At 46.5% G+C, this 60,948-nt stretch overlaps 2 protein-coding genes across 7 annotated transcripts; both read left to right on the forward strand.

The window, feature by feature from the left end:
• Positions 1-9,871: 9,871 nt before the first annotated feature.
• On the forward strand, positions 9,872-44,617 carry ENTPD1 (ectonucleoside triphosphate diphosphohydrolase 1). Of its 5 annotated transcripts, none has more exons than XM_065671988.1 (10): positions 9,872-9,954; positions 34,077-34,210; positions 34,594-34,711; positions 35,958-36,108; positions 36,968-37,127; positions 37,750-37,986; positions 38,514-38,774; positions 39,842-39,961; positions 40,160-40,297; positions 40,436-44,617. In XM_065671988.1, the coding sequence occupies exons 2-10, from the start codon at positions 34,097-34,099 to the stop codon at positions 40,640-40,642; spliced, it is 1,506 nt and encodes a 501-aa protein (XP_065528060.1). In that variant the 5' UTR covers positions 9,872-9,954; positions 34,077-34,096; the 3' UTR covers positions 40,643-44,617. The 5 variants fall into 5 exon arrangements, with proteins under 5 accessions (XP_065528060.1, XP_065528059.1, XP_065528061.1 ...); XM_065671987.1 differs by lacking the exon at positions 9,872-9,954 and adding an exon at positions 9,983-10,174; XM_065671989.1 differs by lacking the exon at positions 9,872-9,954 and adding an exon at positions 10,754-10,834.
• Positions 44,618-48,289: 3,672 nt separating this feature from the next.
• Positions 48,290-60,529, forward strand: CPN1 (carboxypeptidase N subunit 1). Of its 2 annotated transcripts, none has more exons than XM_065671994.1 (9): positions 48,290-48,748; positions 51,740-51,936; positions 52,915-53,070; positions 53,536-53,718; positions 55,209-55,320; positions 55,762-55,901; positions 56,211-56,372; positions 58,277-58,395; positions 60,256-60,369. In XM_065671994.1, exons 1-9 carry the CDS (start codon positions 48,526-48,528, stop codon positions 60,284-60,286), a joined length of 1,323 nt encoding a protein of 440 aa, XP_065528066.1. In that variant the 5' UTR covers positions 48,290-48,525; the 3' UTR covers positions 60,287-60,369. The 2 variants fall into 2 exon arrangements, with proteins under 2 accessions (XP_065528066.1, XP_065528065.1); XM_065671993.1 differs by having other exon boundaries at positions 48,292-48,748; positions 56,211-56,310; positions 60,256-60,529.
• Positions 60,530-60,948: the final 419 nt, after the last annotated feature.

Here is a 60,948-nt window from a genome sequence, read left to right on the forward strand (position 1 = left end):
AGCAAGCTGTTATTAACAGATAAGTACTCACACAGTAATGTCAATTATTTCCTCCTACTGTCACACGTACATGCATGCTTGAACTTGTTGAACAGCGAGGAGATGCAGAGGGCTGGTATGCTACTGTGTTTGCTCCAGCAGATCAGTTTGACATATTCATAAAGAAAGAAACCAAGAGAGAAACATGGGGGACTGTCACTACACAAAGATGATTTAGCAGAACCAAATAATGTGGATTTCTGATGCCATAACACTCTTGCTGAGACTACCTCTGCCTGTGACTATAGCCTTGAGGACTTGAGGAGCATACCAACAAACACAAAACTGCAGACAAATTGCTATGTTTCAGTTCAGGCTGTTCCTTGGAACTTCTGCTCTCAATATTGCAAATCTCATTTAAAGCAGTGGATGGCTGTCTTGAAAGCAAGTGGAAACCTCCATTTTTGTTGAGTCAAGCTCAGTTTGTAAAGATGGTATGCTTAAAATTCCTGTACATCTTTGCATGTCTGTATAATTTCTTTGGCCATATGGATTGTAAATCTGAAAAAGAATAAAAAAAAAATGAGTAATATAGTTTAATAGTACTGCAGTTTAGTCCTTAAGAGGATGAAACATCTGAAATCTTCGAAGTGTACTGACCTGCTATATTTTTACACTGTGTGGTATTGTTGCTTGGAGAAGTTCCTCAATGCTAAAAATAATCATTTCTACTGTTTTCTATCTCCAAGGTTACTAAATCTTTTTAACCTAAGCATAATTAAGATTATACCTACAGGATATATTTTTAGCATGTTAGGTTTTCTGTGTTGTAATGTTGTTCCAGTAGACAGAGCTGAGTTCAGAGGAATTCTGCTCTATGGCAGATTGAACAGTAGAAGTGAAACCAGCAACTTCTATGGGCAGTTGTTCTCTTTTGCAGTTTTTAGTGCTGGTCCAAAAATGTGACCCACAGGTCTTTAAAGACTAGCTATCAGTTTACAGAAAGAAGCTCCATGTACATCTTTAAGAAATTTCAAATCTGATTAAAGAAGTTTTCAATCTGACATTTTTGAATGGGTTTGAAACTAGTATTATTCATTGAATTAACTTTTTACACTACTGCTGCTGCAGAATGAAAGATCCACTGGAAATAACACCAGTAGGATCTGAATGGGTGGCTAATTCCGTGGCGAGCATGCTTGAGAAAGGGTAGCACCATGCAAGTAATAGGGTCTGGTCTGCAAATGAAAACTGATTTCAGAGCCTGGTAATTTGTAACTAAGCTAGTTAAGGTACTTAATTTGTGAGGAAAGAAAAACATGTGCCACAAGGGGAGTTGCATAAGAGCTTTAGGAATGTGATAGTTTCAGTGGAAAAAAAATGCTCGTGCAGGAATTCCTTAAGACAACAGTGGAGAATATTCATCCAGTTCTTCATTAATCTTTTCAGTTGGGAATATTTTTTTCAGACCTAAATCTTTTCTGCATTCACAGAATTTCATCCCCTTTGTAATTTCCTTTTTCCAAAGGATGCTTGGGGGAAATACTGAAATAACTATTTCAACACTGAATATATTTATTATAATAATAGTGATAAATACCATAGAATCATAGAATAGTTTAGGTTGGAAAGGACCTTAAGGCCATCTAGTTCCAACCCCCCTGCCATGGGCAGGGACACCTCACACTAAACCATCTCACTCAAGGCTCTGTCCAACCTGGCCTTGAGCACTGCCAGGAATGGAACACTCACAACTTCCTTGGGCAACCCATTCCAGTGCCTCACCACCCTTACAGTAAATAACTTCCTCCTTTATATCCAATCTAAACTTCCCCTGTTTAAGTTTTAACCCGTTACCCCTTGTCCTGTCACTACAGTCCCTAATGAAGAGTCCCTCCCCAGCATCCTTAAAGGCCCCCTTCTGATACTGGAAGACTGCTAGGAGGTCTCCAAAATACCAAGATAACTATTGTAGAAAACATTTATTAAACAGATAATTGATTTAATAAAATTTACTTTATTGGTGCTCTCAGACAGGTTAAAGATTTAAAAAGTTAATGATTTAATGACAGATACAGAGATATTTAATTTCAGGAAAAATACCTTCGATTTGGAAAGGTTTGGCCATCTGATGATACCGAGAGATGCAGAAAGGCTATTTCTAGAACCAAGGCTGTTGGATAAGAATGTACTTACACATTGAAGTAGGTGAAGATACTGTTGAGATTGTATGGGGGAAAACACTGGCAAAACAAATGACAGTTTAAACTGTCCAAGTTGGAGATGTGTTCATGGAAAAAGTGGATGAAGGATGCTTCCTGCATGCTGAATGATCAAAGCATACATTTTGGTATATAGAACAGCTCAAGGAGAAAAAGGTAAATGTGCTTTGAAATTACCTAGATGTGTTCAGCAAGGAAGCAGATCTGTATATATAACACAGTGATCAAGCTAATTACTTGTAGTTAGTGGTGGAAAAATGGAAGTCCACTGAAAAAAATGGAAGAACTGGAAATCCTTTTATATTGTGCAGGCAATATACATGAATCTATGGGCCCCAAACTGATTGTCCTTTGTTAACATATGCACAAATTCTATCTTTTGTAAGTGTGTCTCTCAACTTAGAATTGAATTTTAAGCATTGACATGGCTGGAAATGATCAGACTTTTGGGGTTTGTGTTTTTCAAAAATTTGTAAATCAATGCAAGTACCAAAAAATAAAAATTTGTTTGCTTTAAACATATAGCCACTTTTTTCAGCTAATTCGAACAGAAGTGAAATGGGGTGAAGGAAACCACATATAAAGCAAAAGTACTAGAACCTGTGGAAGTCATACGTCCATCACCAGTAAACTAAGATATACTATTTTCTAAAATTCAAGACTTCTCTGAAGTCTCCTTTTCTTGCCATCTTTGTCAGTCTATTGAAGTGCAAAACTAAAAAAGAATGAAACCTCCCAGACACTAAATAAAGATGACCACACTGAAATGTTTATATCTAAAGTCATGTAAGGCATACATAAATTCACATGGAGAAAAATCTCAGTGAGAGTCTGAAAGCAAGTGTGAAAATATCCGAGAACTCACATCTCTATAGATAGTTCTCCATAGTTGCTCATGGACATGCATAAACTCAGTGCAGGCATGTACTGAAATGAGGTGGGTTGTGAACAGGGCAGCAGGTTTTTTCAGCTGCAGAGATTTAATAGATTCCCTTTTGATAAGAGATGGTAAATAAGCAAACAATGATGCTTAATTATTTCCCAAAGCAATGTTTACTTTTGTGGCTCTGTTAGAAGGGAGAATATTTTATGCTTCTAGAATATAGTGAAGCAGGTGGGCTGAATTATCATGGGTATATTTATGGCATATGGTTAACAAACATATGCATATTAGATGTTTGGGATTTTCAAGAGCTTTGCCTTTTTGCCGCTGTCTTCAGATAGTCCCTCTGGATGGGCGCAGTCAACTTCTCTTCTGCTGTTGACTGAGTGACACCTGACAGACAATGGGTCTATCTGCTGCCCCTGGTTTTCCCCTGTGGACACTCATTAAAGAACAAATCTCTTAACAGAGGGTGAGTGGGTAGTCAGGCTGAATTCAGACATTTTAAAAAGTATTTATTTTAAAGTTATTCCATTTCATTTTACATGAGTTTTTTCCCATATTCTGTCTACTTTTATCTTTTTGAAGAAATATTAAAATTGTGTGACTTAATCTGTTCTAAATATGTACAGTTCTTTTTTGAAAACAGCTGCTTTTGGGTGATATGTATGGTTTTTTTCTTGGTTACCAATGTGTTGCATGATAAATTAAGATGTAATAGGACAAAAGTTGACTTTGGTCATAAAACTATGCAAATGAGCTGGTAATAAAACAGCCTCTCTTTTCTCTAGTCTTCAGATAGCAATTATTCAAGGCCTGTATGCATGCTGCTTATTTTTCTTATTTTCTTTGCCATTTACTAAGTTTAGGAGGTATTTCAAATTATGTTTGTTAGGTGGGGCAACTGGTACTCACTATCTTCACTTATTAGCTCAAATATTTACTACAGATTTTTCTGATACATTCTTCTCTAGGTTTTTTTTTTTTCTTATTATATCCTCTTAAAGCTTTGAGAATATTTTTTCTGTGTTTTTCTTTACTTTTGCTTTCTTCTACTGGAGTCCCTTTCCATAAGTCTCACCTACTTCATGTTACAGAGCTCCTTTCTTTTCTAGGAATTGGTGGTCCTAGAAAAAATGAGACTTATGGTGGTTATTGGCTGCCCCTGACAGCTCTGTCCCCTGTAGGCAGGGAAGGCTCCTTGCTCATTGGGAGCGCTGGAATGTTGAAAGTTTTTGCTTTGGTAAGCCATTATTAGGGATTGCCTGACACTTCTGTCAGATAAAACAATAGGAAGATACTAAAAGATACAGACCATGAGAATAAAAGATCAAGGGACACGGAAATACCACCAACACTAGTATATTTGCTCAAAACCTATAATGCCTAGCTCTGTTTGCAGATGCTTGGAAGGAAAAAACAAGAGCTCTGTTGCCAGCAGGGGAGTACCGATGTGCTGTATCAATATAATGACTAATAATCTGAGAAGCAGACTTACAAGGCAAGGTGTTGCCTATGTTTGGGACTGAGATGATTTATTAAAATTACCACGTAAATTGAAGATCCTCTGTCATTTGGTTTGGAATAGTCACAGCCGATGGGGGTAAAACATCAGGTGCATGCAATAACCTGAGCAGAAAGAGCAACTGCTGTTTCGTTAACTGGATACTTAGATAATGAGTGATATGATGTTACTTTCCAGAACATATTTTTTTTTTTACTAAGTTGTAGTGCTTATGAAGGCTAATTGTTTTTACTTCTAATGTGTTCATGTATTTTTGTAAAGTTAAAGATAGTGGTAGAATCTTTAATGATGTGAGATAATTGTATTGAAAGTATACCGAAACCGTAGAATAAGGCATTGCAAGCCCATTATGGAGTTACACCTAACAGATAATTTGCTAATGAATATGCAAACTAGTTTGGCATTTTAAGATGTTTGAAAATGGTACCTCTCTTCTCAAATGACATTTCAGTGCCCATCATTCATGTTGCTTTTATTTTGAGGCTGAGAATGGGAACTTGTATCGCGCTTTGCTGAAGTTTTGTGGATTTCTAGCAAGGGTGTAAACTTGTTTCATTTCTTTTGCAAAAATACAATTTTTCTTCAATAGCCAAAACTAGAAGAACAAAACCAAACAAATTAGCTAGAAAATTGATTCACCTCTACAAATACACCTTTTTTTTTTTTCTACAGTGTCGACCTTCATTACTTCAGTTTTGTAGAGATCATACAAAACCAGTTAATTAACAAGTTACTCTGCAGATGTGTCATCTGAGCACTATGATCCCTATACCGCAAAAATAATAGAGACAGGCAAAGGCTGTGAAACTTTAACATGGATTGAGAAGAAAACAGCCAGCAGAGATGATGACAGGGTAGTAGTTGAGTAACAGACAACCTAGATGGTTCTGTTGCACTTCAAAACGAAACAACATCAGGGTCTGTGAGGAAAATACATTAAAGTGGAAGAGGAACCAGCACTAGAGATATAGTCTGATGCCAGACAACAATGAAATGAAAGGGACTTGTACTGGAGCTGAACGATAGAGGAGATAACATTTACTGATGGCTGAAAAGAACTGAAGGAGAAATGCAGTAAAAAAAGTTGTTATCTTAGAGGTGATACACAGGTTTTGGGTGACAAAATCTGTGAATATTAGTATAGGGACAGCATAGTGCTGTTCTCTGAGAAGAGGGTTACGAAACTTTGAACCAAGGCAAGGAACTTAAGTAATTTTTATAGATAATGCATTTCATAAGTTTAAATAAGGAGAAATAACACATTGCATCAAGATGAAGCTGCAGATCGTGTCTTTTTACGTAAATACCAGAAGTACTTTTGCCTTTTTCAGAGAATTACATTCTTTAGAAATAATGCTCAGTGCACACAGACAATACCGTATAGCTTCTTGCTTCTTTGTTTCTCCAAAAGTCAGCCAAGAGGTTTGCTTTTCACGGAGGAAGTGTTTTGTGTATATAAATTAAGCATTTGAACTTCAGCTATTGCAGAGGAACCTGGAGATGTGGGGAGGACTTGGCCTACTGTGTTGTGAAAACTGTCAAGTCTGAGGTGATTGCAATGTGGGATGAGTGGGCCAAGGAGTGAAAAGCTGTAAAAAATTAAAATCTGGCACCATTAGTGTTTTTGGTTATTTGTCTTTCTAATGCCTGGCCCCTCTTCCTTCCTTTCCAGTAGGAAGTTGTCCTTATCACTTGGATCAATCTTCCCTTTGTGGGGGATTCTGCTCCCTCTGGTCCCAGCAATATAATGTGTTCAGTGTCTTTCTGGTGACCTTCACTATTTATCATCTGTTGCAGAGATGCTGGGCATGGAGGGCTGGGAGCCTGTGCCCCTCCCTTCCTCGGGCTGCTGCCTGGAAGGTGGTGACATGAACCAGCACCCTGCGACTAAATGTCTAGGAAAGCCTGAGGAATATTCAGCCTATCTCTGCTAAGGCCAGTGTTTATACACAAAGTTTCTTGAAGCTGCCACTCCACTCTTACTTAAGCATACATTCGTTGTCATCAAAATATATCCCCAGGCCATGTCCCTAAGCAAACATAGACACAGATGACTTTGATACTGCTCTTGAGATGGGTGATGGGACGGCCTGTTTCTGTTTAAAATATCTGAGTTGTTTTCATACCAATTCTTTCTGTGGAAACAAACTATTTATGCTTCTAATGCTTGTAGGCTTGTTCCCAGGCTCCCTTAGTCTCTTTTGCTATGGTTGTTTCCTTCCCCATCTCAAAGCAGAGGGGCTCTGGCCCTAGATTCCAGTGTTATCGCCTCAGTTCCTTCTGTCTCCTGTTTGCTGGAAATGAAACTAACATGTGTGTGTCAGTGCTCTCTCACTCTTTCTCCTTTTCTGAGTCCCAAACACAGCATACCTCATCTGCAAAACAGCAAAAGCTAGACATTTATAAAGTTTCATGTTTTTAGGCACAAGCAAATGCACATAACTTGTGTAAACTTAAGAGGAGCAAGTTGAATGATAGTAAGCTCTTACCATGGCTAGGAAGAAGATGGATGTTTAAGACTTACCTTTGTTTCTCCAGAATTGCACAGGATGCTCTATTCTTTTTGTCCTAGGAGAAGACAAATGGCACTCTGCTGTTGTTTTGCTTTTCTTACCCCTGTTCAAGATGTGTGGAAACTTCATCCTGACATCCTGAGCTTTCTGGTTTCCTTTTTTTTTTTTTTTCTTTTTAATTTATTTCTGTGTTTTCAAGCTTCCTCCTCACACTGTCTGGAGCCTTATCTGAGCACAAACGTCTGCCTTGGGGCTGCTTTTTTTTCCTCATTTTGTTTTCTTATGGAAATGACACAGAATCCATCCACTGCTGCCTTTTGCTGGCTTGTGAATTGCAGTCAGATGCTTGCCCAAAGGCAGAAGGATCAGCAGGCAGAACCAGACTGCTCTAGCGAATCTGGATCTGACCCTCTGTGGAAAAGGAAGTCTGCATGTCATATCACGAGGCTACAAAGTCCATCCTTCCAATCCTCTGTCACAGCCAAAGGGGGAAAGTTTCTTTCATCACAGTCTTACACATAAACTGAACAGCTGCAAAATAGTGTGCAGCATTGTTCTCTGCTCCTGCAGCTGCAGGAATGTTATTCACATCTTTCTCAGTCCATCACTTCAAGTAGATCATCTTCAACACAGAAATCCGTTCCCTGCAGGTCTGTGAAGGACCTGGATGGTTTTAGTACATGGATGTGGTAAACCATAACTATTACAGTTCCCTGCTACCCTTCCTCATGGGGGCCTTTATGTTCTAGGTGACAACTTCCTCTTACATGTAAATGATGTTGAGTGTTTTGTGATCACTGACTAATGATGTCCCATCCTTTCCCATAAACATTTCATCTGTCTCAGTTTGAAGCTGAATTTTCTTAGAGAAGAAAAAAAAAACACCTAAAATGCAACACCCTGTCACTGGCAGACTTGTTATAAAAGGAGCTCATTGTAGTTTGTAGAGACATAAGTAACTTTAAAGGACTTGAAATACGTCTGTCCAAGCAATCATAAGACGTGCTACACATGGCATGGAGTCATTTCTGTCTTTCTGAGAGGGCCGTATAGATTTCTTCCACTTGTTAAATTTGGATTCCTCAGCCCTTAGGTGAGATCTTCAATAAGCCCAGCTGACTGAGTGTCTCAAGTTTGTAGCTGTAAAGGCAGCAAGTGCAAGCACAACCATTTGAAAATCAGTCCCACATTCCAGGCGACATTCAGTACAGTAAAGGCTTTTGAAGTTGCATTTATTAACTAAGCATTGCATCAGCTACACTCTTACACTCTTATTTTTAAAAGACTTGCTGTTCAGGTGACCACTCTAAACCATCTCTGCCACTCTAAACCCTCTACAAACGTTGCCCTGTTATCACTGGAGGTAAAGTCAGCTCTCTCTTGTGCCTCCCAAGCAATTGTTTCTGAATAAGATGGTAAACACAGTCCACCTGCAGCTTTGTCTGCTGAAACATGGCTCCTTGATCTTTTGAATAAAGCTGACAGTAATTCAGAAAGAATTTAACCCAGTCAAGCCTTAATTGTGTAGATGGTTTTATTTTGTAGATCCTTATTTTCCTGTTCCCAGGAGGAGTGTTGTCTTATCAGACTGCAGTAATACAGGCTAGGTCAACATTTGTTTGTAAAAGAAAAGGAACCAGCCTTTGTTTGTGATGGGGCTGCAGCAACAGAAGGGATTTGAAACCCCATGTGCAGATGTGGTTTTCCAGGTCCCAGAACCAGGACCCTGCTCTTCTTGCCTCTCCTTGGGGCAAGATGTCTGGAAGCTGGTGATGAGCTGGATCATGTCTGGCTGCAGGGCAGTGTGCAGAGAGAAGCCCCAGGAGCAGGAGGATGAGTTGATAAAGTGATACCCCTGAGAGGGGAGCAGGCTGTGGCACAGGCAGGGCATGGCAGGTGATGCTGAGAGCAGCCTGTGCTCCTGTGAGTTCACCCTTCTGGTGACCAGCAGGGAAGGTGCTGGGAAGCTGGTGGCCACTGTTCTGAGAGAGAAGTGAAAGAGCAACTTCCTTTCCTTTTGGTTTGCAGCCACTGAAAGGTGGTTGGCAACTTCCTTTGGAGTGGGAGGCTGACAGATCCACAGGCAGGAGCGTGGGGGCATGTATGTTGCCTGGAACAGGGCCTGAATGTCAGAGGCTATCTAGAAAAGTTGCTCAGACTCTTGCAGCACTGTTCTGTATTTCTTATTTACAACCTGGAAGGTGTGCAAGGGCTCAGCAGGGGTAAAGGGAGGGAGAGGGGTCCTTTCAGGCCTTCCAGGCAAGTAGTCAAAATTGGCTCTTTCCTGACGTTCCCCAGGAGATGCACCCAGAGATATCAGCTCATGCTATGGGGCAGGTAGGTGCAGAAGGTGACTTGTGAGCAGTTATTGCAAATTTGGCTGCTTTTGTGTTGGGTTTTTATGTTTGTTTGGTCATTTTGTTTGTGGGGTTTTGTTGGGTTTTTTTTCTTTCTGCGGGCAGGACCTCATGCCTGGAAACAAGGAAGGTCGTATTTTCTCAGGACAGTTCTCTCTGTGTACCTCACTGGCATGGACGAGATCTACTCAGTCTTCTGCAACTTAACAAATAAATTAAGAAATTAAAAAACAAAGGTGGGGGGAGGTAACAACAGCGCCACACCAAAACTAACAACATACTTTCTCTCTGCAGCCAGAATGACCTCTTTTCCCCGGACCTGGCGATGAAATCCTGCTACAGACCGCGGCCCCAGCGCAGCCAGCGCCTGCCGTCCCCTCGGGTTGCCCCCGGGCGCGCACCGCTCTCTCCGGCCCAGCGGAATCCCCCGGCCCGGCGGTGAAGCCCAAGGCGCTGGTAACGCGGCAACGCGGAGGTAATGAGTGCCTTAAGGAAAGCAGGAGGTCAGCCTGCAAGTTAGATGGATTGAGTCATGTAGAGTTAAACTAACCCCTCCCACAGCCATGGACCACTAAAGCGCCCATTTTCATGAGCACCTCTCACTAAGGCGGCTCAGAGCCGGCAGAGCCTGAGAGAGGAAGAAGGAGAGAGGGGAAGGAGGGAGCGAGCGCCGGCACTGATGGACGAGCCAAAGGGTAAGGAGAGGAGCGAGCCGCTGACCTCCGGCAGCAGCCCCGACCCCCGCGGCGGGGGGAGGCAGGGCTCGGCGGGGCACCCCCGGGGCGGCGGCATCCCGCGGCCGGCGCTCGGCGGAGGCTCTGCATATTCATGAGGAGCTCCTTGAGATGTGCCACTCAGGAGGGAGCTGCGGCTGCGGCATCCCCGGGCCCTCCCTCCGCGCCCGCGGACCTCTGCCGGCGGTGGGCGAAGGTTCCGCGGGGGCGCTCGCCCGGGTGGGTGCAGCCTTGCCGCAGTCCTCCCCCGGCCAGCATCATCATCAAGCCTTTGCACTCCCAGCCGCGTCTGAAGCGACAACGTTAACTTGCGATGGACGGGTGGGGGGTGGCCGGCGGGTCCCCGGGCGGTGCAGCGGGGCGGGCGGGAGCGAAGGCTCCGCGCCGGCGTCTTGCAGAAGTTTGGCCGCGTCAGTGCGAGGGATTCCCTCCCCGCCGCGCTGGGGAAGTGCCGGCGGTGGCAGCGCGGAGCTGGGGCCGAGCTCCCGCTGCGCCGAGAACAGCACTCGGCGCATGGTGGGGTCAAAAACTCAGTGGAAGTACCGGCTGTAAGGAAACCGCGGCGGAAAGCCATAGCCCCGAGGCTGGAGGAATTGCTGTGCTTCCTACGGGGGGCTCTCGGTGCGTGGACTCCAGGCCAGAGCCGGCTCGGGAGAGGGGCATTCCTCCGGCGAGCCCCCTCGCTTTAACTGCGGCCCTGGGGATCTGGGAGGGAATCGGCATTACCTGGAGATGTGTGTTGCACAGTAATCTTTCTACGAGGTACACGTCTTGTACTAGGGTTTGCATTTTATAATCAGGTGGCACGGTGCACGTAGCAGCACTAGTCATGCTTAACGTTTGGCAGAAGCATTTCCTAGTTTAGCATCAGCTTTTATCTATCTGTGCCTTACCCTCTGTTTATGGCAACTTCTGCAGCGTGGTCCATCCTTCTATACTGCTGACAGTACTGTGCTCTGTGTAGGGCTTTTAAACACAAAGCAGGAACTCAGACAAATAGGCAAGAAGCAGTAAACTGGGGAAAGATCTGGGCAGAAACTTTGCCTTTAAATTGAGGGAGAAGCTTAGGGGGTAATAGTTTCCACTATTTTGATAGTTTCTTGTTCAGTACCAGGTGGAAGTCTCTCTCATTTATCATTGTTATGACAACAGGGAATCAAAATGTGGTATTTTTTCTTTTCTTGGAATAGATAAAATTGTAAACTAGACTTTTCCAAGTTTTTAATTTTGTAGAATGTAATGAACGGCATTTGAGGGAAAGAAGCATTTTCTCAGTCTGACGTACATCAAATTTAAAGCAAAGACTGGCAGAAGGAGAAGGTTAGCTCATTAGTTTATGCAGTCATGAGTGAAGCTGGAAATATGTAGAAATAATCTGCCTCTGCTGAGAAGGGAGATAAGAATAGCTTTGAAACCAGTCTTTAAAAAGTTTCATTCCAAAAATGAAGTATAATGCATGAACGAAGATGCCTTTTCTAGTGAGGTAAGGAATCACAGAGAAGAAACTTAGACGATGAGAACTGATTTAGCAGAGGACCAAATGAGCCTTCTTTTAGAAAGTGGGATTTTAAAGAGACAGAATGAAAATGAAGAAAGTCGACAGTTAGTGCTTGTGCTAATTGCAGAAGAGGCGGTGATGGTGTCAGAATGGGCTGACCTGCAAAACATGCAAGTCATCTTGCAAGAGCCTAATGAAAATTAGCGCAATAAATAGCAAGAAACCACATTTTGTGTGTGGGAGAAGAAAACACGAGGCAGTGTTTTTGAAAACACCTCTTGCAGTATGTCTTCAGAGGCAGCGGTCAATAGGCTCAGCTCGGGGGAGTCCAGGACAGGCAGTTATCCATCAGCCAACAGGAAAGTTTCCACCTTGAAATGAGGCATGAATGCACACTGACGGCATGTCCTTTCATCAGAAAGGAATTACCAGGGAGTGTTTCAGTGAGAGACCTGTTTCCTGGGAGTCTTGTCCACAGGGATGTAACAAACAGGCTTGAAATGCTATTCTTCGGTTTTAGGAAGCCTGCATTTTAAATACCGATACTGTCAGTTCTGTCTTGACATTTGGGTCAATATGCTAACGCAGCCAAGTAAGACATTCTGTTTGGGGTGAGCAGCAGAATTGTACAGAGCAACAGACTGTGTTAGTGATCAGTATGAATACCTTCATGGGCAGAAAGTGTGACAGTCTGAAAAAAAATACATTACTGAAAAACATAGGAGGGGCTTCAGTCTGGGGAAAGAATGATACTGATCTCATGCAGACAGCAGTAAAAAGCAGAAAGCCTTCTAACATTTTTTGCATAAAAGTAATTGAACAAGAGGTAGTAACTCTGGTTTGGAGCTTCTATATACATGGTGAATCAATCTCCACTGTTGGCTGACTCCTCTCTATGGACCAGTGATTGTTCCAGCATGGAATGGTAATAAAACCTGATGGAATGAAAAATGAGGATAACTTTGGCTAGTTCATTCAGGCAGTGAAGGCAGCAAATAGAAGTTAACCCAAGTAAATGGAATGGAAGTGGGCAAAGAGGAAATGGAGAACATCTGATAGAAAACACAAAGTGTGAATTGAGGAAGATTATTCTGAGAAAGTGAAGATGTAAGGGGAAAATCCAAAGTTAGCAGGACCAAGCACAATTCAAAGGAGGCATTTTGTGTGCCTTAGAAACAAAATAATGTATCTAGCAGTTGCATAAGTGTAAGATTTTAGTGATGATGCCGGAAAAAAAAGCCCACATAATTGCTGGTTGAATATTCTTCCAAATTTGGGGGGGATAAAATGAATTCTGATATGGAGGAATATTTCATTTAATTATTATAACTAAGTAGCCTGTTCTGAGTATTAACATTGGGGGAGTGGGGAGAGTTGGTGATAAAGTTTTATAACAGCTTGAAATTAAATGTGCTAAATACTTATAAAAAGATTTATGCTTTATGACGTTAATTTTCAACAAACTAGAGTAGAACACTAGGGATATCCCAGGCAATGGGAAGGATGCTCTTGTTTACCCAATATCCCAGCAGTATGGCACTGGATAGCCTATTGCCAATTTGGTTTTACATCAGTTCTGTCTAAATTACTTGGTAGATCTCCCCAGTGTAATGGCTAGTTTGATCATGTTCTTTTATTTTGGTAGAGGATAAGACTTGTCAAAGTAGCTTTCAGAATAATGTTGTAGATAGAAATGGATAACACTGTCAAAATGAATAATGGGCATAAACGCATCAAAAAGAAAACAATCAATCCCAGATGGAAGTAATTTGTGCAGTCATATGGGTCCCCTCAAGTGAGTATATTAATCTGCGTCTTATATTAGTCTGCATCCTAGAATGGAGATAGTACTGCCTGTAAGAATCTGCAGCAAGAACTTTAAGTTCCTTTCTTGGCTGAAGAATGCATCTGTAAGGAGGAGGGGTAGTATTTCAAGTACTGATGGACCTTTTAATTTGTCTTTGCTTTCTTGAAGACTTTTTGTTGTTTACAAAATCAACTGTCCTAACAAAATAGATGTCAAACAAGCCTGGTGTGATCCTCATTTGGAAAAAAAGGCTGTATTTTGTCTTACATATGTTATCATTACTAATGTCCTCTTCTTGATTTATGTCTTCAAATGAGGCTGGAGGCTCATCAAAGTTTTAGGGGGGAGGGCAAGTATTCTTTAAAACTGAGTGAATGTTGAATAAATCTGGGTTGCAAGTTAATGGACTTCTAAGGACCAAAATCCTTGACTGTTAGGAACCACCTCATAAAAGGGGAGCTGGAAGAGCTAATCTCCATGGGTGGTATTTGATAGCCACAGGGCAGGTTACAAGTGTAGGGCTGGGAAGGCAAGTGGTCTTTTATCTGGTCTATTTTCCAACTAATTATTTGCACTTGTTTTATTTTTCAGAAATAGCAAATGTGGTTGAAAACAGTAAATATTAATATCTCCCATGTTTAAACTTCTCCACAGCAATAAATTCATTTCTGATGTTGTTCTGATTACAGAAGTCTCCCTATGACTCTCCAGCAAAGAATGAACTAACGGATTGAGACCTGAATAACAGCAGACCTCAAAAATAGTTATCAAAGGAAATCATTATTAAACAGCTGTGTTTTCAGAGGTATTCTGCAAGAGGCCTGATGGCATTAGACATTCTCAATAATGATCTAAAAAGTATAAAATCATTGCTGATTTACAGATGGAGTTTGTCAGTACTAGGAGGACCAGTACAAATACCAATTAAGTCAGAGAAAAAGTCTAAAGAAGCCAAGAGTGGTTGGAAACATAAAGAGCAAATAATAGGCTTCAAGCCAAACTTGTAAAAGCACAGCTAATGCAACTCTGGGAGGAAAATTGGACATTCAGATACTGAATAGACTAGAAAGATTTCTGGACAATATTGTCCGGAAAAAAATGGAGCAGTGTGCATATGTATGCACACGTGTGTATATATCTATATCTATATCCATGACATCCATAACTTATAGTTTATTTGCTTTCTTATATTGTGTGTAAAGCTGTATTACCACGGATGGAGAAGGTTGTCCTCTAGTCAACCTTACTGTGACCACTGCAACCTGTGTTTGCCTCTAGACTTGCAATTACCAGAAATACGCAGAAAACCCTCTCAGAACGTCTAGAGGGAAAAGAATAAATTTAAGAGGTGGGACATCTCAAAAGAGAAGGGTTACAAAAGCTGTAATAATTGATAAAATTTTTTGGCCTTTTCTAAGTTTTATAATTGGTTTAGCATGGTGCGAAAGCGTCAGGCTTGGTCACATTCCTTCTTTTTCTAAGACATCTTTATACTTTTAGCATCTGTGAGGTTGGGAGCAACTAGCAAACCTGACTATGAGGTTAATGCCGTCTGGCTAGGTATTGTACCATTTTACTAGCCCAATGCTCAATGACAGTATTCCATGGAGCTGCAAGTGTGTTGAGACAGGAGCTGGGTTCTCAACTTGGAAATGAACCTGTGTTTATGGTGGTTAGGATGGGGTTAAGGACAGAAGTGTTTAGGCTGAACTTTGGGGTAAAGTGGATGACTTTGAGATTATTGCTGAGATTACTTTGGTTGGGGAGCTAACTCATGAGGGATTAGTATTGCTTAACACTGATCAAACTTATATTATAAAATTCTGGATCATGTTCACAAGAGAAGCACCCCTGTTCATTTTGTGAAAGATGAGTTGGATGGGAACCTCTTCTTCAATTGTATTCTCCTGGTTTTGTCAGATACATGTGAGGACTGACTTCATCTCTCAGCTCAGTGGAAACTTCCCCTCCCGAGCAGGGCTGAAGCTTTACGGCAGGCACTTCCATCAGCATTTTCTAGCCACAGAGCTGTTGCCAGTATGCTGATTTGGGGAATAGCAGAGCCTAAGGGTGCACTTCTACAGCCAGCGTAATTTGGCATAAATCTGTGCTGCTGAAAGAGACAAGGCATCTGTCCTTGACACTAGCCATTTTCTTTTTCTCTGCAATAACTTTCAGCTCATCTGGCTTGAAAGCCAACACCACATTTGTCAGCGTTCTGGGAGAACAGAAGGAGGAAAGGGTAAAAGTCACTCAGATTAAGGTTACTGGGGGGGTCTTCACTGTAAGACAAGGAGTGACACAAAAACAGCCCTGTGCTCTGAAACAGTGCTGCATTAGCAGTACAAATTAAGAAATGAGTTAAGAGAAAAAGTGTGAGAGACCAGATGGAAGGGAACAGAATAGACTAAGTGCACACTGAACAAATTCATCTGCTCACGTCCTCTCATGCATTAGCTCCCCCCAAATGTGGCTGGAAAAATAAGTTCCTAACTTGCTCTTGGGGCTCCTTGTCCCTCTGTCTCTTGCACTATGCTGGCAGTACCCATTCAGAGGCGATGCAGGCAGTGTAGCAGTCACTGCTGTCACTACTATGTCAGTGCTCAGCCACCATCAGCAGTCCTACAAGCTCTGCTTGTTACAGTTCTTGTCTGAACCCTTTTGGGTTTTACTGATCCCTTCCAGCTTGAGAAGAGCTATCCATGAGGATCTGCAGAGCTGCTTCACTGTCTGCCTTCACACTGCCTTTTAAATTCCCCTTGTAATGTCAACATGCTCTGTAGGCAGTGATTAAGCTCCTGGTACAAGAAGACACGTGCCCACCAGTTTGACCCACACTGTCCCATGCTCCCTTGGGACCTCCATGCAGCTGCACACTACATCTCTTCTGACTGAAAAAAGTAACCGTTATGTGGTGACTGAATGGTTTACAGGCTGAGACTTGCACCTCTGAATGAACATTTTTATAAGTACAAGTTAAAGGCTTAATTTGTATTCTCTGCTCTGTTTCTGATCCTCCTGATAATCTTTGCTCTGATCGTATAGGGAGGTGACTGCTAGATCATTCTTGGCGGAGAGGGTGAAAAGAAAATGTACCTGTTTTTACAGAGGAATGAGAATTAGCTTGTTTTTTCATTAACTGTCTGCAATCTTGCAGCCAAGGCTCAAACCACCAGTGGCCTTTGAGCTGTGTGCTGGCTGAGAAAGGTGAGTCAGCAGCTCAGGACACAGAAACCACCTCCACACCTCAGTTGTTTCGCAGCAGTTCCTTATGCAGCTCTGAGGGCTTTCGACAGCCGAGCAGCAGGAACTGCCGTACAGCTGCTGTGGTTTCTAACATTCACTAGTAGTGACACAGCAGCGGGGGCAGGGGAGGCAGCAGCCTCTGCACCTTCCTCCCTGGGCTGTAGCAATAAGGGGAGACTCCTCCAAAACTGAGGGATGTGGAGAATTAGGAGACCCTGCAGCTGATAAGATGGAAACATCCATGGTGCATGGCAAAGCCCAGGGAGTAGGTATGCAGCAGGAGGGATGATGGAGCTCTGATATAGAGCATGGGCTTGGTGGTGGGGACAGGTAAAAGAATGGGATTTGTTCCTCTGTTGTCACTTCCTCCTACCTGCTTGGTGCCAGAATGGTAGCAGTTCTTGCCAAAGCGAACATCTGCTCTTTGCCAACATCAGCCCTTAGCTGCTGGTTCCAGCTACTTTGTGGGAATCACACTGGAAATCTGCAATTTTGCTTTGAATTGAATGTGCCAAATAAGTTGATCTACAGCTTCTATACATTTAATCTTGGTTTCCTGAAATAGTATAGGAAGCTTACTGCGCGTCAGCTTTGTCTAAGACTACAGTAAACACAAGACCAGCTGAAGCTGAAAAGAACTTTATTATGGTAAAGCTGATGGTCAGGCTCATGTTTACAAGACTTAGAAATACTGTTGTGGCAAAAAGCGTGAAAGCCATAAAGGAAAGAACGTTCTAGCAGTGTTGTTTAGGATTTATTCTGTCACTAACCAGAGAGAATTAAGACCTTATTTTTAAATGAATTGGTTACAAGTTTAAAGATTAGTTTAGCAATTGTTTTAACACCTGAAGGATTGAGCTACACATACCTTGCCTGATGGAAAGGACAGTCAGACCACTGCTGGTCTGCACGTGCTGTCTCATGATGCTCAGCCTGACCAGAGAACTTAACCCACCTTAACAGTAGCCTGGTAAAAGGAAAAATTAGAAGTGGAATCAGCACTTATACAAGGACAAGGTAAGACCATGACAAAAGAGGTGGGATAGGCCCTTATTGTGCCAGAGAAAACAGAGGAGTTAAGAGAACCTTTAAGCTTCAACCGTTAAGCTTCAACCGTTGAGCTAAGCCTTTGTACTTCATCTTAAAAATAGTGGTTTACAACAGAACCTGGCCCCATGCTATGAACTTCTTGTTAAAGACAGCAATTTCACAGTTGCTTTTTAAGTTACAAAGCATGTTCCAGCTCCAGAGACTAGTAATTTCTCTGCCAATTTAAGGACCTTCTAGTGTTGTGGCCACTGAGTGTCTGTGTGAATACTAGCTGGATCCCATATGCCTTGCTGGGAATAGATGCCCTTCTGAAAATACGGATCTTGGAGAGCTTCTTCTGTGCTTCTACTTCTCAGGAGACTGTAACCATAAATATACATTGTAATATATTGCAGACCACATCTCAGGAACTTCTGGTGCGGTGTAGCAGTTAGTCATTAGGTTTACTACCATCTCATAGAGATTATATTTAACACAGCAGCAGGACTGCTGTTAGTCCCTGACACCTTTATAAAGTAGTAAACAATTCTCTTCAGTCTACTGGTTTCTCCAGCCTCCTCCTCTGAAGTCAGACTCTGGGAAGGAAACAGGGAATGCCTTCTCTCTTGCTACAAGGCTCTGCTGTCTGTTTCTCTTCTTCAGCATGTTTCTCCTAACTAAATGACATACATTTTCCATTTTTTCCCCATGTTTTTAAAGTTGCAGCAGAACTGCATAGATCTTGTAGCACAAGTCTTGTGTGTACTTTACCAGACCGATAATCTCCAAGTTGCTATTAGTCTGGCAAAACATGAAAGAATATATCAAAATGACAGAAGATGAATTTAAGAGTAGGTGCAGCCAAAGCATGCCGCTCTTTCTCCAGACCCTGGGAACTCTGTCTCTCTGCAGGAGGGATCATGTTGCGAGCCCTGGCTCATGAGAGCTTCCCAGGCTGGGTGAGGTGGTCCAGAGGCAGAGCATAAGGCGTATCTTATGCCTTATGCCTTAAGCAGCATATCTGCTGCTTCCTTGTGCTTTTTCATCAGGTGGAGTTAATGGTGCTGACCTGTGTAAACTGCTTAGCAGTATATACGGGTGGAGAGCACTGTGACAAATTTAATGTTATGATTTGTTACTAAGGAAAGGCTAAGGTTCAACAGACGGAAAAGTATGATGGCTGGCTACAGCACTACCTGTTTGGTATTAGCTCCCCATATGTTGCGGGCAGACAGCAGTGCTGAGAGCTGGAGTCAGCTGTGAAAGCCACAGAGTCACGGGGAGCCTGGGAACAGTGGGAAAGCAGTGAGACAGTCCTGGCCTTGCTTGGTGTGTATGTGCTGAGAGAAGGCTGGACTCAAGGCCGTGACATGAGCATGAGAAAATGTGTGCACACAAAAGCCTCCTTGTGAGTCTTATGGCTCTGGTATGGGATAATTGCAGTTACCCTGTCCCACCAGGAGCTTTATGGGGGGAAGCTGAGGTGAATGCCAGCCTTGCCCTGCCAGTCTGGCCATAGGAACACTACCAGATCTGCACTACATTATTGACAATGGTCTTGCCTTGTATTGTCACTGGGAGCTGCTCAGCATGTGACAGACTGAAAACAGCTCCAGCTCTAACATTGTCAATGAGATCTGTAAACTGACTAAAATCCCTTGTTGTGAGTCTGGTAGTGACACCCAGGGACAGGCTGCATTGTTCCTCTCTTGGATTTCAGCATCCTTTAACTTCCAAGAGACCACCTCTGGTGCTGTACTTGCACATATTGTGCCACAACTCCCAAGGAGGAGACCTGGCTACATCCAAGCTTCAGAGCTGCATGCAGGAGCAGTCCCCAGACCAGCCCTTAAATCTGCTTCCTTTGGTGTTATTAGTCCCCCATAACCTAACCAAGCCAAGGAGACCTGTTTGCAGCCGTGATGATGACATGTGAAACAAAGGTCCTGGCACACCATGCATGAGGCAGGCATGCAGCTGAAGAAGGAGAAATACTACAACTGGCCTGAAGAAAACACAAATGGAAGCGTATGTGTGTGAGAGAGAAGACTAGAAGAAGCAACAGATCATGGGTTAAAAGAATGGTCTGTGTTGATAACCAAGGATGTGACTGACTGCACTAAAACTGGGTAAACGCTGACAAACGTGGTGTTTGCGACAAGCTTGGCAGCCTGCACCCTGATAAGCCTCATATGGATGGTCTGTCAGAAGAAGGCGTGAGTGCTGATAAAGTCCCCATGCAAATGACTCCTTGAGCAAAAAAAACTGCGCTCTAATGACAGATGGATTACAGCAAGGTCTCAGCACATCCCATGTGCAAGTCCTCCTCCTCCTCTCCCAGCAGGAAGGCAGACTGTTGGAGTTAAGGTACCCGAAATGAAGGGGGAGAGAGGGGAAGGCACTGAACAGCCACCTGTCCTAGGATTTTGGGGGATTGAAGTAAGAGAGATTTCAAAGCAAAGGGATCATGCTGTAGTAACTGTTAGCTCCTAAATATGGCAAAAGATCTGCTCAAAACTTTGTAGCTTGCCACTAAGGAGAAACCCAAGAGGTGGGCATCTGGAAACCTTGCTCCCACCTTACATAGGATCCTACCAGAGTGCCTGGGTGAGCTCAGTGCCTGTGAGTACGGGAGGAGTGAGCACGGGTGAGAAAATGAGTGTAACTGAAAACATTCATTGAAACATCTTCCTGCTCCATGAGGTCTTGCGCTGTTGCTACATTAATTTCCTGCATCATAGCTACATTAAAAACTATTCCATTCTTAAATGATAAAAAGGTGAGAAATCTTTATAACTGGTAACCTCATCAGAGTTTAAGAGTTGTTGGTTTTGGTATGATAGGTGGCACAAAAACATAATCATCAGGTCCAAACTGAGCTGTGAGAGGCTGAAACTGGTACGGCAAAAACATCAGACAAAACAAAACTGGAGGGCAAGGAAAGCTGTCTGATGCTTTCAGTGATGGAAAGCGCAAAGCTGAGGCTACTCACTAGCCTTTTGCCTTCACCATTCCCACCCAAAGTTGACGTCCCATGTGTCTGTGTAAAGGGTGAGCAGTCATGAGCCCAGGAGGCGACCCACTGCTGAAAGTCATCTGAACAAGAGTGCTGTGTGTGCTCAGCCAGCTTATAAATGGATTTTAAAGCTATGGCTCCCACATCTGTTCCGAGATGACAGCCACACAGAGTTCTCTTTGCAGGGTTACCATAAAGCTCCTATTTATCCTTCAGCCTGCTAGCTCTCATTTCCACACTTCACATCTCCTTAAGCGAGCCCCACCTCTTTGGGATCAAATCCTGCTTTCAATTAGTGTTATTGTCCGTATGAGTGTCTGAAGCATGAGTTATTTTTCTCCTGGTTTTCTTTTTCCAAGTTTTATTGTTTCCTGTGTAGGATGGTGGTTTCCATAGATACCTTGGATATTATTTATCTGTCCACCCTGAATGTGCAGTTCCTTCCAATGAATTATACTGCACTTTGCCACTTCTGCTTGACGCCTTTGATCCTTCATCCGTATTAGTGCTATACTGAGCATTTTAATGCTGTTGTTCTAGCATGTCTTACCATCTTGATATCTTATCATCTTATCATCATGTTGCCTTGTGCTTTTACATACGGCTTTCAATCCACATGATAGAAGTCCTATCCCAGCCAGTTTTAAATTAAAACCCAGTACATTGCATGTCTATTTTTGGATTTTGTACTGATAATTGTTGGAAACTTTAACTCAGCTTTTCTCTGCTATGGGTAACTGTTAAACAGAACAGTGTTTTGTTATTTTTGTTCTCCTTCCCCCCTCAGCTCTCCCCCTTGAGATATGTTATCAAAGGAAAAAGTCTGGCAAAGTATTCAGGATTGTTATGGCCCTATCTGGGAGCTCAGCTAGCACTGACTGGTATTGTTTGAGGTGACTCTTGCATGAGTTTTCTCTCTTTATCCTGTTCCTACCTTGTCCCAGAGGAAAGCATATGTCCTGTATAACAGAAGTAGATGGTAATGTGAGTCACTGCTTGGTATTTAGTGGTGAGAAAGTTGACCACTATCAATCTTCCCAAATCCTGGAACAAGCCAAGAAAAATCTGGACACAGCATAAGTTAATGTTCTTTTCTTCACGGCTATTCTGCCCTTATCGGGCTATTTACTGCACAAGTGGGGCTGTTCTGCTGATTCTGCATCTCAAGAAGTGATGCCAGTGCAGCTCCAGGCCACACTTAAGGAATTACAAAGGAGACCATTAGAGTCACAAGTTTTCTCTTTAGCTGATTTACAAATGGATTTGTTTTCTTTCTTGCTCCTTTGGTTCAGAGCTGTTAATAAATAACCTTTTCAATGCTCCTGCAGGAAACATGAGGAAAGAAGCCTGTGCTCATGACCTTGCTGTAAGAGCTGCAGCTGGGCTGGGAATCCTGTGGCTGGAAGGTGGGCTCTGGCTTGAGCCTGGGACCTCCCATACACAGAGGGAGAATGGTGCTAAGAGAGCATGGGAAAAGCAGCAGACCTGTAGCTGCTTTTGTGGGGGTCCACGTCTGTTGGCCATTCCTGCTGCTGAGAGGCTGTGCTCATCTTAACAGAGCCAGACAGCAGCTCTTTTCCATGCTATAAATCTGTCCCCTTTGCTGAAGTGGCCATGTCACAAGCTTGTCACTTCTTCAGCTGAAGTAACCTCCATTATGTTGGCTTTTTACAGTGGAGAGTGTTGGTCTCTGTCCCAGTCCCGGGTGCAGTATCTGCAGATGCCTCATCCAGAGGAGAGGGTGGTTCAACGCCTCCACAGCAGCACCTTGCATGTAGCACTCAGACAGGGCAGCTCAGACACTTGTCAGAAGGATGGGTGGTTGCTGCGGCCATCCCCTGTCCTTGTTGCCACTCTGTGCCCGTGCTGCCTTATCCAAAATATTTCATGTTTTTATTTTGAACTGTTTGAGGCAGGGACTTTGAGGTGGGAGTGATGAAGACATACCAACTGAAGGCCAAACTACAGCTTGATTGTAAATGGGTTTCTTTTCCTGAGCCTAATTCTCCACAGGATTCACTGCATGTCCCAGTAATAAGTAATCTGAACTTCAGAGATTAATAACATCCTGTGCCAGCCCATTCACCCAGTAAAACTCCTTTGCTGTTTTGTTCCGTATCTGCATGAGGCTCCAGCCCTTGCAAGATGCTCTTTTAACCATGAAAATTTAGATTCATATTGAACTTCTTATCTACATAACCTCCAAGAAGTATTTCTTCTCTTACACTCAGGAGCTTTGTCAGGGCCTGTGCCCTGCAACAGTCTTTGGTCCCATGTTCCTTCCCACTGGTTTTCCTGAGAAATACCACAGGGTAATTTGTTTCCTGCTATTTGAAATGGAAATTGTAGCAGCACTAGGAACAGAGCATGATATTCATGCCAAATATCATGAGCTGAATTCTCCTCATGGTTTGTGGGAATCCTACTTATTAAGGCTGACCTCTGAGAAATCAGTATATTTTTCCACAAAGCTTAGACAGTAGATGCACTCTCAGCAGGAGACAGAAACTATCCCAGCTGTTCCCTGTCCTGTGCAATGAGGAATGGAGATACCAGTGCTGACAGCTGGAGGTATGGGGGCAGTTCGGGAAGTGTTTAACTAGACAGCTATCTTTTTTATGGAAGCAGTCTTAACCTTGGCTTACTGAAAGGAGGCGGTGGGGCTGCTGCTCTGCCCTGGATAGCAAGGGGCCTTTCACTTCATCTGCTAGAATTAATTGCAGAGGGAAGATGCCTATGGTTTTCTCTGCTGCAGATGGGTACTATGCATGTTAAGGGAGGGAAAACTCACGGGGTATCTTGCAGGCCTCAGATATGCTCCTCTAAAAGAGCAAACATCTGTGCTGGAAATCACTTGCAAGGGGTGGCACAATCCAGGTGTAAGCAAAATCCTAGGCACAGGTATGCACAACAGTGGTCCCCACCATAGGCATTCACATGCAGGGCTGCTGGGGAATGGGTACCGTGTGTCTCTCCACATCCATGGCCTCATCTTCCAGGGGCTTTGCCAGTGGCTCTGCTGATGCTGCACCAGCCTGGAACAGTGTTTGTGCTTCTGCGATCAGTCTTCAGTGGTTTTCAGTGCTGAGTGGGAAGTGAAACTGAAGGAGAAAAGCTGGTTGCTTTGCTGTGCAGAAACACTGAGGAAGCTCGGGTTCCCGCTGCTGCAGAAGCACAGGCGGCTGCTGTGTTTGCTCACATGTGGCGCTTTGGGCAGCCGTGGTGTGTTTTTGGAAGCTGGGGAAGTGAGCCCCTGAAAGCAGCAGTGTTTGTTGCTCAACACACGAGGCAATCCCCAGGATCTGTGATTCAGAGAAAGACGTCCTTGAGATGTGGCAAGAGGCTTGGCAGCCGCTTCAGGGCAGGAGAGGCTGTCAGTGGAGAGCATGTACAAGGAAACTGGTGGCTACTGGGAGGGTGTATTTTGACACTGCTGTAAGCATCAGGAATGGACCATGCAGTGAGTGGTGAGGGGTTTCAGTGCATTTCCTCTGTGGTCATTCCCCCTGCCAGCACCTCCTGTTAGGGGCAGCAGTATTTACAGTGCTCAGGACTTCGTGTTTTCCAGGAAGTTTCTGAACTTGCTGATCTAATGAGTATTGAAGGGGTGGGGGGGTGGGGGTGGGGGGAAAACGGTTGTTCTGAAGGCTGTTTCCTCTCTTTTGCCATGACAAATTCTACATCCCCCTGGTGTGGCTGGCTGATGGGGCACAGGGAAGGGTGGGCTGTACTGAGTTGGTGATGTGTGAGTCGCAGTCTTCCTATTAAAGCAATGGCCCTGTGGTCTTTAGCAGCAACAATAGTAATTAAATAGTTGGAGACAATAGCTGCTTAGTGCTGAACTGGGAACAAGTGACCAAAGGGGGTGAAGGATAGTGACCAAAGGGGGTGAAGGATAGTGCCTATCACCAGCCAGGATGCTGGAAACAGGGAAGGGTGTGACTGTCTATGTAGGGATGAGGGAAGCTGATATGATGGTGGATTTTAGTGAACGACAGAGTAATTCCTCAAAACTGAGGGTGACTATCTCATAATTTGCAATGCATTACTTCCAGCACAAGAGAAATGTGTACTGGCCCAAATCTTGACAGAGAAAAAAACATTGCTATGAGAGTTATGAATTATTATACAAATAATGCACACTTATTCTGTGTCAACAACTAAGATCTAGTAGCTTTTAAAAGAAGTGATTGCTCAAATTTAAAAATACTTGAACTGAATCAGCAGAATATTTAAAATAGCCAAATAAGAATGTTAATCGGAAGCAGCCTATTCACTTATTCTGTTCTCCAAAAGCCTTAATCCAACAGTTGAAAGTTATGCTAATTTGAAAAATAACATCTCTAAAAGATACATATGGGGGGAGGGGGGGAAAGGAAGCTGCAATTAATGCAAATGTACAGTTGGAAAGCATAGAAGATGGCCAAAATAAGCCTAAGAAAAAAATCGTGTCCAGAGATTTAAGAGCAGCAAAGAAGCATTTCAGGATATTGAGCACAAAAGGAAGCCTAGCAGCATCATTGGCCCATTGCAAGTCAGCATATTAGAACTATCAATAATAACAACACTGAAAAGGTGTCAGTGCTTGATGCTTGTTTTTTCCCCCAGAAATTAAAACAAATGTCTTCATATCAGGAAGTATATTCAAGCAATAACTTAAGTGATAAGCTGGGGGAGAGGGGGCATCTTCAACTCACTGGATATTTTCTGATGAAACTTCAAGCCTTGTGGATAACAGCAATAAATCTTCTCCAGTTGAAATAGAGCTTTGATGGGCTGGTAGTAAATTAATACCAGAAGTTTCCTGGCAGAAGACTGATGTTACTGCTAACAATTGTTTCTTCTAACCTGACAACCTCTTTTATGTCTGAATCCTAAAGAAATGAGTACAAACAGGGTACAGGCTTTAGAAGCCCAGTAAACATCATATTAATGTGAAAATTAACTGTCTAAAGATCACTGTGTCAGCAGTATCCTGCCACTTGTTGCTTGTATTTGAGAGTATTGAGTATCTTGGTCTGACTGCTGGGATGTAAGCCAGAAGATTATCTTCCTGTAGAGGGACTATTTAATGAACAGGCATTGGGAAAGCTTTGACGGCTTATGTAAGAGCAGGCTGTATATAACAGGGAGAGGGGCTGTGATGCGGAGATGGAGGCAGTACGTGTGCCTTTGCAGAGCAGCCAGGAGGCTGAGCATAGGACCCAGCACTGCCGGGTGCCGTGGGAAGGTCTCTGACAGTAGAATCCACTTTGTGCAGAGGGTGAATGGGGGATTTGTTCGAGGGGTAACCTAGGTCTCAGGGGCTCCTGCCCAGAATACCCCGGACATCACCCCTCCAGCAGTAAACCCGCACCGCAGGCCGGTGTAAGTGGGGCACTGACACTTCCCTGAGCACAAAGCCCCTCTGTGCCACTGATGGTTGCGCAGGCGGCTGCGGAAGTGGGAGAAGAGGCCTGTGTGCTCTGCCCGCTCCTTTGTGTCCATCTCTTGCTGCTGCTACTCAGCTTTTGCACCAGCTCTCCAGGATTGCCACGTGCTTTTCTTTCTTCCAGGAAAACAGGGTGACTTCAATGGGTCTTGTGCAATTTCCCAGGGTCATATCCCAGGCACAAATCTAAACACAGCAAAAGGATGAGGCGCTCCTACCCCAAGCAATGTTGTACATATGGACAGCATAGAGCAGGCTGAATTATGTCTGAATGCAGCCTAGAGCTTTGATGGGGGAAGGAGGGAGAAGATTTATTCAAATGCATCTGTATCCCATGAGGAGAGCATGTGCATTGCTCTGGTCTTTGCTAACAGTATGGCTTATGAGTGTATCACCCTCTTCGGCTGACTCCCTGCCTTCTGAATGGAGGAAACAGGGCTGGGAGAAAATTCAGGGGCCACCCGTGCCCTGAGGCAGGATCAGCTACAACAGCACTGGCAGACAGAGACTTCATTTGTCTGAAGACAGCGAATGTGTCTCCCTTGCTCTTCTCTTTATAAATGAAACGACCCAATTCTTTCAATGTTTCCTCATAGGTCAAGTTTTCAGACTTCTGATCTTTCTTCTCTTTCTCTTCTGGAGCTTCTCCAAATAGCCTCCATCTTTCCTGAAAGGCAGTGCCCAAAATTGGGCATGGAACTTCATAGGAGTCTTTACTAGCATTAGATGGAGGGAAGGATTACTGCAAACTGCTATAGCTGCAAGAATGTTTTCTCTGGGAGAGCTATTTAACTGATTGCTCACCACGCTGTCTTTGGGCAATGGCTGTTGTCTAAATGTCATATTTGCCCTTGTCCTTACTCAAGTGAGTTGGATGTTTTCCCCAGGCTCTCCCCTATTTACCAAATTTGTTTTGAATTCCAGTCCTATGTGTCAGTGTGTTTTTGCTCCCAACTTGGTATTAGCACAGACATAGGTGCACTCTTCATCTTCCAGTTCACTAACACATGTGTGTGCAGAGATGGCACAGACTAGTTGAAGCACTATGCCCATCTGCGTAGCCTAGACCCATAGGAGTCTGCTGGGTTTTGACGTATTTAGGGCTGTGTGATTTAAAGTATCAAATGGTTCTGAAGGATGGCATACAAAAAAAAACATACTACATTGTTTGGATTATCAGTTTCACTGACATTTCAGTGTTTGTGCTTCAGCACTCATAACTATTTAATCTGGAACACTTATAAGTATTTAATCTGGGATAACATAATCCAGTAAATTTATACCCGGTGTATTTATAATTGCATGCAGAACCACAAGGAGGGCCAGAGATCGCACCAGTATTTAGGCCATGATCTTTGCCAGATGAATAATTAACACTTGGAGCAGAGCCTGTTCCACATAACAGCTGTAAAAAGTGATGTAAAATCCTGATCTGGAGCTTGAATTCTAACTTCAACATTTCCAGTGTCTTGCCCCGGTATTTTGAAATAAAACCTCCTAAACCAGAGCAATTCCCTTACTGTATATGTACTTGTATCTATACAATAAGACAAACCTGAGCCTTTTGCCAGCCTAAGAAAACACTTTTCCAAAATGTTCACCTGAAACAGGTGATTTACATTACTTTGCAGCAAAAGCTACCTAGGTATCTTGGACAAGAGCATGTTTGAATGAAGAAGGCAGATGAAGAATGAGTAAGAAGTCAAATGGTGACAGAAAATTTCAGGGAAGGGTTGATAAATGAAGCAGTGTGGCTCTTCCACAGTGTGTTTATGGACTCAGGTGTTTGGTTCGGTAGGTCTGAAGGTAGAAGTGCCTTTTTGGTAGTGTCCCTCAAAACCTGATGCAAGTTCAGCAACCTCACCCAGTGTGCAATTCAGCCTGAAGAAAGTAATGACTACCACAATCATATTTTCCCTCGCCAGGAGTATAATGTGCGTGTCCACCTTGAACAGCAGCACTGACCACTCCCATCCCCTTTTGCTGCCATCACTGCTATCAGAACTTAATTGACTTGAATTCCTTCAGTCAGTAAATGTGCACAGGCTGCAGTGCCAGAGCAATGTGCCTGTCAACTGAGCATGAATGATGTTTGTCTGCAAGCACCTCCTGTGATAGATCGTCCTTCTGCCCAAGGAGCACACCTTCTGCCATGGAGCAGGTCACAAGTGCTGGATGCTGTCATGGTTTAACCCCAGCCAGCAACTAAGTACCACACAGCCACTAGGTCACTCACCCCACACACAGCACACAGTGGGATGAGAAGGAGAAACAGAAAAAAGGTAAAAAACCCATGGCTTGAGATGAAAATAGTTTAATAGTTGAAATAACAGTAAAATATGACAACAGGATAATAATAGGAAATACAAATAGAGAGAAGGAGTAACACTGTTCTCGCAAAAACCCCCAGTGACGCATAGTGCAACTCCTCACCACACATTGACCAATACCCAGCCCAACCCGAGCAGAGATCAGTCCCTTCTGGGTAACTGCCCCCAGTTTCTATACCGAGCATGATTGTCTATGATATAGAATATCCCTTTGGCTAGTTTGGGTCAGCTGTCCTGTCTCTGCTCCCTCTCAGTTTCTTGTGCCCCTCCTCACTGGCAGACCATGAGAGACTAAAAAGCCATTGACTTGGAGTAAGCACTACTTAGCAATAACTAAAACATGAGTGTGTTATCAACATTATTCTTATACTAAATCCACAACGCAGCACTCCCCCAGCTGCTAGGAATAAAATTAACTCTATCCCAACAGAAACCAGGACCAACGCATTCAGACTGCTGAGGGCTTCAGGCAGCCTTCCATCATGGACTCCTGAGCACTTTCAGCTGGCAGGCACGCAAGTTGTTGCTCCTTGCTTTAAAAATACAGTGGTATCTGACTCATTTCAGTCTGTACTGTTCCCATTTTCTGCCTTCAAGTATGCCTGTGTCCCTTAGTGATGGGTCGTAATTCAATGGCTTCTCAGCACTGCTCTGTGTCTCTCTGATATGTTTCAGTTCAGGAGCTCTGCAGACTATATTCCCATTGGATGGGCTACATGATAGCATAGAATCATAGAACTGTCTAGGTTAGAAAACACCTTTAAGATCAAGTCCAGCTGTTAACCAAGCATTGCTGAGGCCACCACTAAACCATGTCCCTATGAGCATCCAGCAGCTCTCTCCCAAAGTCTGGACATATGCTTAGGAACCAGTTATTGGAGAGACTACAAACAGATTGCAGCAGCAATGTGGGCGATCTGCAGCAGAGGTAGCTGCCAGCTGATGGGCAGGATTCGTAAGACACTGTCTTATTCTTTGTCGTCACTCCAAGCCTTGTGGGCAGCATGCAGTGTGTCTTGGAACTCCCTTTGCTTACAGCATGTAGCAATGCTAATTTAATTAAATGTGATTAAATGTGGGTTTGCTGGGATTACATAGCAGAGGTGCATGGGAGAGTGGATTTAGCGTTGCCCATGGTGGCAGACTATCATGTGTCTGAGATTGTACATCTCCCCACCTCACTTAATTTAGGCAGGGACAGTGTTACATCCTGGTGTAATGGGTACATTGCTGTGCAAGGATAGTCTCATTGCAGTGCAGGTCAGAATGCATAAGAAAAATAAAAGCAGCTTATTCTGTATGTGGAGAAGGGCTGCTGGACTGTTCAGGTAGATGGAGAAGGCTGGAAAGACAAAAATCCAGAAAAGAACGTTGCTTATAAGCTGGTTAAGAGAATAAATTCCAGGAGGAATGAGAGTTGCAGACGTTTTCAGACAGAGGTGGAACAAAGATAGAAGAATAAATAAATAAATAAAGCTTGAAAATGAGAATGTTTGCAACCATACAGAGGTGGTCTGAGAGCAGAAAAGTAACGGTGGGAACTGTCTCTCAGTGCGGCACTTGTGCAGTGTAAGAGTGATGGCCTTGCAGTACAGCCTCTTGTGATCCCTTCTGTGACAGGCTGAGCATCCAAAGGAAAAAGCAAACATAAACTTTAGATATTGTGCTAAACCAGAACTTACAACAGTATTTGTATTTATTGGAGGTGACAGGTCACAGTGAGGTTACCTGAACCTGGCCTGGCTATAGGCTATGCATAGCATCTCTCCTTTTCTGCTTGACAATCCTAATTTCAGTCCTTACACCAGCCTTAGTCTATCCTTAGTGTATCTCTAAAATCAGCTGGCTTCCTGATTCCTTTTAATGTTTGTTGCCAAGTCTTGTTTGGTAAGAAGGGAGCTGGAAGGTGTGGGTAGCCTTGGCTGTGAGTGACATCTCCTGGCGTGCAGAGCTGCTGGTGACTTTGCATGATGCTGGGTGGAGAGCAGTTTCCTATTTGTCTGGAAGACACTTGGGACAATCCTGCTTCCTTGCCTTCACACAGAGCTGCCTCCTATGCTGGTTTGGTCTTTCCTGGGTTATTCACAGAGAACAAAAAGGTTTCTGCAGCAAAACAGAAGTGGCTATCAGCAGCATTCTTAGTTGATCGTTGACAGAAAGGGTATTAGATCTGCTTATGTTCTGGTACATGTACCTATCACTGGATGGAACCAGTAGTTGCCCCCACTGGAAAAAAAACAGAGACCAGAATTAGAAACAGAGATGCCTGCACAGCTGGATTGTGCTCCAGCATCTGGAGAGTGCTTCGTGCCTGCGCAGCTGGGCAGGGCTCTGGCACCAGGCAGTCTGGGTGAGCCTTGGAGTGAGGAAAAAAAGAAGAAAAGCAGTGTCATTTCTATGCCTACTTCTGCCCCTTATATGATGTTTTTATCATGACTTAAAGTGGACAGTATGGCAGAAAGAGCAGAAATCTGTCTCTGGTTCTGGCTGGACACAAAGACAAAAGATCTTGCCTGCTTAATTGTTAGCTAAGGAAAAGAGCTGCTAATAGAAGTCCTGGGGCCTGGCAGAGGAGGTAGATGGTCCAGTACTGCACCACTTGGTGGAGACCAAGGAGTGTTTGCATGGCATTCAGCAACATGATGTGGTGCTCAAAGAAACTGGCGGAGTTTAAGAAATAAGTTAATTCTTTAGCCACTGCAGAACTGTAATTGTGCCTAGAGCTGATGGATGTAACCAAGCGTGCAGAAAAGGGAACTTGTTCAAATACCTCACCTTTCTGAGTAAATGGCAGACAAGTTTTGATTACACTGACTTCTTTATCTGGATTTGCAGTGTTGTGGTTTGGTTTTTTTTAAATATCTTCAAGTCTGTACACTTTGAGTGCTCTTTGGAAGGTTATTTGCTAGGCTGCCTTCTGCATTATAATTTTGTACCTTTTCTAGTATGAAACATTTCCACAAAATGCCGCTTGGGAGTGTTAGAGTTCACACAGATGGGTGCTCTGGTATAGAATACAGCAGCAAAAGCACAAATCTACAGCCTCCAGAGTCCTGAAAAGTGCTCATGGTACCAAGCTAAAAGTCACACGGAAGTCATGTTCAGGATTAAGGAAATAATATGCCTTGGAAAATATGACTAATCTCAGGTTGCAGGTGGGATGCAGATAATTATCATTATGTCTCTGCCTACAGACAAGGGATTTCTGCAGTTGTTTCTCGGGATAGTCCATTACAGTGAGAAAATTGTTCCTTCTTTGCTGATAATGCTGCTAATTTCAGAGTGCGGCTGCTGAAAAGATAGAGCAGACCATACCCATCACAACAGGAAGTTTTAAAATCTTAGAAATGATGCAAAGTCACGCATCCTTCATTCCTATGACAGTAAACACCTAACAAAGACAGTAGTGGCTGTCTCTAGGCAAGATCTCAGAGTAAGGGTGGCAATAATTAGATGGATGTGCTGTGCAACTGTCAGCAGCAGTTTCAGTTGTCAAGCATGCTGGCTTCACATTCATACTGTGCAGCACTCTTTACATTATAGCATCTGGTTTTAATAATTTTTCCAGTGTTAAAATAATTTTTGTTCATCAGACATGCTCAGTGCTATCACAGCCTGAGCCAAATGCTCTCTCCAATAAGAAGAAATGTCTCACAGCTGTCATGCTCTGCTGTTTCTGATCACTTCAAACCCAAAGTGCTGCAGCCTCTTTGAATAAAGCTGTATAAAACGCATTCTTACCTCCTACTGTCTGGTATGTGCACTAGACTATTATTTTAAGCTGCATTCTTGGAGGTACTGGCAAGCACGCTGTGCCTCTAACAGGCTCTCACAAAATGCGAGCACAACAGGCTTCCAGATTCCACAGTTAGCCTCAACAGATTTGCACGTAAGTGCAGAGCTCCAGGTCAGCACTAGGTTTCCAATGGATCTGCCTGCTTGGAGATCTTCAAAACAAGTTCTCTTGGTACTTTTAGGTTCCATTTTCTCTAGGTAGGTGGGAAGATGTTATCTGCTTGCAGTCAAATATTTCCCAAGTTGTGCTGCTTCTTTTCACTTTGGCTAACTGGATTCCGGGTCATTTGTAAGGTTGGGTAACATTTTGTGTAGTTCTGACACCTGGGACCATTTTCCACATGAAACCAGAGTGGTTAGAAAATGACCCTGTTCAGAACTTGAAAGCTTTTCATATTTTCATGCATGACATGGGGTGCCAGGATGGATTTGGAGCATTGACCCAGTATCACCTGAGGACTGGAGAATGACCTCTGGAATTTCAGTTCTAGCACGCAGATACTGAGCAAGTTTGGTCACCTTACCTCTTGGAGCATGAAGATAGTTGATGTGGTTGCCTGCACAGAGGTATTGTCATCCTGGATGACCTGTAATGTACTTCTAAACATCTCCTAGGGTATCTGTGTATAAGGAGAAGAGAAATTACTACTCGTGTGAGCAATCAGACAATCAGTGCTTTTGAGTATGGGTAGAAATAGATTTCACATCGTAGTGGGAGCAGGTATGTCCCCTAGAGTGATGAAACTATTATTTAGTTCTAAGTGTTAAATTTACAGCTAGGTTATAAATCTGGAAACTACTTTTGCTGACACCCTTTCTAGAGCTTTGTGTTGTAAGATGGTATTCTATTAAACAATACCAAAATTGGATGAGCCTAAATTGTGAAGTGAGATTTCCTCTACGGGATGTATGAAAGAGAATCCAAAGCAGGAAAATGTAGAAGACGGCATCATGATAGACACTAACAAATGCAGGTATATATATATTGGTTCTGAAAACTCAAATGACATATTGGTTGTGAATTATTTACATGAGCCATAAGTGGCTTTTCTTTACAGAATTCTGCTGCTAACCATGTATTTTAAGCCATAAAAGTCTTAACTTATTAGATAGGTCATACCAAATATATCAGTAACAGTTAAGGAATCATGCTGGTCTGAGTTCTGCAAAGTGTGCTATTTTTAACCATATGCCAATTCTGAAAATACGGGCTATTTATAATTTACCGGCCTTGGAGAAGTGGCATCAAAAATCTCCATGGCTTTGTTGAATACCCTGTGGAGTGCAGATCATATTTTTTATATAGCATTGCCAAGGTGCAGGACAGCATTGCTTGAACTGACTGCCACATACTGAAATGTTAGTGTTACACTTCCTAAATGTATCACCAGTACTGAGGATGTTGTAAATTGTTATGAACATTGTAAAAAACTGGAGCATAAAGTACACTAGGAGAAGTGTCTCCTAGTAAAAGGGTTAAAGCTTTAGATTCTACAAAGTTATGCTTTTTATATCATATGCCGGAAGGACACTGGGGCTGAGCTCTACCTCTGAGAAATCCCACATGATGACATGGTGCAGGAAATGGGAGCAGGGATTGGCCAAGACAGATGCTTCATAACGGAAAGGGACTACAGGAATGTGCATGAAGACCTTTGGGGTGTGAGGTAAAATGGGCTGCTGGGATACTAACATCCCTTTTCTGCTTTAGTCACAGGTACCAAACCAAAGATGTCCTGGACAAGAAAGATTCTACTCATCCTGGGATTCCTCTCTACTTTGGCTGTAATTGCTTTAATTGCTGTAGCAGTGACCCAAAACAAGCCACTTCCGAAGAATATTAAGGTATTATGAGCTGGGGCTTTTACAGGAAAACAAGCCAAGCTGGGGGTTTTATGTGTGTATAGTGCTCCAGGACATGTTGCTGCCCTTGCTGGATCTGGCTAATGTCTCTTTCTGGCTCCATGCCACATCTTATTTTACATCTTCATGGTAAAAACAGATCATCTCCTAAGTAGTCAGTCCTAATTTTGCTGCTTGTCTGCTCTTGTGTCCTTTGATGGAAACTTTGCACTGAAGCAGTCCCGAGAAGAGTAATGACACACAGTAATGTTCCCACAGCTGCCAGATAGGCTGCTTATTTCTGGTCCCCCCCCAGGTGTGGAGACCAGCACATGCTGTGTCTGATTTGGTGCCTCAGGTGCAATGATGGTCTGTTTTGCCCACAGTATGGGATTGTGCTGGATGCGGGGTCGTCCCACACTAACCTGTATGTGTACGAGTGGCCAGCAGAAAAAGAGAACGACACTGGGGTGGTGCAGCAGGTGGAGGTGTGTAAAGTCGAAGGTAAGAGGAAGAAAGGGGCCTATGGAAGGGGATGGGATGAAAAAGTGATAATGCCACCAAAGGGTGTGGGAGGAAAAACCTGGAGGAAGAGGCCAATAGTGAAAACAGTGTTACATCTGTGAGGTCGTGTATATCCCACTGCTTCCCACAGAGAGCTGTGTGTGCCTGACCTTCCTGGGAGGAAAGCTGGATCTACTTTTTCCTTTGTTTTTAGGATGCTTGGAAGTAAGTGCTTATTGGAAAAAACTACACCAAAGAATGTACTTAAATAAATAAAGCGCCTGCATGCACCCTTGCTGAAGTGCCAGTGAATGTCAGGCAGCAAGAGGGGAGGGAATGGTTTGCTCTTTTCAAGGCTTCTCTGCAAGCTAGGCACTGTGCCTGTGGGCCAAGGTTGCTCAACTTATGCATGTCATCATTTATTCTTTATTTTGTTTAATTGCTGTGTAGATACTGTATGGTTTAGAAAGGCATAATTGAAGTTCAAGGATGCACATGACAAGGGACAGCATAGACCACCATGGATCAGTGCACTCTGGGTGGAGAAGTGCTGTCGGAGCCTACCTGGGGTCTTTTCAGGCCTGTCTGCACTGCAGAGGAGAGACGTGCTGTTATTGAGCTGCTGCAACAGCCACTTGATGCTTGCAGCATGTCACACCACGAGCAGCACACTGAGCATACAGCAACCTGGAGCAAGAGCAGAGTGGGCTTCACTTACTCATGCCGGCACTGGTCCTGAGGCAGTTCATTCACCAGGGGACATATGGCGGGGAGGGACAATGAAGTTTTCTTTGGGTTAGCATGAAGGGGATAGCTGCAAAACACTCAGTGCTGTAATGTGAACATACAATACACAAACAAATGACAGTGTCTTCCTCTGGAGGACCCAGTGCAGTGAAGTGTCAGGGATTTTTCAGGCACAGATCCAGGGTACACCCAGGCAGAAGCAGAGATGAGTCTGCAGATATCCAGGACACACTAAGCAAATTATCTGTTTCATTGCAGCCCTCATCACTACTTCATAGCCTTCTCCATGGAGAGCAGGGTGGCAGATGCTGGGTGTTGTGGCTGTCTGCATGCATCAGGCTTAGTTGGCGCTATAGGATTTCTAAAACCCCTTAGAAATGGAGTGGCTTAATGTGATGTTGCTGCCTGTGATAGTGATACAGTTTAATGCGACTGCTCATGACAGCACTCTGGGGGTATGCTTGGAGTTTGATCAATGGAGTGTCCTTATTTCTTGCAGGCCCTGGGATCTCAGGTTACTCCCATGCCACAGAGAAGGCAGGTCCCTCTCTGGCACAGTGCCTACGACAAGCAGAAGACGTGATTCCTTCAAAGCAGCACGAAGAGACACCCGTCTACCTCGGAGCAACTGCTGGCATGCGGCTTCTCAGGTACTGCAGAGCTTGTTCCCTTCTCCTGCAGCACTGTGCCTGGGACTGATGCGGTGCTCAGTGGACACCTCTTGGGCAAAGACCTTGGACATGCTACCAGATCACACTGCCCCAGTACCCTCTGCTGCTGCTGGCTTCTCTGACCCCCGAGTCTCCCTGGGCTCTTCTGTAACTTGTCCAGCAGGTCCATTTCCACTCAGGCCAACCTTCCATCATCTCCACCACTATATGCAGCGCAGACACCAAGAGGGTAGCAGTGCCCAATCTGATGCTCAGGGGATGCTCTGACATCCCCCACAGTCTGGTATTAGGCCTGACCCAGGATTTTTGAGCCCATCCATTTTGCAGCTCTCCCCATAACTTAACTCAGCCCGAGACTATCAGAGCTAAGGTAACTTTATAATCATGTCCTCCTTTAATTCCAATTTGGGATTTTCATGGGAGTGCCTCGGACCTCTTGCCTGACTGAGACAGGGAGCTGATTTTACATACATATTGCCTGGGAAATCTCCCTGGGGATGGATTTCTTCTATAATGGTAATGGCAAAGGATGAGAGCAATCTCCACAGTGCAGGCCCTTCAGGGCACTTGCTCCAGGAGAACAAGAAAGCTCTGGTCTCTGCTCCAGGTACCACTCTCAGCTGCAGGATCTGTAAGTGTCAGAGCTGGTTGTAGCTGTGATGGCAAGGTGTGACAGAGAGGGAGGCGGACAGTTAGAGCTGGATTTACCCATATGAATGACTGTTCTGTTCTAGCTAATACTTGGTGGGAAGTTGCAGCCTGTGTACTCAGAATAAAGCCCATTGGCTGCAAAGAGCTGTCAGCCAGAGTCACTTCATCCTTTCTTCCATTCATCCAGCTTGGAGAATAAAAGTGCAGCTGACAAAGTCTTGTCCTCAGTAGAGAAGACACTACGTTCAGCTCCCTTCAACTTCCAGGGTGCCAGAATCATCAGTGGTCAGGAAGAAGGAGCCTATGGATGGATCACCATTAACTACCTGCTGGGCAATTTCAAGCAGGTACTGTATCAACAGCAAGTCCATATTTGAATCATTGCCTTGCAGCACTTTGTAAATTGTGCCTTGCAGGAGGGTGTCGCAGCCACTGTCTTCTCTTGTAAGCTGTTTACCAGAGATCAGGAAGCTGCACATCTTGCCTCAGCAATTACTGTGAGTACATCCTGATACTTACTGGTATCAGGATGTACCGTTATAGTCAGGCTTAGCACTGAAATAAAACACCAGCATCTTTGATAACTTTGCTTGGGTACAGCAAGCCACTTGCTATATCTTCCTCATTTCCTGATGTAAAATACTTCTGTGCCTGCAAAGTTTGACAATGATTTTTTATTATTGAGCTTACAAATCATCTGGGAGCTGAAACAATAAGCTGACTGGTTTTTCTCATAACAATTGTATTAGATTTCATATTCTTAGTGCTCCTGCAAACACCCAGACATGAATGACCTTCTGTCTTTTTGAGCCCCCTCGAGGCCCCCTCCAGCTCTTCCTGCCTTTCCTGTGTTCTGTGCTTCTGCTTCTCTCCTCAGAGGTCTTTCTCTTTTTTTTCTTTCCTTTGTCTATTTTTTCCCCTCATGCCTGATGTATCTGGTTTTACTTTTGAATTTTTATTTTTTTAAAGTCTGGCTGGAAAAAACTTCTGCATTCCCTGACATCCATAAGTGAGACATCAGGAGCACTGGACCTTGGAGGAGCCTCAACACAGATTACTTTTGTACCAAATGAGCTCTCTCCTGAGTCCCCAGAGAACCGGCTCTACTTCCGTCTCTATGGGAAGGATTACTTAGTGTACACTCACAGCTTTCTCTGCTATGGGAAGGACCAGGCTCTGCAGCAGAAACTGGCCGAGGATCTACAGGCAAGTACATCTGTGAATGCCAGTGGAGATCCTGGACTCTCTCAGCTTTGACATACTGGTGTTGTACAACTTTCTGTGTCCCAGCTAAATGTCTCATCCCTTAGTCTGGGTTTGGGAATGTCTTTATCTTCCATAAAGACTGAACAGATGCCCAAAGAGATCACAGTCAACATTTTCAAAGTACTACCAATTTGAGGTGCCTTGATTTCTGGGCATGGGATAGCAGTAGTACTGCGCTTAACTGAAGTACTCCAGGGGGTGATGCTTCACCGTTTCTGAGAATCCCAAATCAACAGCACCTTCACAAAATGTGTCTGAAAGTAATTTGCCCAGTGTCCTACAGGGAGCCTGTGGCAGTACCCACATCCCCCAAATCACTGCCAATGTCTTAAACCATCCTCATCACTCTGACCTGATTTGTGTACCTTGGTGTGATGTACTTGTGGTCTTGTGGCCACTCTTTGTGACTCTTTCCCAAGTGTTACTCTAGAGTGAAGTGTAACAGCTCGGGTTGATTCTACTTTCAGACCATGGAGAACAGCAGCCTCCTTGATCCATGCTTTCACCAGGGGTATCAGAGGACTATAAATATAAGTGACCTCTTCAAAACCCCTTGTACATCAGCCAAGAAAAAGCAATTCCCTTTCAGCCAGCTGTACATACAGGGAGAGGGAGATTATCAGAAGTGCCGACGAAACATCCAGAAACTCTTTAACAAAACCAATTGTCCTTACTCCAGTTGCTCCTTCAATGGGATATACCTACCTCCATTACAAGGGGACTTTGGGGTAAGTCTTCTCATCCTTCAACTCTTTATAACCCAGAGTATCAAAAGAGCAGAAACTAAAAGTAATGCTAGAGTGTATTCTTCATGGCTGGTGCGGGAAATCATTTACAAGATCATTTTTTGGACATATAACTACAAAATTGGTGCTGCACTTGCTGTGAGGACTACATGTGTAAGGGCTACCCCAGTAAATACTGGCCTACCAGTACTTCACTGTTCCCATTCTAACCCATTTCTGTGGGCATGTCCTTGGGGTGCTCCATTTACTGATTCATTTTTCAAGCAGTCGTTCCTGATGGCCAGCATCAGAGGTAGGACAGCCTGCTGCAGGCCATGCATGACACCGCTCTCGTAAACCTTGCCTCCTGATGTCAATGACAGCACCAGATCTTAAATTCATCCAGAAGTGTGTGAGCACTACAGGAACGAATCAGTCAGCTCACCTGCCTGCTTCCCAGATGTGAAGAGGAGCAAGTGCACACTCTGAACGCATATTGTATGCGACACCACACTGAACATCAGTCCTAGAGCTGTGCGACTTCAGTGGCTGTGAGGGTTTCTGGGGGAACTGTTAATACTCCCCTTGCCCTGTTCATAAACTGCCCCCTGTCAATCAACTATTGGCAATGGGTTTTCTGGACTTTGGATCACATGCAGGGGCTGTGTACAGTCCTTTCAGACCAACCCCTCTGCTATTTGTGGTGATATTGGCTGCATGCTCATCCCATTCAGTTGCCAAAATGGGATTGTGGTCACTACACCAAGCAGCATTCACCATGTGCCACTCTGGCACCAGTGCATAGAGGAGAGGTATTTACTGTAGTTCTTCAGGATACTGTGGTCAGTGAAGTTCCTACCACCACCTTCTGTTTGAGATCCTTAGCTCTCGTCAGCTCTGCAGGGCATGTCTCAAAGTAACATTGCTCTTGAAAGTATCCCTACTTTAATCTGCGTGGTGTTACTTCTTACATTTCTCCATCTCTGAATAAAACCATTTTCATCTGCAGGCTTTCTGCTGTCCTGCTCATGCTGAAGCCCCGTCAGCTTAAAATGTTCTTTTTCCTTCAGGCCTTTTCTGCTTTCTACTTTGTGATGAACTTTTTGAACCTTACCAGTGAACAAAGCCCAGCTGCCCTGGACAAAGTGGCCACCACCATTGAGAGCTTCTGCGCACGACCTTGGCATGAGGTGAGCAGCGCTTGTGGCAGCAGGCTGGGGCTGCTGGGTGGCAAGAATTGCTGATATTTTTCTGTAGGGTAAATGGTGGTGTGTAACTTCCGAGGCAAGAGGGGGAAGATACCCCAAGAACCTGCAGTGGATGTTTAGGTACAAGCTGGAGCAGTGGGAAGCTGTGTTGATCAGCCTGGTGACTTCCTCCTTCCCTAGGTGAAGACAGCGTATCATCAAATAAAAGAAAAGTACCTGAGCGAATATTGCTTCTCTGGAGCCTACATCCTCTCCCTCCTGGAAAATGGCTATGACTTCACCGAAAACAACTGGCAAAGGATCCACTTCCTTGGGAAGGTGTGTTCCATGGCTGGGAGGGCAGCTAACTGCAACCTCTGCTGCACAGCCTTTGTCTCCAGGGGTGCCACTGCCCCGGCAATGATGCAAGCAGCCCTTGCACCTCCCAGCATTGATTCTGTTCCTCTCCCATTTCAGATCGGCAGCAGCGATGCAGGCTGGACCCTTGGCTACATGCTGAACCTGACCAACATGATCCCTGCAGAGGAGCCTGCTGTACCCCCTCTTTCCTACGGCAGCTACGTGGGGCTTATGGTGCTGTGCTCCCTTGTGCTGGCGGCTGTGCTCCTGTTTGCCTGGCTTCTCTTCCACAAGCCCAAGTGCCTGCAGAAGGGGATTGTTTAGAACAAGCACTGGGAGAAGAGGGGCGATGTCACCACAGCCACTCAGGGCTAGGAGACCCCGGCAGAGCAGGCTGTACTGCAGAGCCCCTCTCACTGAAGCTACTGACTGTGTACAACGAGGGCATTTATTTCTTCTGACTCACACTTGCACTGACAGAGATTGGGACATCAGGCTCATCACCTCTCTCTGCCAAGGACAGACGAGTGGGAGTCCCCCCCTTGAATGGGTCGTACTTTCATTCAGTGAAATGTTGCTGCTGGTTGGTTTTTGCCTTGTGCACAGCATTATAAAGAGAAAAACCACAGCAATCTTTGGGAGCCAGTGCTCTTGCAAGGGTAATCTCAGGGTCACGTATCCCACTGAGCTCTTGGGAATGATCACACCCAGGGTGATCCTGCTCCTCCTTCACTGAAGCTATTCCCAAGAGCCCTTCCCACACCAGCACACCTCTGCTCACCTCCCCGTGCCCTGAGCCCTCACAGCCCTACAGCTGGGTAAGGCCACCCGCACCCAGCTGATCCCCAAAGGCTGGCCAGGCTCCCAAATACCACCCTGAGAAAAGAAGGGATGAGGATGAAGAAACCGAGTGTGCTGGTGGTCATCAGCCCTCTGGTGGCTATCTGCTCCTTTTGCAGGTGGTAAGAAGCCTCTTTCCCACGTCTTCCTGATGTTGCTGGACCAAAGTTGGCTCACTGTTCACTGAGCCATTCCCATGTTCCTAGAGTACATCTTGACACGAATTCCCGGCCAGGCATTGCTGGTTTTTATAGGAACAGCTTGTACTGGCCAAGGATCCTTGACCAGTAGTGAGTGCTTAGGCCTAGGGGGACTCTGGTGTGATCAGCATGCCTACAGGTATATAGTCACTAAAGCAATCCAGTGTCACTGTGCTGATCATAAGGCAGCCTCCGATCTAGGGAAAAGAGCAAAAAGTGTAGAAGGCACAGAGGGATCAGGATGTGCAGCCCCAGTAAAGCTGCATCCTTTAGGCAAGCACAGACACCAAGCTTGGGGTTTTTACGCCCTCCCACCCTGTCCCTCTGTACGGTGCAGGCTGCAAAGTGTCCCCCAATTATTTCTACTTCATGCCTGGAAGTAGGAGTCATAACATGTGGAAAGACCTAAAGGTAAGGGAAAAATCCACCCTGTGATGTGGTAAGATCTATGGGCAGTTCATTTTTTTTCCAAAAAATCTGTGTCTTACTTTCCCTCTGAACTAGCTGGCTTCAGCTTCTGATGGATCTTGTCCTGCCCATTTCAAAAAGACCAAATCTCTGCTACCAAAATCCCTTTTTCCTTGTTGGTGCTTGCAAGTCGTCATTCTATCATTCTAACCGACCGGATTGACCTTCAATCTGTAAAGTGCTCTGTGCTGACCCCACTTACAGCTCTTGACACCACTTCTCTGAAAATTTTTACATCTTTCTGAAACATGGACACCAAAGTTTTCAGAAGTGAGTGGTAGTAGAGTTGCTAATAGTGTATATAAAAGTAATACCCTCTGGGTTTGATCTATCCTCTTATGTTCCCCATTTGTATATCTCTGGGCCAGATCTGCTCACTTAAGAGAAAGTTTTGGGGCTGTTTTTTCCAGTTGGGCTATTGTAACTTGGCTTTATTTTTCCAGTCATTGCATTCCAGAACAGCTACTGTCTCACACCTTACATCACTGTCTCAACTTGAGCCTCTTTGCCTTCCACATGACTCCATTGAAACATGTATTAATCAGGCAAAATCAACCTGCAAATGACACTTCCCCATACTGTTTGTCCAGTGACCAGTTATTGTTTTATCTGCAAATGCACTGAGATGTTTTAATTAATGTAGAGATGGAGTTTTCCTTCTGTTGTTTTCAGCAAAGATAGGTAAAGGAGAGATTAACAGTAGGTTTTGATCATGGCTGGAAAGCATGCAGGAGTAACATGTGATTAGAGCTGCTTCAGCTCCCCCCTCAGCCCCACTTGCAACACACCCCATCTTGCGTATGGATGTACACAGGATACACATACACACTTCCCTTGTGTATGGAGTCTTCATAGTAGAGCAGGTGACCTGGAGAAGCTCCCCACATGAGCTGGTGCATCAATGTGGAAACCTGAAGAGTCGCAATTCCTCTCCTGAGACCTCCTCAGGGATCTGCCAGCTGCTTTATTGTGTCCATGATACTGGAACTAGCAGTTTCATTAGGACAAGTTGGAAACCGATGTAGAAACTCTATGTGGAAGCTGGTGTGGAGGAAACACCTGTGCCAGTCTGCTCTCCTGGTCCCTGCTGAGGGTTTATGCCAAAGGAAAAGGTCAAATACAGAACGTTGAAGGAGGGTTTTAGCAATGTTCTCTATCTTTATGGCAAGTTCCACAGTATTGATATTGCTAGCTCTTGACTCTGGGGTCAGGTGATCAGCTGGTATCTTTGCTTACTCCCTCCTGCCTTTCTTCTCTTACCTTTTGGTTTGGGTCTGGTTTTTTAAGCTGTAAACATGATTTGAGTGCAACCTAAGGCCCCAAACTAAGATAAACAAAATGAAATGTTGCATTGTTTTTAATCCTTATGACTTTTATATCACATTTATGGGCCAGTCTCTCCAGAACTAGAATTCCTAAGGTGGCACCAGACGCACTATTTAAAAATCACTTGAGCAGGCTGAGGCTCCAGGAACTGGTTGACTGAAGGCATCCTATCAGGGATGACATACCCTGAATACCCAGGTATTGATATACCCTTGCATACCAATGGCTGTTCTTGAACCTTCCAAGAAAAGCGTATGATTTTTCTCCCCACTTCTCCTGCTATTGCAGGACTTTGTCTATGGAGGCTGTTCAAATTTCTTGGTCAAAGAGTTCAAGTTTAATAAACATTAATTTCTTTGCTTCTGTGCTGCATCTGACCCAGCTGTATGCAGCTGAAATGTCTGTTGCAGAGCTACCCAAAGCATATGTGAAGGTCATTAATGATAGCGGGGGGAATTTCCAAATATGCCAGTAATAATATGGTATCACTTGTTAATGCAGTTGATCTGCCTCACTGATAATTATCTGTGCCTTATTTCTGATTTGGTAGCTTATGGCTTTAATTTCTAGCCACTGGCTCCTGTACAGTTTTGCTCTTCTGGGTTAAAGCATCTTTTAACACCACATGTTCTTGTCTTGCAAGTATTTTTTCACTCTCCGCTCTGCTGGGCTGCTGAGATTCCAGACGTTGGTGTCTCCTGTTTTGCCACAGGAAGCCCTGAGATGTGCTGCAGCGCGGTGGGATGAGTGTCTCTAGTTTGGGTTAAACACTGAGTGGTCCATTTTTGGGAAGGCTCCTTGCAGGAGGATTCGATAGCTTTTTGCAGGGTGCAGGAGCAGCTCTGGTCTTTCTGGGACTGATGACTTCCACAAGCTCCCGCACAGTCACCCAAGTGTCAGGCGTGAGGCAAAACTATCAGTACTTCTCACAAGAGGATGGGTGCCTGCAGCACGAACAGCTCTTGCAGAAAACAACCAGTCCCCACTGCAGGGTCTGAGTGCCCTTCGCTCTCCTCAACACAGCGAGCTCTCTTCTGCACAGGCTACAGCTGATTTCTCTGGCCCTACAGCAAAGCACAGTGGAGCCTCCACTTGCAAGAAAGCTCTCGGAAGCAAGGTCATCACCTCTGTGGTTAGAGGTTGATTTGCAATGTTGGTGCTGGCCAGGGCTCCCGAACTTCTCCAAGAACAGCTCTCAGCTGGATGCATGCTCCCTCCTTCTTCATCCCAATTCTTCCCATGCTCTGTGCCCGGGGGGACGTGCAGGCTCTGCAGAGCTGATGGATGCACCACGGGGCTCAACAGCCTTCGCAGGAGGGGCTGGGGGAGACACACCGAGGACAACAGGCCCTGCTACCCAGCCCTTGTGCTTGCTTTTTGCTGTTCAGTCCTGATGAAATGGATCTTTGTTTCAATGCACGCACAAGTCTCTGTATCCTTATCATAATAAAGACTTCTGAACTGATGCCAGAGAAGTTTTGTGCTGTTTTCCAGAAGACGGGAACTCTCCAGTATTGGGAATGGAGCCTCTGGCACTAAACATGGAAAAGTCCTGAGATGGGATTTCCTCTCTTGCCAGTTCCTTGCTGTTCTCCTGGGTCAGACCTGAAGTTCCTGGTGGATAGGCAGCATCCTCTCCTAGCAGAGAAAGGCACTCTGGTCCACCCCAAGCTCTAGGTACCTCACACAGGTGGACTTGCTCACCAGAAGGCGACTAGTGCCCAAACCCCATCTTTTCTTGCTTTAGCTTTACTCTAACCTCCCCTAAAACAGCCTGTCGTCCCCTGTCATGCACTCAATGGCTACAGTCCTCTGTCCTTGTTGTCCTTCTCTCTCCCTCAGGCAGCACCACCAGAATCACACTGTCACTAAAACCCCCCAAAACAAGTGAAGGATGGGGGGGCTGTGCCCCTGGTTCACAGGGCCACGTGCCTGCCTGCCTCTGCATGCAGCCAGAGCTGTATCTCTGCCAAGGCAAACATGCTTGTCATGGTTCATTTTTTCTTTCAGCGTGCACTCCTCCCAGTTTGCTCTTAGCTCTTATGGCTCTTAGCTTCAACTTTCCTCAACATTTCCAATCTTCCTCTTGTAACAGTACAGCCAGAATTAAAGCAAATGCACCAGGTGGAGTCTTTCCATGGGTAGCTCTGGAGGGATCAGCTCCTTGCTGCCTGTGCAACGAAGGATGGGACAGGGATCACATTCGCATTCCTCTCACTCGTGCCACTGTGGCACAGCACGTTCCTGCTCGTCCTCTTTCTCCCACTGCCTCAAGGTCTCTCCATCTTTGAACATCTGGGAGTGGGAAGTGGATGATCCATCCCAGATGTATTAGCTGCATTTTCCAAATTAAGTCTTTGTTTATTTCTTGCACTGTTTCTAAGAGCTAACGTCTTATATCGTTTGTTTCTGCTTTCATCAGTGTTTTTTAACATGTCCAAACTTACTATTGGCTCAAAACTTCATTACCATGTTGTTTTCCTAGAATGTAGTAAGAATGTGTTAGGTCAGATCAGACACGCAGTGCATTGGCATTGGTCTCCGGCTGAGTGGTGCGTGAGGATTCAGACGGAGAGTTAGAGAAGGGACATGATCCTTCTAGCCATCAAGGGCATAGGAAATTTACGAGCAAGCAATTGCTTCTGGATCTGCGTAACTAATAGCTGCAGCTGGCCCGTTCTCTATGAATTCATCCTATGCTCTTTTGCACTCATATAACTTTCAGTTTTGATGGGTAACTTCAGTGTGTGCAAAACTATTTCCTTCTGTTTGGTTTAAACCTGCTGCCTGATAACAGGCTGCCTCTATCCCTACACGACAGATAACGCTGACTAATTCTCCAGGCCTAGTAGTGTGTGAGATTTGTTCTACACCCACTCCAGATTTTGCTCATGGCTCCTTTTTAGGATCTAATGGTCTGGCATTTCTTTTTTCTCTTGTTTCTCACATCAGTTTTGCTTGTCTCCATAGGAAAGTGAGAGCTTTTCGCCTGTGTCCCTTGGCAGCACTGCAGCTCCAGCTCTGCCACTGCTGTACCAGGATACTCAAAACAGCCTGGGAAGGGTATGGGGAGGGGTAAAACAGACCAAACATGGGTGTTTGTGCTGTTTTACTACAGCCCTGCCTAGCACTCGCTGGCTGCCAAGTAACACTGGCTATCGCTGGAACCCTGCCCACCTCTTTTGCATTGCCTTGGTCGCTGAAAGCTGGGGAGAGAGCAGCTCCACAGGAACACAGCAGCCCTGAGAGCAGTGATGTGAAAGAGGCAAGGGCATTTCCCACTGCTGCATGAGCTGCCAGCTCCACAGAATACCACCAGATATGGCTTGCTGTAGAGATAAGAGCAGTCCTACCGTACCCATGCTCGCCGTGCCCCACCAAAGCCTCAGCTACCTTTCCTTGGTTTCCTAAAGTGCTAGGAGAAGCTGGCACCTCAGCACTGCTTCTTGTCACCCAGTTAAAGATGGTGCAATGCCATTCCTGCTCCTGAAGGTGTGAGACTGACGGACAAGCAGGGATGCGGTGGGATGATTAACTGGGAGAAGGTATTAATATGGCCACTGCTGTCTTTATGTATAGTTTGGTTTTTTCCTCTCGTATCTTCAAGAGACATTTGTTCATAACCAGGACTTTTTTCTCTTTTTTTGGAAAGGAATAATTGGGAGGAGGATACTCTGCAGGTGAGGCAGAAGACGAAGCAGGCACAGGGACAAGGAGAGAAAGGACCATTATGGTGGACTGAGACAGAATAAAGTTGGAAGTATGAAAGCCTAAGTAAGTAAGTCGAGGCAGGAGCAGGCAAGCCATGTGCTTTGCCCACCAGCCTGCACTGTTTGTGTTAGATCCTATGAACAGGGCTCCCTGGTGTTACTGCTGCTCTTCCTGGGAAACTGAGGCAGAAAGGCGGTCGGTGGCCCAAGCAGATGTGGAGGACAGGTAGGAAGGCAGCAGTGCTGGGCAGCACTGGTAGAGAATGCTTTGTTGGGGGAAGAGGCAGCTATAGCAGTCCTTGTCATTAGAGCAATGCAGTGTGGATCTATCTCAAGGCTGCAGGGAAGGTGGATGTTTAGCATGGCACTGAGTATCCGGAGAATCCCATTGCTGATGGCAGGAGAAACTTCTAGTGTGACCTGGGCAGAGCAGCATGGCACCCTCATGTTAGCAAAGGGAGCCTCTCTCCTCACATGTCCAGCCATGGCAGTAAATCTTTTGGCTGCTTGTGCTCATGTTTGGGTTTTGTGTCAGGGATGTCCTAACACAGATGTTTTCCAGAGCCACTAAGCTGCTGGAGTTGTAGCCGCACGGGGTAAGTCTGCAGAGCAAGGCTGCCCCTGAGAGGAGCACAGGGACATCGAGATAACTGCTCACCGGGGAACGGGTGTACAGAGGGATGGAGAGGAACAAGCTCCCCCCAAATCCAGAAACAGCCTGCAATTTCTTAACAGACAGTAGAGCATTTTCATCTGCCCTTAGGCTGTTGAGCTCTCTTCTGCTGATAGTTGCCCGGTGCCTGTTGGAGCTCAGTATCCCAGCACACAGCAGGGTGAGACAATACCTCCGAGCAGAGCTCTCTCCGTGCTGGAACCTGCGCAGCAGACAACTTCTGCACCAAAACCCTACGTTGCCCTGTCCTCCCCCTGCAACAGAGTGGCTGGGCTGCTTGGGTAGGCAGCTGTGAGGAGGGCGATGCTGTCCCTGCCTCCCTTTACCCCAGAGGAGCGGGACTGCCTGGGCAGAGGAGCCGGCGGCGATGCCTCCCTCTGCTTCCCGAGGAGACTGGGCAGATGAGCCGGCGCGGCTACGAGCTGGCGTCCGGGACCCGCGGAGAAGCGGCGGGACCTGCCAGCGCCGGGCAGGGCTGCGGGAGCCGTGCGGGAGCCGTGCGGGAGCCGTACGGGCACCGGGGCCGCCCCGCCGCCATCCTCGCCCCGCTCGGCTCGGATCCCACGGAAGGGCTCGGCGACGGGCATCCCCCTCCCGCCGCCCCCCTCCGTGCTCCCCCGCCTCGCCGCTTGTCCTGCTCTTGGCAGCCCCAGCGCCCTCCGCAGCCAGTTTTCCAGCCCTGCGCTTCTTCTGCAGTGACAGCCAGTGGCTGCGGGGGCCTGTTTACTGTCCGGTTAATAAGTGAGCTGGAGCTGGCGGGGGGGGAAACTTCTCCGACGGCGGAGAGCGGGCTCGGCGGCGGGCGGGCGGGGGGAGCATTCCTGTGCCGCGGGGCCCCGGCGAGCCCCGCTCCCACCGCCCCCCGCCCGCAGGTGCAGGGGGCTGGCACTCGGGAACTGGAAAGAGCTGGTTGGAGTTTGCACTTTAAGCTGCCGGCTGGGAAGGAGCCGGGGGCCCGGAGCTGGTGCGGGCGCGCAGCGCCGCGGGAGGATGGCTCGGTGGCTGCGGTCCCTCGTGGGAGCGCTGCTCCTGCTCGAGGGGGCGGCCGCCCTCAGCTTCCTCCACCATCGCTATGAGGAGATGGTGCAGGCCCTGTTCCGCGTGCAGAGCCAGTGCCCCTACGTCACCCGCATCTACAGCATCGGTCGCAGCGTTGAGGGCCGACACCTCTACGTGCTGGAGTTCAGTGACTACCCAGGCATCCACGAGCCCCGTAAGTATGGGGGGGTTGGGGATGGTGGTTTGGAGAGCCCAGGCTTCGTCACCATGCTCCCTGCCATGCGGCACTGTCAGAGGTATCTCCCTTTTGAGCCCATACTCCTGGCAATGCCTATATGTCAGGCAGTGCCAGCTCCAGCAGGGACCCCCAGCCAGTCCAAGGACACCCATGAAAAGCCCACATGCATGCACCATGCTTCCGTGAGCTGCAGCATGGCGCAGGCGCGTACTTTGGACGGAGCTCTGGTTTTTCAGCGCAAGTTAACATGAGAACCCAGGCAAGTCCATCCCAGCACCCTACGTGCCCTGCCATCCTCTCCCTCCCAAAACAGGGTTGTGCAGGCAGAGAGAGGCAGCACCCACCTTTCACCCTTCACTGCTGGATAGTGGCAGGAGGGAAGAGTGCAGCCTTTCCTCCTCCAGACCCCGAAGCGGGGGGCATCGAGTGAGGGACCGCAGCAGAGTGGGTGCTGGGCTCCTGCAGCCGCACCAGCCCTGCAGGCTGTGCAGCCCCTGTGACAGGCCACTCTCGGGGATCTCTGCCTGCTGCCACGTGGCCCTGCAGAGCCTTGGCAGCAATAGCCCCTTGGGCTGCTGCCTGTGCAGCACGAAGACACGGCTGAGCCAGACCTTGCCGGCAGCCAGGTGCCTCTGGGGGGCCTGAGGGGACCAGCCTTCTCTCTGGGATGGGGCTGTGCACACAGGACTCCCGCGCTTCCCCACCTTGTGCCCCTGGGCCGCAGATGCAGACAGGGTTCTGCCTACTTTTTGCCGGATCCTTTGCTTTTTCGGATCCTGCCTGGTGTGGTTAAAAGCAGGGGCTGACAAGTCCAGGCAGACATGTCACGTGGAAAACTGCCAGCAGCACTGCAAGGGTGAGCAGGACCTGTATCTCTGCCCCCCTCAGTGGAGCAGCCCCCCCAAGCCCCCCAACACCCCATGCTTAGCAGCAGCTTGCCCAAAACCACGCTGCACTGGGGGCACCCTGTTCCCCTCCTGCAGCCCAGAGTATCACCTTCAGGGGTGCCAGGAGGTGGGATGGGAGGCTTCACACCCTGACCACCTCTGCCCCAGCCCTGTTCCATACAGGGAAACCTGCATGGTGCTGAGGACACCTTGGGCACCTCCACAGTGCATCAGGGGCTGATTCAAAGCAAGGAGTGAGCAAAGGGCACCGGCTGTGCAATAGTGGATTTTAGACCTGCAGAACCATAGCAGAGCAGCCAGAAGGGCGGCAGGAGGTGACCAAGGTCTCCCCTTGCCCCAGGTGGGCAGCATGGACCTGTGGCCTTCCTCAGAGCCTGGGCCACCGTCAGGCTGGCACTTTCAGCTTGTAGCACAAAGACTTTAGGAAACTGGGGGTTCCCTTGAAGAACACAGAAAGTAACTCCGAAAAGCCAGCCAGAGTCAGTGGGCTTACATGTGGTAATTAGGGCTTGTGTGTCCACATGGATGATGTTTAGGGGTCTGCATATTGAAAAAGGCTGACAAGTCCTGCTGCAGACTCGAACAAAGCAGAGAAGGAGAATCCCTGCCGAGAACTTAGTTTTTTCAATAAAAGCTGCACATATCCCCAGGACGTTTTTATAGCTTTTATAACTGGATTATCCAATTAAATCAGTCTCATGTCCCTGAAATCTAACCAGGTCAAAACATGCTGCCCACCTGTGGTGTCCTGTGCTGAAGCAGAGCGATCAAAAGATAAGGAAAAGCAAAATCTTTTGCCAAAATTCTAATTTGTTTTAGAGTCTATCTTCAGCATGTCTGGATACAGTGCCTCCTCCACACACAGCAAAGGTGCATGTTGGAAGCAGCAGATACCCAACATGGGGCTGTGGTGCCTTTTGCCCCGTGGATCCTGACGGACACCATATGTGGCAGCAAGGCTGCACACTGTCACTGTGAGTCTGATCACTGCTGGTGGCCAGAAATCTCACAGTACAATGGGAGTCTCAAGCTCTGGCAAGCCAACATTTATAACAACATCCTATTTTCGCTGACGCTTTCATATGAAAATCAGGCTCCCTTTCTAACTGAATTCCCCATGTCTCTTTCATCCTACCAGTGGTGACTCCAGCCTGCAATGGGATATTTTCCTACAAGTAACTGCTTTAAAAGACCCCTTGGGAAAGCATAACCCATCCCTCATGTGTGCTGCCTCTCTTTCAGCAGAGCAGTGAGTCCTGCTCCGGGCACTGCCTGCCTGTGGTCTCCAAGTCTGTATTTTGAGACCTCATTTTAGAAAAGACAGTGGCAAGAGACCTTTCTGTTCATACTGGAGCTGCCTGAGGGACAGTTTGATTCAACCCAGCTGCTGAGGGTTTCTTCAGGCTCTTGTTCCTGTCCCTTGAGGGTGAGGAAGCCCCTAAGCCTTTTCCTTTGAGATAGGTAGAGGGGAGGGGAGAGGAAACCACTGCTGCCTCCCACTAGCACAGGAGTGAGGGCTGGTGGCCACAGACAGAGGCAAGTTCTAGTGAAAAAGCATGGCTTACCCTGAGCCAGAGATTGATTTTATCCTGCAGGGTAACGAAAAGCTCCTTAAAGCACACAGAGCAAGGAATGTGCCATGTAGGTGACGGGCACTGAGAGCAAATTGTGAAGGGCAGAGGTGGAAGAAATGTCCCCTCCCCTGCCACCCACTGCAGAGCTGGGAGGCCCCAGCACCCCAGAGCAGCAGCAATACTGCTTGTGCTCCCTGGTCCCTATGTGCTGCCTCTTCCCAGCCTGTGACCAGACCAGCTGCAAGTACATCCTCTTGTGCTTTCCAAACAAGCAGCAACCTGGTGGAAAGCCTGGGCTGTGGCAAAATGGAGGAGAGCCCATATGGGCACTGTGCCACTCTCTCTTACTGAAGCCTGCATTTTCCAAGGGAAAGGGCCACTTCACAACATTTACTGGGGGGCCCTTGGGCTTGCGTGTGCACCTTGCAGTAGGAATTGACTCATCCCAGTCTTGGCTGATGGTGTCACTCTCTTGCTCTCCCCAGTGGAGCCGGAGTTCAAGTATGTTGGGAACATGCATGGGAACGAGGTGCTGGGCCGTGAGCTGCTGCTGCAGCTCTCCGAGTTCCTGTGTGAGGAGTACCGCCGGGGTAACGAGCGGATCACCCGCCTCATCCACGACACACGCATCCACATCATGCCCTCCATGAACCCCGACGGGTACGAAGTGGCTGCCAAGCAGGTACCAGGCAGCGATCACGTCCTCCAGCCGGGTAGGGGCAGAAAGCCCTTCAAATCCCTGTGGGATCCCCTTCCTTCACTGTGGCTATGGGGAGGGGGCATCCTTCCTCTCCATGCCCTGCCAAATGTGTCCCACCCAGTCAGTGTCGCTGCTTCTCACTGCCCATGGCAAGGGCTCTGTGTCCTGCCACAGGTAGCCCTGGCAGGTGATGGAGGAGGCTTCCTACACCTGACTTACTCTCCGAAGGAGTTCTTTGTCATGGGAGGGTCACTGTGAATCTCCTGCCCCAGGCTGGGGAAGTGACAGCTGAATGCCAGAGTCATGAGCAGGCAAAGACGGGGATGGGACAGGGGAGATGCCCTCTAGTCCTCCCTCCGAAGGCTCATCCATGCTTTTGAACTGCTAGACCTCATGGAGGTATTTTATTCATGGCTCCTTCAGTTGAAGCAAGTTGAAATCATTTATTTGGCTTGTGCCTTGCTCTGTCGCCCTGAAAAATTAAGATATTGTTACTGACTTTCCCTGTCAGCACCAATACTCTTTATTCTCCTACCAGCAATAACATAGAATCATAGAATCATAGAATAGTTAGGGTTGGAAAGGACCTTAAGATCATCTAGTTCCAGCCCCCCTGTCATGGGCAGGGACACCTCACACTAAACCATGCCATCCAAGGCTTCGTCCAACCTGGCCTTGAACACCGCCAGGGATGGAGCACTCACAGCCTCCCTGGGCAAACCATTCTAGTGCCTCACCACCTTAACAGGAAAGAATTTCTTCCTTATATCCAATCTAAACTTCCCCTGTTTAAGTTTGAACCCGTTACCCCTTGTCCTGTCACTACAGTCCCTAATGAAGAGTCCCTCCCCAGCATGCATGTTATGACTCAAAGGCGCTGGTGCACCATTACAATGGCCAGTCCCCACTGCCCTGACACCCACCCTGTACTCACACCCGTGATGCACCTCTGCTCTGCAGGGCCCAGACAGCAATGGATACTTGACAGGGAGGAACAACGCCAACGGAGTGGACTTGAATCGCAACTTCCCTGACCTCAACACATTCATGTACTACAGTGGGGAAATCAGTGGGCCAAATCACCACATTCCACTGCCCGACAACTGGAAAAGCCAGGTACTGGTCTGAGATGTTGTGAGGGTCACAACATCCTCTTAGAGGGGCTCAGAATGCAAGCAAATGCACTGTCCTTTGGTTTGCACAGTGCTTGTCACCTCCATGCCTCCTGCATGCAGAGAAATGATGTAATCCTGTCCCCTATCCCAGCTCACACCTCTGCCAGGAGAGGCTGGCACCATGGCCTGCTTGGGGAGAAGGCTGAAATGCAGAGGGCAGCAGAAGTGGCACATGCTGGCCAATGCCTGTGCCTCAGGTTTTGGTGCTGTGCTGGGAGGTGTAACAAGGTACGCACAGGAGGAGCCTGCTCTGTCTATCAGAGAATGCAGGAAACTGCAAGGGCTGAAGCAGGCACATTTCAGGTCACGGTCTGATGTGACCAATCACACCACAGCCCGGCATGGAGCAGCAGCTGGCCCAGAGGTAGCTGAGCTCTTCTCCCTGTTCCCATCCCTCTTCTCACAGGTGGAGCCAGAGACGCTGGCTGTGATCCAGTGGATCAGCAGCTACAACTTTGTGCTTTCCGCCAATCTGCACGGTGGAGCAGTGGTGGCAAATTACCCCTATGACAAGTCTCAGGACCAGCGGTTCAGGAGCCACCGGCGCACGGTCAACACTCCTACCCCTGATGACAAGTTGTTTCAGAAGGTGAGCATGGCCCTGGTGTGTGTGAGCATTCCTGCAGCCCTGCCAGGGTGCAGCATGCGAGAGCTGGCTGGGAGTCTCTGGTCACTGCCTTATGCAGGAGCTGAGCCAAGAAACGTGTTGGAAATAACCATTTGCAGACTACAGCATTTCTGCCAGCCACCAGTTCATGAGCCAGGTCCCGCCACATGGACAAGTCAGTCTTAACCCTCAGGAGCCCTTTTCTTTGTGCCATGCTTGGTTTACCCATAACTCCAGTACCACCAGTGCCACCCCACTCTTCCAGAACTGAAGCCTGCACCCATCTTTGCTGCACCATCATAGCAGGCATATATTTGGGGTTTTTTTCCTAGAGCAGTGGCAGGGTCTGGCTGGGGGTCTGCTGAGAACAGCATAAGGGAGGTTGAGTGCCCAGCAGGGGTTTGCAGATAGTAAAGAATAAGTAGAACAAAGAAAAGCACCAGGAGCAAAGGCAGACATCAGGGACTGTATGGGTCTGTGTTGCTGATCCTGCTAGCTCTAGCTGAAGCCTGTGGTTTTTATCCATTGTTAAATGTCCCAGAAAACAGTGCCTTCCGTCACTGCTTCCATTAGGAAATACCGGCACAAGAAAAAGCAAGTCTGAGTTAGAACAGTTAATGAGAAAAATAAGACTGAGCTGGAGTTCAGCCTTCTCTGGAGGCTCAAGCTGTACTGGGACTTGCCAGGACCTGCTGGGATCAGGGCTGCGCTCAGACCCAGATGTGGAGAGGCTGCAGTCTGGGGCCTAGGCTAATGATACCCACACAGCCTCAGAAGTCAGAAATGTAGTGAGATAACTGCTGTCCTGCTGACAGAACAAGATTACTCCAGCATCTGAACCATAATACAAGGATATAGGGTTTGCATTAGAAAATGCAAACACCAGTCTCCTTTAAACTGTATCTTACACAGACGACAGGCTTTAGATGCAGTGGCCCAATTTTAGCCCTGCCTTCATGTCTAAAAATAAGTATCAATCTTAATAAGGGCAATAAACAAGCAGTTCCTAGAACCAGAAGTTGCACAAACTATTTCCTAATCCAAATTCCCCTGATATATATGGTATTTGCATCAGAACTAATACTGGTTCGTTTTCCTCACATATCTTCTCCCTCTGATAGTGCCATTTGCTGTGTGGGGGCCAGCTGAGTGCCCTTGCGTGGGCCCAGTGCCCTCCACTCCCGCTTGTCTTTTAGGGAGTAGGGCAGAAGCCGTCTGTGCCATCAACAAGCCTCCAGCTCTCCAGATTTCTGTTCTTCCTCCTCCACCTTCATCTGCCTATATTTTGTAGAGGTCCTGGCCACCTCATGTTGTGTTTCACAGCAGTAAAATGCAGGAGCTGTCTCCTATCTGACTTCCCTCCGATGCTCCCCAGCAAAGCCTGTGCAGGAGGAAGGATGTTTTGCCCAGAGCCAGGCAGGACCCCCAACCGCATGGGGCTGGAGAGGTGACCACAGCTGCTCTCTCTCTAGCTGGCCAAGACCTACTCATATGCCCATGGCTGGATGCACCGTGGCTGGAACTGTGGGGACTACTTTGCCGATGGCATCACGAATGGGGCATCCTGGTACTCACTCAGCAAAGGTAAGGGCTGAGCAGCTGAGCACCATCTGCAGCAAGGTGTTGAGCTGAGAAGTGGTGAAGGGGTAGATGAGAAACCCCAGGAACCTAAGGATGGGTTGGGGAGGGGCTGTGATGATAGCACTGTGCCCATTCACTAGACACTATTCTGGTATCTGCATCTCAGACTGGGAAATGGCCTGGGAAGATTGGAGGTGGCTTGGGAAGGAGCCACAGAAATAGCTGAGGGCTGCAGAGACCTGCTGTGTACTGCACAATGATGAAAGCAGAAGGCTTTAGTCATGTGTCATGGAGGAAGGAGGCTGCACCTGCGGAGTAAAGAGGAAGAGCTGAACAATTAACAGTTCTGGCTGAAGACCAGCAGGGGCCAGGATGCCTGGGACACGGGAGTGGAGAGGGAAGGCGGCCTTGCATTTCCCTGGCACACGGGCTTTTCTTTTCCAGGCATGCAGGACTTCAATTACCTCTACACCAACTGCTTTGAAATCACCCTGGAGCTGAGCTGCAATAAGTTCCCCCCTGAGGAGGACCTGGAGCGGCAGTGGATGGCCAACCGGGAGGCTCTTGTTGCTTTCATTGAAGAGGTAAGGGGGCACTCCAGAGACCTGCACACTTGTCCTGCAGGCCTCCATGGGCTCTGATGGTAGGAGACCAGTATGCACCAGGGGTGGAGGGGAGGTGGCCATGGAGCTCACTGGGTGCTCTTGTCGGTGGCCTTTGTGGAGGCTGTTGTGTCATAGACTGGCTCTGCTGGGGAGAACCAAGAGAGCCAAGGTTATGGGGAAAGGTAGGGCTGTCTCCAGAGCTATGCCTTCCTCCAGCATACCTCTACCAAAGTACCCTCTTGAACAAAGGGGGGTCCTTGACCCAGCAGTCTGTCTCCCTCCCTGCAGGTTCACCAGGGCATCAAAGGGATGGTGTCAGATGAGAACAACAACGGCATTGCAGGAGCAGTGATTTCCGTTCAGGGAATCAGCCATGATATCACCTCTGGTGGGTTGTCGGTCCCCTTGCATGTTCTCCCTTTTGGATTCAGCTTCTTGGAGGCTACCTGGGTACGTGGGAGGATGTTAGCAGGCAAGGCTGTATGTGTGGCCAGTATGGTTTGCTTCTCAAACACACCAGCTATGAGAAATGTGTCTGTGCATTCTGAACCAGCAGGGGCTTAGGAAAACTTAGGAAAGAAAGAGGTGAGAACTAAAATGTAAACCTTATTGTAAAGGACTTCAGAAAGTAAGATCCTGTTTTATCTGAGAGAGAGGAGAAACTGCATTTGTATTTAACCAAAGAGAAGACTGAAGGAATAATCTACTCAATTATTTATCTACACAGGACTAAATAGCTGATAGCGAAGGCCATGATAGCAGAACAAGATGAAAGACTGAAAGTTCAAGCCAGACAAATTTAGACTGAGAATGAAGTGCCACTTGAGCTTATCCAAGTTGTAGTGGTTTCTCCTTTGCTGGCCTATTTTAACCTCCTTTTCATAAACACCCTTTTCCAACTGGACCAGACATTACAGACTGGCTACAGAAAATAGCCAATATTCCAGCTTTTCAGAGGTCAGACTATGAAATCATCAAAACTCCTGGCCGTAGGTCTGTGACTCAGTAACACTAATATTTGGCACTTATTATGCCAGCCTGCATAGGAAAGGGGAGAGTGCAAGAAATCACAATGTGCTGGATTTATGTTTGAAGGTATACATATAAACAGGACAGAATCACAAGAGGCGCTGCCTGCAAGAGCCCTCTGGGGTCTCCTGTCCAGCCTCCAGCTTGGAGAAGGATTTTCCCCAAAGTTGGCTCTGATCAGACATTGCTCCCTCCAGCTGATTCTCACTGATCCCCAAGGATGGAGATTTCACAGCCTTTCTGCTGTCCTGTGCCAGGGGTGCACCACCTTCACAGTGAAGCTGTGCTCCCTGATTCACCCTGAAGCTCCCAAGCTGCCATCTGTGGTTGCTGCCCTCTGTGTGTTGCCTGGCACTACTCAGAGGAGTTTGGCCCCAGCACCTTCAAGTAGCTGTGGGCTGTGAGCAGATCCCCTGTGCCTCCTCCAAGCCAGGCTGAGCCTACCTGGCTCCCCCAGCTCTGCTTGTGGGGCCTGAGCTCTTCCTGTGGGTCAGGAGCTCTGGTTCTCCCACATCTCTCTTGACCTGGGAGCACCAAAACTGGACACGGTTCCCAGGTGCAGCCCCCCTGGGACTGAACAGAGGGGGAAAATCATTCCCTTTGACCTGCCAGCCACTTTCCCTGTTTTCCCTTGGAAGCCCCTGACTCATGCGTCTCAGTCCTACAAGTCAGCCCCACCTAAGCCAAAATAACACAAGCTGCCTGTTACTATTACTCAAATTTGCAAAACCCATCCAGTTCCATAGATGGGAATATACTCAAATTGTCAAATTAATCCATAATGTGCTGCTGCCTCACTGTTGACTGTTGACTGTTCCCTGTCCCTAACCACACCAGTGAGCAGCCTGTCAAAGTGCTCTTGAGAGGTCCTTATGCAGGGAGAATCAGGTAGCAGCTGAGTTGATGAGCAATTAAAACCCTGCTGATAATCCAAATGAGGCAAAAATGTATATGACAGGTATCAGAGATTGTGTTATGTCAGACTGAAGCTGTGATTGTCCTTAGGTCTGCTGTCATCTGACTGGTGAGATCTTAGATTTGTAGCCTCCCTGCACAGGCATGGCCAATGATGCTGTACTGTCCCTTTTCATTTAGTTTTTACATGTAGACTGACCTTTACTTCTTGGCATTAACAAGACATCACTTGCAGTCTACCAATGTGAATCCAGCCTTGCAGTAGCCAGCAGATTCAGAAGGCAAAAAATTCCCTGGGTTTTGAAGGCTGCACATCCTCACGGAAGTACACTTGGCAAGACCTACCGGACTACCTTTTGCACTGCTCCTTGTGCATCTTGAGTGCTTTCTCTTCCCATCTTGTGTTCCAGGTAATATGGGGGATTATTTCCGGCTGCTGCTGCCTGGCACTTACACTGTCACAGCCTCTGCAGAGGGGTACCAGCCCCAGACGATCACAACAACCGTGGGCCCAGCTGCACCTTCATTGGTGAGTCAGGCTGCATAGTCACAAGGGTATCCCGAAATGTCTTCACGCCATGGAGAAAGAAATGTAGCAAATGATGTCTAGTGAGCAGTAGAGAAAGGAGATGGGATGAAGAGTGTTTCCAGTGGCTACAGGGTGTCTTTGTCCAACACAGGGCTCTTAGCAGCTCACAGAGAGGGACAGGGCAAAGGCAATGATGCCTTCTCAGTTCATCACTGAGGGTTCACAGCCTGCACTGGGCTGCTGTGCCAGCTCCTGTGTCCTTTTGCCTCCTGGCCCTGGGGAGACCCTCTGGCTGTCTGGAGCTCTTCAGCTCTTCTCCATCCTCTGCGTTCTTCAGGACATGATGATGTGGGGACAGCATCTGTTCCCTGAGGCTTTGCTATCCCTCTGGCTCTGTGGGTTTCAGTACTCTGCTGTCATCTCCATCCTGCCTGGGACAAAACATGTTACAAGGCTGGTAGCAAGAGGCTGAAATCTGCCTTTCTTTCTGCCAAGAGCAACCAAGACAGGTGGGAACCTGGTGCAAAGAAAGAACAGACAAGCACCTCTGAGAGAAGTGCTCTTAACACCATGTGGCCCCTAAAGTGCCTTTCTGAGGGCAGATGGGACAACTAGAAATTGGTTCTTAAAACAGTGGATGGTGATTCCTGCCCCTGCTGTTCCCTTGTGAATGTGGTGGCACCACGGATGCAGCCTTCTCTAAAGGCCAACAAGAACCCCATGGCTGTGGCATCCTGGCACATCTTTTGCTTCACTGCATGTACACTGGCCAGGCTCTGCTGTAAATACACTGTGGTGGTTCTCCCACCCTCCATCTCTTCATCCCACCCTACCCAACCTCTGAAGTTCTTCCAGGGCTGCCCTTTTCTCAGGACTAGAAACCTTCTAATTTTCGTCTTAAATTTATTTATGGTCAGCTTATCCCTATTTGTTCTTATGCCAATGTTGTGCTTTAAATAGTTTCTCTTCTTCCCTGGTATTTATTCCCTGATGTATTTATAGAGAGCTGTCAAGCCCAGTCCTAGCCTTTGTTTTGCTAGGTTACGCACCCAGCTCTTTGGCTTTCCTTTTTAAACAGATTTTCCTTTTATCATGTTACTGTAGAAAACTGGTTTGTCCTCCGATGGTCTGATTCTTGCAGATCTCCCCTCACAGCAGCCCCCTTGTCTCCATTTCCTTCTGCCCCTGTAGCACCTTCCCCTCCCTACCCACTGTTCACTCCATTCCTCCCCCAGGAAGCCCACACAGCCCCATCCAGTTTCACCTTTCTGTGTGGACTCCCCATTCCGCGTTTATCTCATGCCGTGTCCTGCATGCTCCTTATCTCCTTCTCCCACCTGTACCTGCTTGCATGGCTGTAACGGATGGAGGTTTCTTTCCTGGAATTTTTTTGCTTGGATCTACTGGAAGCACCGGTTGCTGAAAGACTGATTAAGCAGGATTCAGCTAACGAGATGCAACTGAAAAAGGGCTAAACCATCCTGTCTATTAAATATTCACAGCAATGCTATTTCTCTACTCTCTGGTGAGAAAAGATGAAGAAAGAGCATAGCTCAGTCTCTTGCCTTTCACAGCTCATTTTCCAAACAATCCTACGACATCACATTGCCACAGGAGCATCTCTCTGCATAAGAAATGTAGCTAATTGTTAGTACATTTTCCTTGGGGGGAAAAAAATGTTTCCAGCTGATTTAAGAACTGAGTTCCCGTTCTATCGTAACACTATTTGAGGCCCCTTACTGCTTATCTTGGCCCAAGAGTCAGCCCTTCGAAGGCTAGCGGCAGAGGCAGGTCCTGCAGAGCCCTGAGCCAGCAGAGCACACACACGGTGTAACACTGTTAGTTTTGTTCTCTCTCCAGGTACATTTCCAGCTCAAACAAGACATGGTGAGGAAGCCCCCGGAGCGTAAAAACTCAGGAACACGCATGAACAGCAAAGCCCTTCACAAGAAGGTAGTGCCAAGAGCCACCCGCTGGGGGACCCGAAGATGAGGACAGCTCACTTGGCTGAGAGCTGGGGAAGCCATTTACACGAGGCCTGGCTGATGACTCCAGCCAGTGAACTTTCCAACAGTCCAGCATGAAACTAGCCCAAATGATTAGGTTATTAAACAAGGAAGTATTTAACCCCTGAGCAAGTCGTGAAGTCATTCAAAACAAAATGTGCCTGCACTGCAGTTCCCTGGGCAGCGTGTAGCTGCTGAGCTCTTTCCCAGCACTTGATCCATTTCAGAGAGTTGTGCTCCCTTCACTCCTGGACTTGGTTGCTACATCCCATGTGAGATGCCCACACTCTAGTGTATACCAGAGAAAATGAATCCAGGCCCTTGTCTTTGACTGCTGCATGTGAGTCCTGGCACTAGCCCTCTGCATGCCAGTGCCATGTTTCTCCCTCCGGTAACGATGCTTGCAGCCTGTAGACCCTGAAGTTAGGGGGAAGCCAGTCTTAAAGCAGTCAGTGATGCAACCAGCTCTGAACACAATCTGTCCCACCCATAGCACAGCTATCACTGGTTGGCAATGCCACTAGTATAAATGCATCACTAGGAGGTA

Source organism: Lathamus discolor, chromosome 3 (genome assembly GCF_037157495.1).
Source record: "Lathamus discolor isolate bLatDis1 chromosome 3, bLatDis1.hap1, whole genome shotgun sequence".
NCBI classification, from domain to species: domain Eukaryota; kingdom Metazoa; phylum Chordata; class Aves; order Psittaciformes; family Psittacidae; genus Lathamus; species Lathamus discolor.

Coding starts and splice junctions, on each gene's coding strand:
- ENTPD1 (XM_065671987.1), top strand. Junction 36,109..36,967: donor GCTGGCATGCGGCTTCTCAG/GTACTGCAGAGC, acceptor CCATTCATCCAG/CTTGGAGAATAAAAGTGCAG. Junction 39,962..40,159: donor GCGCACGACCTTGGCATGAG/GTGAGCAGCGCT, acceptor CTCCTTCCCTAG/GTGAAGACAGCGTATCATCA.
- CPN1 (XM_065671993.1), top strand. CDS start 48,526: ATGGCTCGGTGGCTGCGGTCCCTCGTGGGAGCGCTGCTCCTGCTCGAG. Junction 51,937..52,914: donor ACGAAGTGGCTGCCAAGCAG/GTACCAGGCAGC, acceptor TCTGCTCTGCAG/GGCCCAGACAGCAATGGATA. Junction 55,321..55,761: donor CTGGTACTCACTCAGCAAAG/GTAAGGGCTGAG, acceptor TTTCTTTTCCAG/GCATGCAGGACTTCAATTAC.